At 39.1% G+C, this 66438-nt stretch overlaps 1 protein-coding gene across 1 annotated transcript; it reads left to right on the top strand.

The window, feature by feature from the left end:
- Window positions 1-8999: 8999 nt before the first annotated feature.
- On the top strand, window positions 9000-65383 carry IFIH1 (interferon induced with helicase C domain 1). The gene is made up of 16 exons (XM_008138631.3): window positions 9000-9452; window positions 17196-17355; window positions 24595-24741; window positions 37695-37799; window positions 43616-43833; window positions 48803-49013; window positions 49666-49883; window positions 51269-51385; window positions 53849-53972; window positions 54498-54770; window positions 56119-56378; window positions 58770-58919; window positions 60467-60628; window positions 64245-64435; window positions 64891-64984; window positions 65085-65383. Exons 1-16 carry the CDS (start codon window positions 9000-9002, stop codon window positions 65262-65264), a joined length of 3063 nt encoding a protein of 1020 aa, XP_008136853.2. The 3' UTR covers window positions 65265-65383.
- The last annotated feature ends 1055 nt before the right edge of the window (window positions 65384-66438 follow it).

Raw genomic sequence — 66438 nt, 5'->3', positions numbered from 1 at the left:
CTGATACCACAGTTCTAGATTGGTAAGAATTCTTGCCAGGCTGGAGTGGCTCAGTGGGTTGAGCATTATTCTGTGCACCATCCATGGGTTGTGGGTTTGATCCCAAGTTTTTCTTTCTCTCCCTTTTCCTCTCTCTAAGCATATCCTCAGGTGAGGATTTAAAAAAATTCTTCACACATGAATGATGTTCTGATCTCCTAGCACAGTTTTCAAACATCTTCCCAAAAATATGGAACTCCAAAATATATAGCAAATAAAACTTGACCTGCTCTCTTTGGAGTTGAATTCGGGCCCAAAGCCTCCTAGCCTCTCCATCACCTTCTATAGTATCACCATGTTGCATTAAGTTTCCTCAAAGTCGTTAGAATATTGGTCACCTAGGGCATAATAAACTTGCAATAACAGTGGCTGTGCAGTTGAGCTTAATGTTGCATGGAATATGAATTTCCAGATAATCCTTCTTACTTCCCTCTTCATGGTCGGTAAAGTATGAGAAATTTCATTGATTTACTGTAAACAAGACAGTATTCATGATATAGAGCTTCCCCCTCTGTTCCTCTTTCTCTTTGCTAAACCATAGGTTGGAGAACTATCAAGGATCTGGGTAACAGTGAGGCATGAGATAAGTAAAAATTTTTCCAGTCACTCAGAGTCAGATTTCCCTGTTACTTTCTCTTTTTACAGACATTAGGTGACCTTTTAAGTTGAATTCATATGTGGTCAAATTTTTCCAAACATAAGTTAGAGATTTACATTCTGAAGTGTCCACGGTGTTACGGCCATGAAGGTCTATATTTCCTATGATGCATAATAGATTTCATTTGTTCTCAGCAAATATCTGACAATGCCTAGGTCAATGGATTTGGTGGATAAATGTTCCAAACTACAGCATCATTTTAAATAAATAGTTGAAAATGTATGTTCATTTATATTATAGCTTTAGCTAAACTGAGCTAGTATGAATGATTCAGGAATATGTCTAAAAAGCACAATTGAATTTCCTAAAGCTTCCTGGTTAGACCAAGAAACTATCAACCTGCTCACTAAAATTTGTTTTCTAACCTCCAAATCATTGGTTTTGGTGCTTTCACAGTCATTGGTGGATATGTGCAGAGCAGTGAAAATTTGAGTTGTCTGATGTACATGTTTCCAGCTAAGGTTGAACAAGGCGATACTCTGCCTTTTAATTTCAGCTCTAATACTGTAAACACGTGTCCTTTTCATGGTATATTTGCTGCCAATTTTTTGCATTTTTGTTGGTGGTTTTACTGTTTAAAAATGAATAGTTCTGAAGAGTTATCTAGTGTTTCTAAGCACAGGAAAACACTAGATAACCCTTCAGAGAGAATGTCACAGAGAAAATGTCAGATAAGCTTCATTCAGTTATGTTGCAGTGTTGCTAACCATGAGTTCAATGTTAATGAATCAACATGTATTAAATAAGGTGTCTTTAAACAGAAACACCCATATGAAAGCAGGGTTATGCATGAATTGATTTTAGAAATATTGTGACCAGCAGCTTGTAGGAAACAAATTCTGGATTTCTCCAGGAGCCATGGTTCAGTATTCTCTAATTCAGTGCTCCCTACAACTTTATAGAACATAACAGCTTTGAGTAATGAGACTCCACTGTACTCTGAGTTGGCCCTACGTTAGTGAAGGCCCTAATTTCTAGTTCTCAACTCTGGCTGAAGGGTGGAATCACAAGTGGAATTGACAGGAAAAATAACTGACATTAAAGTTCCAGTCACGGAGATTCTGACGCTTTGAATAGGTGTGTACATCTTTCCATGTGAATCTAATATGGAGCTAGGCTTGCGATCATTTCCCAGCTTACTTTGCTGCCACAAGAAAATTGAATGGCTGCTTTGGTTCTTCCTTTTGGGGATACTCTTCAGGGTAATGAGTGTGCTCAAATAGGGAAACTACCTGAAGAACAAGTTTTCTAGCCATCTTTGTATTATCATCTTTATATTTTAATCTATAATAATAAAAGCGTAATATGCTAATTAGACCAAACATCCTTCCAGACGACCTTCCAGATGAAGCCAGGGCTGCGAGGGAAGCCCAGGTCCTGGGTGCCAGCAGCCAGAGGGAAGCCCATGTCCCAGGTGCCAGAGGGAAGCTGATCCCAGCAGCCGGGGAAAGGAAGGCCTACTCTTGCACAAATTTCATACATCTGGCCTCTAGTCCTATCTAATAAAAGAGTAATATGCAGATTGACCATCACTCCAAACACACAAGATGGCTGCCCCCATGTGGTCAAAGATCCTGCCCCCATGTGGACACAAGATGGCCACTACAAGATGGCCACTACAAGATGGCCAGCAGGGGAGGGCAGTTGGGAGGGACCAGGCCTGCAAGGGAGGGCAGTTGTGGGCAATCAGGCCAGCAGGGGAGGGAAGTTGGGAGGGACAGGCCTGCAAGGGAGGGCAGTTGGGGGTGATCAAGCCTGCAGGGGAGGGCAGTTAGGGGTGACCAGGCCAGCAGAGGAGGGAAGTTGGGGGTGACTGGGCCTGCAGGGAAGGGCAGTTTGGGGGGACCCAGGCCTGCAGGGGAGAGCATTTGGGGGGGACTAGGCCTGCAGGGGAGGGCAGTTAGGGGAAAACAGTCTGGCAGGGGAGCAGTTAGGCATCAATCAGGCTGGCAGGCAGAAGTGGTTAGGAGCAATCAAGAAGGCAGGCAGGGGAGCAGTTGGGTGCCAGCAGTCCTGGATTGTGAGAGGGATGTCCGACTGCCTGTCCACCCTCATCCCTACATTCTTAACTGCCCCCTAACTGCCCCCCCTGCTGGCCTGATTGCCCCCAACTGCACGGGCAATGAGACATCCCTCGAGGGGTCCCAGATTGGAGAGGGTGCAGGCTGGGCTGAGGGACCCCTGTCCCCCCATGCACGAATTTCATGCATCGGGCCTCTAGTATTTAAATAAAATGGCTGGAGCTCCTGTGACAAACACTGCCTTACTATTACAAATTAGATATTTTACATGCTTTGAGCAAGTAGCACTTTATTTTAGGGGAGGTGGGCACAGCCCAGTCCCAGCCAATGAGATATACAAGAAATTCAGCTGAGGGACTCCTGGGATATTTTTCCACATCAATGTTGGGAGGAGGTAAGTGGGAGCATAGCAACCAACCAACTTTTAACTGAAGTTGGAGGAAGAAATGAGGTTTGGAGTGGTTGCGGCTATTTTGCAACCCTGAGAGAAAAACCAAGAAAATTACAGAACATATCCGAGTTCTGACCTCAATGAATCACTGGCTCTTTTTAAGAGAGAAAAATCAATCCCTCTGGTTGGGCCACATTTAGTCAGGCATGCTTTCCTTGCAACCAAAAGCACGTCTACTGAGAGGGCCCTTTCCATCCCACAGAGCATGGAGGTCTGGCACAGTTCCTCACATGTTAGAAGATCCCTAGAGGGCTATGCTCTCCTCGTCTCCCAGGGATGAAATTCTTAATCCAAACTTCTTGCCTCACTTTCTTCAGATTCACTTTCTTTCTGTGCAGCTCTGCTTCACAGCACGGGGCCACCACCTCCCTCTCTTCCTTTATTAACCAAAGCACCACAACACAAGCCTCTTATATTGGCAGACTTTTATGAAAGATCTGGAACTAAGAAAGGTCAGTACAAGTGCACTACAGGAATAAACTTGTTATTTAATATTAGGAATTGCTGCCCAAATATCCTGGCCATCCCTGCCACAGGGAAGCTCTCACAGGTTCTTCCTCCTCTTGGCAGGTTAACACCATCCCCCTACAGAGAACTCTTCCTTAGAGCTCTCTTCTCCAGAGTTGAGACTATCTCAGTTCATTTCTCTGTTGAACAAATGCGGAGTGTGTGCATGTATTCACACGTATAATAAAGTATTGGTGGGGAATACACTTGAAATATTAAAAATGCCCATCTCTGGATGATGGAATTATTAGTAATTCATAAATCTTCTTCAATATTATTTGATATCCTGCCTGAAATGTCTACAGGATAAACTATTTTTTAAATAAAGAATTTAAAATATTCAATTCAAGAACATGTCTGGACACCATGTCTGACAATAGGAAATAAAATATATTCAGGTTCCATGTGTTGACTTACTGACATTTGTCATAAAGCAATAATAACACCAGAGTCTTGGCATGTTCTAGTACTTCCAAGATCTAAGTGCTGAATTACCCATCCCTTTCCAGAGTTCTCTCTCCTTTCACCTACATATCTTCCTCCTCCATTCTTCATAACCTTGCTCTTCAAACTCATCACAATCTCCAGCCTTTGGGAGGTTCTCTACAGTGTGGTCTTCAAGTACTTTGTTCTTGATCCCTATCAGTAAAATCTTTGAACATGAACCCTAATAAATATTTGCCTATTTATTTAGCAAATCTTTGCATGTACAACTATAATAACAACATAAAATACAAATAAACATTAAAAACTAAGGAATCAGATGAAGATGAAAGAAGATTTTTAAATGTATTTGATATAATTTAGTGCATTAATCATAAAAATATTATAAATTGATAGTGTTTTGTTATTTTTTAAAATTTTAGTTCCAGCCTTTGTGATTTAGCAATTCAAAAGTTTGGTTCGGTTTACCCCAATATTTGATTTCAATAACTCATTCCACAGCACTCATACTCCTACTTCAAAACTTTGTCAGTTTTAACATTTCAGAGGTTAAATTAAATATTTAATTAAAATACTTAATTAAATATTTAAAAATATTTAATTAATTCTATAGGGTGGGTACTAAGAAGTAGAACAGGCACCCCCCTCAATTCGAATGGACACAGGTTGAGAGAGCTAACTCCAAATTGTCTACCAGCTAAATGTCAACCTGGGTTTCAAGAAAAAGACAATGGCACTCTAATTACATTTTACTGTAGTTTGCTCTTAAGCACTTATTTTAAATTAAGTAAAAGAAGTACCTTTGAGGCCAGGCAGTGCCTTTGAGGTAAAGATACTGTTTTCACAAAAAACATGTGCAAGTAACTGTTTTTGAAGAGAATTTGTGGAGGAAGCATTTGGAAAAATGGACATTTGGAAAAAATTTCTACTGATACCTGATTTTTTGGGGGGTTGGGGGTAGGAGTGGGAGTGACATATAGAAAAGCTTTTAAAACCATACTTTATTACTGAATTGGAGGAAGCAATTAAGATATGTATATCATGGTCTGGTAAACATTGTCAGAATTTCTCTTTCTATTTTGGGCCTACTTATGTTTTTGAGATATAAAGCTATGGCAGTATCTTTTGCTAAACTTTTCTGCTAAATCAGCATATCAACTTCTGTTTCTTGCAAAAAGGGATACTGTCTAGAAACTTAATTTCATGGCTAGTTATTAAAGTGTATATTCTTTGGGGGATAGTACCATCTCTTATCCATTGTTTGTGTAAGAATGTTGGCAGTCACTTATAGAGCAAATATAATATTCCTGGCTTGATGCTAAGTGCTTACAATCTATCCTTTTAACAACCTTATGACAGGGTACTAGTATCATTCTCATTTTACAACTGAGAAATTTGAGGTGATTTTCTCAAGATCACACAGCAATTAGTAGACAGTGCTGAGATGTGAATTCTGACATCCTGAGCTCAGAGTCTCTATGCTTCACCACAAATCTATATTGCTAGGCTAACTTGAAATTACACAGAGTAGGCTCTTCACTGATACAATTAGTAAACTAATGAAGGAAAATAATAATAATTCTAAAAAGATTCCCTCATTAAATTAAATTTGTTGTCATTTTCTTTGGAAAAGGCATTCCTGCTATGTATGGCCATTAAATTGTAGCTCTGGCTTGTCAAAAAAAAAGTGGCAGCTATGATTTTTACTATTTCTTAATTGTAGAAACCTCAAATGAAAAGTTGGATAACAGTGGGAATCTATTATCTAGTATATTCCTGACATATTACTTAAAGAACAAAATGCTAAAGGGGGGATTTTTAAACTGATGGAGACTGAGATGTGTATTTTGAGTTTAAAGAGAATAGGCAGGTCTAGGAAAAAGAAAAAGAGATCAGCAGGATTTTCCACCTCAAAGGAGAATGGAAACAGAAACTTACATTTAGAAAACAAAAGGAAAGATGAAAATGATAGCTGTTAGAAGAAACCAACAAGTATTCAAACAAAAGGCCAAAAATAAAGTAAATCATGATGCAAAAATATAGATAAAGAGAAAAGATACATTCGAGATGTTGTGGTTTGGCTTTTATGTCTTCAACATTCTTCCTCCAGAAGAGGTGCAATGAAGATTATGGTAGAGCCCTGGCTGGTGTGGCTCAGTTGGTTGAGTGTTGTCCTGTGCACTGAAACGTTGCCAGTTCGATTCCTGATCTGGACACATGCCTAGGAAGGGAGCGAAGGAGGCATGCAGGAGGCAGCTCATTACTCTCTCTCTTTCACATAAATTTTTTTTTCTCTCTCTCCCTCTCCCTTCGTCTCTCTCTAAAAAGTCAATTAAAAAAACACCTAAAGATAAAAAATAAAGTTGTGGTAGATTCCGCCCTGGCTGGGTAGCTCAGTTGGTTAGAGTGTCATCTCCATACCCCAAGGTGGTGATAGGTTGCTTGGTCTGGGCACATATGTGAATCAACCAATGAATGTATAAATAATGTATGATAAGTATAAATAAACAACATATCAATATTTCTCTCTCTCTCTCCCCTTTCTCTCTCTGAAAATCAATAAATAAAAATGACATAATTTCAAGTGTCCCCCTTTTCTCTCCCCTTTGTCTACCTCTACCCTCCCCCTCCCTTGGCCTTCACCAAACTACTGTTCCTGTCCATGGGGTATGCATATATGTTCTTTAGGCAATCCCTTCACCTTCTTTTTCCAGTCACCCCCCCCCCTCAGGCACCAGCCAGTCTGTTCCATGTTTCCATGCTTCCAGTTCCATTTTGTTCATCAATTTATTTTGTTCTTTAGATTCCACATATTAGTGAGATCATATGGTATTTGTCTTTCTCTGACTTATTTCACTTAGCTTACTATTCTCCAGGTCCATCCATGCTGTCTCAAAGGATAAGCGTTCCTTCTCTTTTATAGCCGAGTAGTATTCCATGGTATAGATGTACCATGGCTTTTTTATCCACTCAGCTATCGATGGGCACTTGGGCTGTTTCTAGATCTTGGCTATTGTAAATAAAGCTGCTATAAACACACACACACACACACACACACACACACACACACACACATATATATATATATATATATATATATATATATACATATATATATATAATTTTTTTTTTCTGATTGGTGTTTCCATATTCTTAGGCTATATTCCCAGAAGTGAGATCACTGAGTCAAAAGGCAGTTCCATTTTTAATTTTTTGAGGAAACTCCATACTGTTTTCCACAGTAGCTGCAGCAGTCTGCATTCCCACCAACAGTGCACAAGGGTACCCTTTTCTCCACATCCTACTGTATTTCTTTTATACAGGCGAAAGCATGGCCAGGTTTCCCTGGCCTAGACAAACATCATTGAATGAGCTTGCTAACAAATTACTTTTCCTAAATACATCTTTTTTTCATAACTTAAATGACCCCTCCTCCAACCTCCACATAATTCTGAAACATGGGGTTCTCATTATGAAGCATCTATACTACCTCCTGCAGTCACCCAGGGCGGCAGAACGCCTGAGCAGCCACCTGAAGGGCTCATGATTATATGGCTTCTGCACTAAAAGGAAGCTGCCATTTTTCAGTGTGGGTGTCTTTTTTTTTTCCCCTTCATGACATAGACAAATGTTGATGTTTACTACAAGTTGGTACATTAGTTGCTAATTAAGTTCCTAGCTGCCTCAGCCAAAACTTGCTGTATTGAGTCCAAGAAAAGAATGGCAGCTATGTCAAAAATAAGTTGCTGGGGATTTTGTTTTGTTTTATTAAAGGAAAGTTGTATATTAAAGAAAATGGGGGCATGTCCATGCTGGGATGGGAAACCTTCAATCTTGGCTCCCTCCTAAACTGAGTTGGTGGTTAAAGTCCCTCTCTGTCTATCACCAGGCCCTGGTCAAAGCAGAAAATAAACACTGCAATCTACAAAGGAGGGACTAAAGTTAACTTTATCATGACTCACTCTTTTTCGTACCCACCCAGAAATCCCCTGAGGACAGCTTTCGTTCTCGGGGACCCGCAGGACATCGGGTTTATATCTAGAAAGGGTACAGATGTCCCTTCATCTTGGGGTCCTGGGGTTACACTTCTCTGGAAACTTCCTCTCTCCACCTGTCCCTTGCAGCCTTACCACTCTGGCGGGGCCGGAACCTGCCTGCATTCCCCAGCCAAGGCGAACTCCTTCCTGTTGGCATCAGTTTCTCTTCACCTACAGGCTGGAAAGCCCCGAATCAGGCGCTTTCACAGCCCCCACGTTTTAGCTGACAAGGGGCGATGCAGACGGCTGTGGGAAAGAAGGCTGATTGACGAGGCGGAATCCTGCAAGGGAGACAGAATCCCCCCCGCAGTGAGAGCGTTGCTGGGCGCCCTTGCCTTGCCCCAGGGGGAGTTCGCTTTCCTTTCCTATGCCCCACTGCGCGCTTGGCCAAAGCGCTGCCTTTGCCAGATCTGGCCAAAGGGTGTCCCTCTCGGACCAGGCAGCCACTCCCCGCCCTGCGCCTTACGTTTGGAAACTGACGGAGCGGAGAATCGAAACAGAAACCTCCTGACAAACTGGGCTTAAAGCTCCCACTGGAATGCGCTGGGGAGCTGCTGGGTTGGGCCGGCGGCGAGCACTGCAGAGGCCAAGCGGTCGCTCCGTCGGTCCGCAGCCGCGTCCTGCCCCCCCGGCCCACCTGCCCCCTCTGCCCACCTGCCCACCTGCCAGGGGCGACCTCACCGCGGGACCATCGGGGGCTCTGCGGGCAGCCCTGTCGCTGCCAGGCACCCTGCTGCACCGCCTGCTACTCCAAGGCACGGGGCGTACAGCACCTGTTGGAGCAGAGAACAGCCACCTGTCCGTCTACCTGGGAGAACCTCCCCGTTTTCTGAGAAGGAAAGATGACGAACGGGCATTCTGCAGACAAGAATTTCCATTATCTCCTCTCGTGCTTCCGGGCCAGAGTGAGAATGTACATCCAGGTGGAGCCCGTACTGGACTACCTGAGCTTTCTGCCTGCGGAGCTGAAGGAGCAGATCCAGACGAAGGTCACCACCCACGGGAACATTGGCGCAGCTGAACTGCTCCTGAGCACCTTGGAGAAGGGGGCCTGGCCCCCGGGCTGGACCGGCGTATTTGTGGAGGCCCTCCGGAGAGCAGGCAACCCGCTAGCCGCCCGCTACATGGACCCCGAGCTCACAGACCTGCCCTCTCCCTCCAGCGAGAACGCGAATGACGAGTGCTTCCAGCTGCTGACCCTCCTCCAGCCCACCCTGGTGGAGAAGCTCCTGGTCAGAGATGTCCTGGACAAGTGTGTGGCGGAGGAGCTGTTGACAGTTGAAGACAGAAGTCGGGTAGGTGTCAGTTCAGACGGGGCTGGCCTGTTAGGCAGATTCTGCAACCTGTGGCTGGTCGATTGATTTGCCCCATTCCAAACGTTCCTTGACATCTCTGGGTGAATCTGGATCCCTCCTTCCTCTGGAAGAGAAGATCTAGTCACAGAAAACATAATTTTAGACATCTAAACACAAAAAAAGGCTTTTTTTTCTAATCCTTGCATTGAAATTAGCTAAAGAGTTAATTCTAGAATAACAATGTGTGCTAATAGAGAATATGTAATGAACACTTACTATGTGCAGTTAGTATATTTTTCAAAATGTATTATCGGAATTCATGCTCAGAATAATCCATTGAGGTGTATAATGTTATCAGCTGTTTTTACAGATGAGAAAACTGAGGCAGGTTAAATAACTTGTCCAAGGTTTCTTAGGAAGGTAGTGGCAGAGCTAGTGATTTAGGGCCTGACGGTGTGGAATTTTATGTCTTGTTTAATATACCGCCATACAACAGGGATCAGAAGATATGACCCAGGGGCTAAATCCAGATTGCTACTGGTTTTTGCCAGGCCCCAAACCTAAGAATGGTTTTTAGATTTATACTGGTAAATGTTCAGTGTTTATAAAGCTTTATTAGAACACAGTCATGTTCATCCATTTATATACTATGCCTGCTTTTGCAGTTCAAGAGCATTTAGACAGAGACCATATAGCCCACATAGCCTAAATATTTATTATCTGGCCTTTAGAGAAAATATTTGCCAATCTCTGGCTAACATTATACATTATGCCATTTAGTGTTGTTCCAAATAGGGAAATTACATATAATACACATGCTTTTTTTTCTCTCTAAAGTTTCAACATTCTCTGAGAATCGTAATTGGAGATAATTTATTGAAAAAATATGTGTCTAGTTGTAATTTTTCATATTACTGAAGGAGTAGTGGGTTTTCTAGGTGTTTTGACAGGTGAATTTCTCAAGTGACTTTACACTTAATGTAATGTTTTATTGTTCATTGTTTTTCAATGAGTAAGAATGTACTACAGGAAGTGTAGAAATGATGACCCATTTAAATCAGACATACTAGTATTCAGGGTCGGTCATAGGTCAAAAGTCTTATTTTGAAAAGCAAGCAGGGAAATAAACCCATGACTGAAAATCAAAGGCTTTGTCTACCATGCTATGAATTTGACATTTTCTTTCATTCGCTCTTTCTTTTTGATTTATTACTTGTTTCTATCCTCATTACAAAGTTTTGGGCCTTGGACTCATATCAGCCTACGATGTGACTTAGTCTTCAGTGACTAAAGTTAATGTTCCTTTGCAGACTTGACAGCCATGCGGCCCGTCCAAAGACCTAAGCAAGCGTCTAATTTTGATGGCTGGTTTTCCCAACAAGCAAATTACTTTACACTGTTGTCTGTAACGTTTATGTAGTGTTGTGTATTGAGAACCAGCTAGAACGCATTATAGTAGTCCAGCTGGATATGACAAATGTGTACATCACTGTGGCAGAATCTTAATTTGGAAGACAGTATGCAGCCTTCAAGCCAGCTGGAGATGGAAGATGGCATTTCCAGCCACAGTAGCTGTTAGGAAGTCCAGAAGCAACAGAGTCCAGTAACACCACAAAGCTGTTTATGTTTGGTGGGGATGGTGTCCCGATTGCCAGTGAAACAGCACTTCTCCTTATTTACTCTAAATACTTCTGCCTATCAGCATCACTTTTGTCTTGCCTGGGTTGAATTTCCTCCAGCTAGATTCCATCCAAGTTCTTGATTCTGGCAAGCTTGGAGGCAGCTAGCAGTAATGCAAGAGAGTTGACACAAAGAAGATATAGAGTAAAAGGACATTGGTGTACTGATAGCAGTTAAGGCCGAAGCAATCCAAACTCTTCCCCCAGGTTCATATTTCAAAGGAGGCCCTGAAAGACAGAGGAGCTACGCTTTCGAGGCTCTCTAAAGAGGAATACTGTCTCTGTGAGATTCTGGAATGTTTTTTTTGTAAACATAATTTCAATTGTATCATCAGAATAAAAAATAAGCTATGGTGGATGATGGGAAGGGCATGCTAGGTTTAGAAGAATCTGTTGGTACCATGAATGCTTATCTTAAACTAGAGGCCCGATGCACGAAATTCATGCACAGGTAGGGTCCCTAGGCCTGGCCCGCAATCAGGGCCGATCTGTGGGGCAACTGGCGGGGTGATCAGGGGGCCCCTGCTGGCACCCACCTTGGCTGGCCTGGGGCCTGCGGGCTGGGGGCAGCTCCTGCATTGAGCGTCTGCCCCCTGGTGGTCAGTGCCTGTCAGGGTGAACAGTTGTTCCACTGGTCGTTCCATTGTTTGGTCGTTTGCATATTAGGCTTTTATTATATAGGATGGCAAAGTGCAATAAGAAAAGCATGGGAATTTGGAATGGAAAAACCTGGACTTAATACATTTGTTTCTTACCATATGTATTAATTTGGACCAAGTTTTTAAGTTCCCTGATCCTAAGATTACCCATGAGAATTAATATAATAATAATTTGTCCTCTCACTCAGAATATTAGAGAACACAAAATCATGTTTATGAAAAAGCTGTATAAATTGTAAAAAGCTATTTTACTATGATGATGATGGTGACGTTTTTATCATTCATTTGGTTATATTTCCTTGTGAATTTAGAGAAATTAGAGAATTTAGGTAAATCTCCCATGTTGAAATTGAGATCTGCTTCTTAAAGTCCCTGGATTAAACTGTGATTTGAAAAAGAAACTATAACTTTGATCTTTAAGCTCCCAGAACCTATCCAAGATGAGGTATAAGGTTGGTGCTTAATAAATAGTGATTGGTTAATATTTAAGTGATTGATCAATTTATTTCCAAAGGGGTGTCTAGAATAAGAGATACAAACATATGATATGATGAATCATATTAGGCATTGGGGAATAGATGGATAATAAACATAAGAATTCAAAATTTGATTTTTGAACAGCATAAAGTAGCATTCAACTAAGTAGTTAGAACTTCTAAAAAATCATATTTTCTTTTATTTCTCTTCCTGTTTTCCAGTAGACATATTTTACTTGGCCTTTTAGTTTACCTCTCTTCAGCTGTTCAGACTGATATTAAGACATTATGGAAATGTTTATGTGATCCCTGCTTTTCCAGAGTTCATTGCTGTCTAATTCAGTGAATGGGCCAAAATGTCCAATAAGCATCCTAAAACAGAAGTTTATCGGTACAGGAGCAATCCCTACAGTTAGCTATCATCCTGTATAATCCTGTATAATAAAGAGCTAATATGCAAATGGTCATCACACCCTCATGCTTTCACGCCTTAATGGCTCAGACACTCAACACCGGGAGAGAGGAATGGGGACCAGCCAGGCACAAATGAGCTTGCAAGATAGGAATGGGGACCAGCCAGGCACAAATGAGCTTGCGAGAGCGGCAAGGGGACCAGCCAGGCTGCAGCCTGGGAGAGGGACGAGCCTCCCATCCCATGGTCCCGGGCGCTAGCAGCTGCACCTGCGGCCTGGGAGAGGGACAAGCTGCCTGCCCCGAGGTCCTGGGTGCCTGCGGCTGTGGCCTGGGCAAAGCCACCCACCCACAGTGCCCTGCGGCTGTGGCCTGCCTGGGCAAAGCTGGACCGTGTCTGGGTGCCTGGGGCCAGCCGGAGGAGGGAATACTGGGTCCCAGGTGCGGGGTGAGGCAGAGGCGGTTAGGGGTGATCAGGCCAGCAAGGGAGCAGTTAGGAGCAATCAGGCTGGCAGGCAGAGGTGGTTAGGGGTGACCAGGCAGGCAGAGGTGGTTAGGGGTGATCAGGCAGGCAGGCAGAGGGGTTTAGGGGTGATCAGGCAGGCAGGCAGGCAGGTGAGCAGTTAGGAGCCAGCGGTCCTGGATTGCAAGAGACAGTTGGACATCTCCCGAGAGATCCCGGATTGGAGAGGGTGCAGGCCGGGCTGAGGGACCCCCCCTTCCATGCACGAATTTTGTGCACTGGGCCTCTAGTTCTATTATAATGATCCATAAAGTGACTCTTGTACTTATTGCTTAGTCACCAATATTCACAACAGTATCCTATCTAATAAAAGAGTAATATGCAAATTGATCATCACTCCAACACACAAGATGGCTGCCCCCATGTGGACACAAGATAGCCACCACAAGATGGCCAGAAGGGGAGGGCAGTTAGGAAGGACCAGGTCTGCAAGGGAGGGCAGTTGGGGGTGATCAAACCTGCAGGGGAAGGCAGTTAGGGGTGACCAGGCTGGCAGAGGAGGAAGTTGGGGGCAACCGGACCTGCAGGGAAGGGCAGTTGGGGGGACTCAGGCCTGCAGGGGAGAGCAGTTGGGGGGACCAGGCCTGCAGGGGAGGGCAATTAGGGGTGACCAGGCCTGCAGGGGAGGGCAGTTAGGGGTGACCAGGCCTGCAGGGGAGGGCAGTTAGGGGTGACCAGGCCTGCAGGGGAGGGCAGTTAGGGGCAATCAGGCTGGCAGGGGATCAGTTAGGCATCAATCAGGCTGGCAAGGGAGTGGTTATGGGGTGATCAGGCTGGCAGGCAGAAGCGGTTAGGGGCAATGAGGAAGGCAGGCAGGCGAGCAGTTGGGAGCCAGCAGTCCTGGACTGTGATCGGGCCTAAACTGGCAGTCGGACATCCCTCGAGGGGTCCCAGATTGCAGGCTTGGCTGAGGGACACCCTCCCCTGTGCATGAATTTCGTGCACTGGGCCTCTAGTCTAGTATAAGCTAGACATTCTTTCACTCTTTGTTGGAAGAATGAACACTGATCAACACTGCAGCATAAGCTCCATAAAAACACCGAACTTTACTAGTCTCCAACCTTTTCACTACCTTTGTGCCAGTCTATAAATTTAAACCAAATCGATGAATAAGTAAATCAATTACCTAAGTTTCTTTGGGTAATCATGGGACACAAAGTTAAACCTAGGACCATTTTTACAAGCTGTGATATATGGGTAGGAAGGACTAGTGTATGGAGATTGGAATCCTGTTGCAGCTTCAAAGCTAAATATTTACCTCCCAAGAATTTCAGCAATCATGTGTTGGAATCTAGTATCTTTACTGTGTTTTAGGAGAACAGATTAAGTTAAAAGAAATGGGTGGTTGCTTCAAAGGGTATTGATGTTTTTTCTAACACCCAAAAGGGGGATATTCCTTAAAAACTAAGAATCTTGATGAAGCTGACAAAATTGCACAGGTATATATGTAGCTCTACATTCAGATAATAAAAATACGTATAGGAAATAATGACATAAGGATCCTTAAATGCCTGAACTCAGTAAGGGCAAAGCAAGTTTGACAAATGTAATTTTACAGTAAAAATCAACTCATTAACAGTTAAAGAAAATTTAGTGGATATAAAATGCTTAGGTTTTTAATCAAAGTATTTATTACAGTGCCTGACTTGTTTTTAGAGAAATTCTTTGTGATTAAATTACTTGATAATAATAAGGAGATTACAAACACCATCAAAGACAAATATTTTTTATTAGGAGATTAATGAAGTTAGAGAAAAAGGTAAGAAATAAGCAATAATCTGCTTAGGAAATGCTGTGGGAGAGATGAACTGAAATCACCTACAATTTATGAAATTAAAGTAGGCATTTTAAACCTTCTTACCAGAAAATGAACTTAAAATTAGAGACAACTATTGCCTATAATTATAGTACAGGAAGATAGCATTGAAGTCAATTGCTGGGATCCACTTCTACCTCTGCCATTTACTTAGCTCTGTGTCCCTGGGGAGGTAACTGGACTTGTTTGCAACTTGGATTTTTTAAATCTGTAAAATGGGTTAATATTGTTACATTCTTTAGGGTTGCTAGGTTAATATATACAAAGCCTTTATAAGAGGTCCAGTACACGAATTCATGCATGGCCTGGCCAGTGATTGAGGCATCTCTCCCAGTCCTGGGGCTGATGGGGGCCGGCAGGCCGGGGAGGGACCGAGGGAGGGCTCTAGGGCATGTCCAGCCCGTTTCACCCAGTCCCGATCAGCTGGACCCCGGCAGCAAGCTAGCCTACCGGTCGAAGCATCTGCGCCCTGGTGGTCAATGCATGTCATAGCGACTGATCGAGCAGTCCACCAGCCTGTCAACCGATCAGTCAGACACTTAGCATGGTAGGCTTTTATATATATAGATTATTAACTATTAGCTAATAAGACTAAAATATCCTCAGAAACTATGCTGCACACTTACGTACTAACTAGTGTTCGCTGGCGAAATGTTTGTAAAGGTAGGTGTTTTTCCTGGTCATCCATAACAATAGCTGAATTTGTGCCAGACATTGTTCCAAGAGTACAAATCCCTGACTTTAAAAGCTTATGCATATATTTATAGGGACTAGGAAATACATAAATTTTGTAGAAAAACTTATCTAGCTAAACAATTCAAATTACATATGTACTAGTAGAAGACAAGCAAATCTTGAAAAAGACCTTTGAGAGTATCTAGGTCAGTATTTCTTATCTAAGCTGCTGATTAGAATCACTAAATGCTTTTTAAAAAAATGTATTTTTATTGATTTCAAAGAGGAAGGGAGAGGGAGAGAAACATTAATGATGAGAGAGAATCATTGATCATCTACCTCCTGTACACCCCACACTGGGGATCGAGCCCGCAACCCAGGCATGTGCCCTTGACAGGAATCAAACCCAGGACCCTTCATTCTGCAGGCCAATGCTCTATCCACTGAGCCAAATCAGCTTTTTAAAAAATTTCCTAGCCTTAGCCAGTTTGGCTGAGTGGATAGAGTGTTGGCCTGAGGACTGAAGGGTCCAGGTTCGATTCTGGTCAAAGGAATGTAGGCTCCTCCTCAGCCCGGACCCTGGTCGGGGCGTGTGCAGGAGGCAACCAATCGAGTGTTTCTCTCACATTGATATTTCTCTCTGTCTTTCCCTCTCTCTTTCACTCTTTCTAAAAAGCAATGAAAAAATATCCTCAGGTGAGGATTAAAAAATTTTTTTTCTAGTTTTCCAGAATAGACAAAAATAAATCAGAATTTTGGAGAGTAGATCCCAGACATCAGGTGATTCCAAGCTCCCCAGGTGATTCTAATGCATCAAGGATGGAGAATGCCTGACATTTCTTTTCAGTTGCTTCAGTATACACATGTAGAAACTGAGGCCCAGAGAGATAAAGTAGCCTGCCTAATGGCACAGCAAGCTGATAATGTCCTATCTGATTGTTTTTCTGGTCTAAATGTGGCTTGTATTACTCTTTTCTCCAAATGTTTGGTGCTATATTACGAACTGGGGAGATGCACTGTGATAATCATTTCATAAATGATCCACATGTAGAAAGATTTGCTTAGATTAATCTGAAAGAGAAATTTAATGAAAGCTAAGGTTTGTAACAAATAGATGTAGAAATAATTCTGCTCCCTACTTAAAAAAAAGGAATATATATAGAAATAAAATGTTCTCATGATATGAAATAAATACCATGTTTTATTTCCCATTTGCAGACTCTGAGAGTTAAAATGAAAAATCAGGCCCTAGAAATACAGACAGAGATTGATGCAAACAGACATAAAATGTCTAGAGATTAAAGACCCTTTCTTTTGCACCCCTTATTCAGAATAACTGAGATAAAATATTTACTGCTACAAGTGGCCCTGCCGTTTTAGTGTTTGAAATAAGTTTTTATTTATACTTATCCTTAATTGCTCAATTTTTCTAAAGGCTAGTTCCTTTTTAAATTCATTCAGAGGATGTTTGATCTTTTTTAACTCTGCTTTTCTCTTAAAACAGGTTTCTGCTGCAGAAAAGAATGGGAATGAGGCAGGTGTGAGAGAGCTACTGAGAAGGATTGTGCAGAAAGAAAACTGGTTTTCTGCTTTTGTGACTGTTCTGAGGCAAACGGAGAACGAAGCACTTGCCCAGGAGTTAACAGGCACCGACAGCAATGCAGGTACGTTTCGTTCTACGGGAAAGAGTTTGCACATTTTGCCTGGTGATTGAGAGTTTAATGAAGCTCGTAGACGCAAGGCCAAACACCAAGATACTTAGAATCAAAATTTCAAAACGGAAAGGGATTTGAGAGATCATCTCTTTTATCCTCTTTACAAATGAGGAAAAGATTAACTTACAGAAACCACAAAATCAGCAAAATGGTTGAGAATATTGGCAGCTGACACCCAGTCCAACACTCTTTCCACTAGCCATCTTATTTGAGTAATGAGGCAATTGCCTGAAATTTTTATTGAGACATTTTTAACATTGAACATCCTATCTAATAAAATAGTAATATGCTAATTGACCACACTTCCGTTACACCCACAAGCCACACCCACCAGCCAATCAGGAACGAGTATGCAAATTAACCCAACCAAGATGGCTGTGGCCATGGAGAGAACAGGAGGCTTGGGTTTCCCTGGCAATGGAGGAAGCCAGCAGCCCTGGCCTGCCTTGGCCTCCGCTCAAGGCTACAAACTTTCAATTGTAGAAGATAAATAAATCCAAGATTCCAGGGCCTCCACTTGGGTTGCCAGGGGGCGTGGCCGGCCTACAAACCACCACAGGCCCCTCACCCAGGCCTCCCCACACCCCAAGGGAACCCCCACCTAGATCCGGGACACCCTTCAGGGCAAACCAGCTGGCCCCCACCCATGCACCAGGCCTTTATCCTATCTAATCCTATCTAATAAAAGAGTAATATGCAAATTGACCATCACTCCAACACACAAGATGGCTGCCCCATGTGGACACAAGATGGCCACCACAAGATGGCCAGCAGGGGAGGGTAGTTGGGAGGGACCAGGCCTGCAAGGGAGGGCAGTTGGGAGCAACTGGGCCTGCAGGGAAGGGCAGTTGGGGAGGACCCAGGCCTGCAGGGGAGAGCAGTTGGGTGGGACCAGGCCTGCAGGGGAGGGCAGTTAGGGGTGACCAGGCCTGCAGGGGAGGGCAGTTAGGGGCAAACAAGCTGTCAGGGGAGCAGTTAGGCATCAATCAGGCTGTCAGGGGAATGGTTAGGGTGTGATCAGGCTGTCAGGAAGAAGCGGTTAGGGGCAATCAGGAAGGCAGGCAGGCAAGCAGTTGGGAGCCAGCAGTCCTGGATTGTGAGAGGGATGTCCCAGATTGGAGAGGGTGCAGGCTGGGCTGAGGGACACATACCCGCATGCACGAATTCCGTGCACCGGGCCTCTAGTACACACATAAATGGGAAGAAAATGTTGTAATGGTATTACAACTCTGCCACACAGTCTCCTGAGTATTTATATACATTTTAAAGGAATTTATTAAATACTTGATAAAATGTCTATAATAACTAAAATATTTCAATATCACTTCATGTAAGTTTTTAAAATTACTCAATTATAATAACAGGAGTTAACATTTTATAGCATTTTATATGTATTATTTGTAAAACTTAAACTGCCATATTTTTTGAGAGTATATATCCTATGTTTTGAAAAAATACATGTAAAACAAATTGAAAGTTAATTGGTAGTAACTGATACAAATGACTTAGAACCACTTCAAGCTCATGTGAACTCATTCAGTCATTTAGTCAGCCATTCAACTAACACTTCAAGTATGAGCCAGACACTGTTGTAGGGGCTAGAACATGACTTCAAAGAGACATACAAATTCCCTACCCCCATATACCACACTTTCTAATGGAATAAGATAACCAGTAAACTATTTTCTAAGTTATCTATGCAAAATAAAAGTATAGTTACTAAATCATTAACAGTATATGTTTATATTATACTAGAGTCCCGGTGCATGAAAATTCATGCACTGGAGGGGGTTCCCTCAGCCCAGTCCCCCTCACAGTCTGGGAGCCCTCAGGGGCAGGAGATGACCTGGCGATCAGGGGAAGGTGACACCCCCATCACACCTCTGCTGCTGCCACTGCCGGCAGCACAAGCCTCGGCCGGCCCTGGTTACCTGAGCCTCGGGCAGCCCTGGGCGGCTGGGCAGCCGCCATCCGAGGCTTGTCTGCGCCTAAGGCCAGCCCTGGGTGGCTGGGGGGCTGAGGGGACTGGGCGCCACCATCATGTGGCTGTGGGTGCTGCCATCTTTGAGGGCAGGGCAGTCAGCATATTCCCTCCTTATTGGCTGTGGGTGCCGCCATCTTTGCAATGGTGTGAGGGTCAATTAGAATATTCCCTCTTTATTAGATAGGATGAAGTAAATAGCTTAATACTGCCCAGTGGTTTGAAATACACACACAGATATACATATACATAAAGATGTATATATATCTATATCTATCTATCTACATATATAAAGAGAGACAGAGAAAGAGAAAATAACAATATTTTTTACTATGAGGTATTAAAAAGCTCTAAAAATTTGTGGGTAAGTTCTTTTATCTTCACCCCAGTGCTTTGCAGTGTCATTTGTTCAAGACTGCCACAAAATGAAAATCTCAAGAGGCCTTGAAGCTATCCCTTCTATCTTGAATTATTGAAGGAATAAGTGGTGGGAAGGGTGCTTGCTCAGTCAAACTTAGTCAATCCAGCTTTCAAAATCCAGGCCGTAACTCCATGATCTGTCCACAAGCAGGATCCAGGGTTTCTACTGTCATTGCTTCTGTTTCCACAGCAAAGCTTAACTGTATATAAAAAGTTCTTCTCAGCCCTGGATGGTGTGGCTCAGTTGGTTGAGTGGTCTCCTGTGCACCAAAGGGTTGCTGGTTTGATTCCAGGTTGGGGCACATGACCAGGTTTCAGGCTTGATCCCTAGTAGGGGGTGTGCAGGAGGCAGCCCATGAATGTTTCTCTCTCACATCAATGTTTCTCTCTCTCTCTGCCTCTCTCTCTCTCTCTCTCTCTCTCTCTCCTTCTCTCTCTAGAATCAATGGAAGCATATTTGTAAAAAAGAAGAGTCTAGAAGTGGGATTACTGGGTCAAATGGAGTTCCATTTTTAATTTTTTGAGGAAACTCCATACTGTTTGCCACAGTGGCTGCACCAGTCTGCATTCCCACCAACAGTGCAGGAGGGTTCCTTTTTCTCCACATCCTCTCCAGCTCTTGTTTGTTGATTTGTTGATGATAGCCATTCTGACAGGTGTGAGATGGTACCTCATTGTCATTTTGATTTGCATCTCTCAGATGATTAGTGACTTTGAGCATGTTTTCATATGTCTCTTGGCCTTCTGTATGTCCTTTTTCAAAAAGTGTCTATTTAGGTCCTTTGCCCATTTTTTTATTGGATTGTTTATCTTCCTTTTGTTAAGTTGTATGAGTTCCCTATAAATTTTGGAGATTAAACCCTTATCAGAGATAACATTGGCAAATATGTTCTTCCATGCAGAACATATTGTTGTTTTGTTGATGGTTTCTTTTGCTGTGCAGAAGCTTTTTATTTTGATGTAGTCCCATTAGTTTATTTTCTCCTTAGTTTCCATTGCCCTAGGAGCTGTATTAGTAAAGATATTGCCACGATAAATGTCTGCTATTTTGTTGCCTATGGCTTCTTCTAGGATTTTTATGGTTTTCCGTCTTACGTTTAAGTCCTTTATTTAGAAAACAGAAAAACCAATCAGAAAGGATATATGTTCATAGCAGCACAATTTACAATAGCTAATATTTGGAAACAGCCTAAGTGCTCATCAGCAGATGAGTAGATTAGAAAACTGTGGTACATCTACACAATGGAATACTATACTGCTGTAAAGAAGAGGAATTCTTACCATTTGCAACAGCATGGATGGAATTGGAGAACATTATGCTAAGTGAAATAAGCCAGTCAGAGAAAGATAAATATCATATGATCTCACTCATTTGTGAAATATAATGAACATCATAAACTGATAAACAAAAATAGATACAGAGACAAAGAAGCATCGAACAGACTGTCAAACTTCAGCAGGAAGGCAGGGGAGGGTTGGGGGGTGGGGGTAAGTGATCAACCAAAGGACTTGTATGCATGCATATAAGCATAACCAATGGACACAGACACTAGGGGGGTGAGGGCATGTGCCGGGGGGTTGGGGAGACCAGGAGGAGGTGAATGGGGGGAAAAGGGAGACATATGTACTACTATTTGTAATACTTTAAAAAAATTAAAAAAAATAAAAAGCTCTTCAGTAGACAGTAAAAAAAAAAAAAAAGAAAAAAGTCTATGATCTGGTATAGAAAATTGATCAGGGTTGGAACACTATAACCCATGAGCCAAATCGAGACTGCCAACTGGTTAAAAAAATTTTTCTTCTCAGTCAGAAGCATCTTTACTTTGCTTCAGTTCTCTGAAGTGGCCTCAGTTGCAACATCAAGATTACGTTTTTTTGTACTTATACATTAAAGCCCAGCCATTGTTTCCATAGCATATCTCCAAGGCCAGTTTTCTAAGTCTATATATACTTCCAACCAAAGCTACATACAACGATGGCGCCAATTTTTTCCTACACACCTCATGGATGAGCTGGACCCCAGTCCAGACCACCCATCTCATGATGAGTTTCCTTTCAAGACCCCATGCAAACACTTCCATTCAGGACAAACATTCTAGGACTTAAACTTCAAAAGAAAATGACTACAGTTTGGCTTTCACCTCCAGGGAAATTTTGGCCTCAGTGTATCAAAGGATATTAGAAAGAGCAGCCTTTAAAATCACAAAAGACCTTCTCATATCCATCCCCCAAATTAGAGGGTACTCTCCATTTTGCAGCTGTGTTCAGTGACATAATTGTTTAGGAAAGGGTCTAGAAGATTTGCTACAAAGTGTCTTCTAGATTTCTCTGGACATAGCATGTCTGGCAATATTTCTTGCTAAGATCTTTTTAAAATTCTACTTTACAAAGTGCCTTGTTAGAAGTTTAACATAATTTTTCAAATTATAGTTCTTTGAACAATAACAGTCTATGGAGAGTATATATAGTAAATCTCATGTAATACCTGTGTTATAACACACCTCATCACGTACAGCTAATATTCACATACCTCCCTCGTTACTGTCCTCATTATATGCAACAACCTTGTCTTGATGCCTCTTTCAGAATGACTTAGGGACTAGTTTATCCAGATTCTGTCAGCTCATGTATATACTAGTATCCTGGCTGGCCAGGCCAAACATTGATAAAATTGGAGAGTCCTTGTGAAAAGAAAAACAGTGACACCAATTCTCCCTTCTATCCCTCCCTGGGCCCATGGCAAGGTCCTCTCACAGCTGGGATTTCTCCCTCTTTCGACCAAAGTGGGTGATGATGGATGTTGACTCGGGTACGTGGGCTCTTATGAGGGCAGGGAGAAGAGACATGGATCTCTAAGCTTCTTTTCGAAGGTCAAATGGCAAATACTGATCTCTTTCTGGGGCTCAGCATTCTTCAACCCCCCCTCCCCCCACCAAACAAGTAGGACTTAATTTTTATTTCTTAAGGAAATCTAATCAGCAGATCAGGAATTTCAGTGTTGTTTGCTAAGCAGTACATCTTATCATGGGAATCTAAGCATTTTTCTAATAGGTCTTGGTGACCAGAAAGTTAGCTGTAATTATTCTTGTGGTAAGAGTGGCTATGGACTGAATTCATATTCTCATAACTCCCAATGAGACTGTATCAGGATATAGGGTTTTTAAGGAGATAATTAAGGTTAAATTAGGTAAAAATGGTGGGCCCTAATCCAATAAGACTGTGGCCGCCACCTTCTTCTTCTTCTTCTTCTTCTTCTTCTTCTTCTTCTTCTTCTTCTTCTTCTTCTTCTTCTTCTTCCTCCTCCTCCTCCTCCTCCTCCTCCTCCTCCTCCTCCTCCTCCTCCTCCTCCTCCTTCTTCTTCTCCTTCTTCTTCTTCTTCTTCTTCTTCTTCTTCTTCTTCTTCTTCTTCTTCTTCTTCTTCTTCTTCTGATGGCATAGTAAGAAGGTGACCTTTTGCAACCTAAATAAAGAGCAAGAGCTCTCACCAGTCATCAACTTTGCTAGCACATTGATCTTGGACTTCCAATCTCCAGAACTGTGAGAAAATGAAATTCTGTTGTTCAAGCCACTCAATCTATAACATTTTGTTATGGTGGCCTAGGCTCTGAATCCTTATGCTTATTGAGTTCTTGCTCCTTTATGTCCCTGAATGTGTGACTTTGGCCAGGTACTTGCCCTCTCTGTGCCTCAGTTTACTTCTCTGTGAAATGGTGATGATAATGTTACTTATTTATTAAGGTTATTTTGAGGATTAAATTATTTAACCTATGCAAAGTGCTTATATAGTAAGCCCAAAACAATTGACTGTTATGATTATAAACTACAAACATACTTAATATGTAGCTGCATACATTGTCAAGCTGTCTGGCCAAAGACAAAGTCCAAAGACAGAACAGTTTTTCAGGAAATTCTTTATACACATGACTCATTTGCCCCTTATTTTGTAAGATGACCTCATCCAAAATGATACTTAAATTTTTTCTTTATGGGATCAGTCTTCTCTGACAGATTGCAGCTTCAGAAGGACAGAAATTCTTGTTTTTATTTGTAAACATGTAGTCCCATAAGAAAATGCTCAATATATGTTGGTTGAAGGAAGCAAGGCCAGACATTGGAAATAAAGGAAAGAAGAAAGAAAGGATGTAGAATATTTTATTGAATTTTTAAATATCTCCAGAAATTCAGAATACATGCATTTAGGCTGACATTAAAGCATATGTACATCTCCTGTAAAACACACAGCGAGGGAACAAAATGGCAAGAGCACAAGCTAAAGAAAAACCACCACCCAATTTGCATTTTCATTAATTCAGCCTTAAATGTGGCTTTGCATCCCTGAGTAAGTGGCTTACTCCCTAAAGGTGATGATCAGATAGGAAATCGTCACACACTTTTCCTGTGACTAGTATAATGTTATGTAGTCTTCTTAGACAAAATTTGATCATTGCAAAGAATTACTCATTATGTCCATATTAATAATAAAAGAACAAAAAACATATCCCGAGCCTTTCAAAATGTGAAAGTACTGAAGTACATTTGGGCAAATCTCTAAGAGAAACACCCACTTGGTTTTCAGAGTAACAATAACAGGCATTTATAGGGTACAAAAGCTTGCCATTGCAATACAATTTACATTCTGATTAGAATTTCGAGGTATTGATGCATATTCAAGCAAATCTCTATTAGGAACCCCCATTTCATTTTCAAAATAACAGTAATGGTCTTATGTACATGGTATAAAAACTTGCATTGTGCTATGTTTTACATTCTAATGCTTTTATTCCTAGAAAATGAGAATTTATCACAAGAAGATGGTCCTGAAGATAAAGAGCCACCTCTTTTGGCCACAGATCAGTCAAGTCCAGAGAAAGATGCCTGGGACCTACACAGCCATTCAGTGGAATCATCTTTTACGGATTCTTCTGTAGTTTCAGGTACTTGGAACACATGCGTACGTTTTGTACACTAACTACTACATCACAAAAAATCAATTGGGGCATTGATGACATCGGGGTCTGTTAAGCAGAGGGATAAAATTTGGGCTTTTGGGGCCTTGTGAACATTTTTATTAAAATAATATTTTTAGAAGAGATTAAATTAGAATAATTCCTCTTGGTGGTTAAAAATGTTTTCAAAACTAATGCAATATTAATATGTTATGAATATGAACACATTTGGTTCTAATTTTACTTTATAAGACATCTGTGGGCCTTTTAATGTGATAAATATCATAAGCATGTCCCATATTTTCATGGTTTTCAAAGTTCTTTCAAATACATTATAGCCATGTGCCACATAAGGACATTTTGGTCAATGACAGACCGCACATATGACAGTGGTCTCACTACATCATAATGGAGCTGAAAAACTCCTATTGCCTAGTGACGTCTTAGTCCTAGCTGTTGTAAGGTGGTAGTGCAATGCGCTGCTCAGGTGTTTGTGATGATGCTCTTGGAAACAAAAAGCTGCCAGTCATCTGACGGTGTAACATACACAATTACGGACAGTACATAACATGTTAAAAAATGACTATGTGTCCTAGCCAGTTTGGCTCAGTGGATAGAGTGTTGGCCTATGGACTGAAGCATCCTGGCTCAATTCCAGTCAAGGGCACGTACCTGGTTGCAGGCTCGATCCCTGGCCCTGGTCTGGATGGCCCTGATCAGGATGCATGCGGGAGGCAACCAGTGGATGTGTCTCTCTCTCATATCTTCACATTGATGTTTCTCTCTCTCTACTTCTCCCCCTTCCTTCCACTCTCTCTAAAGAATCAATGGGGAAAATATCCTTAGGTGAGGATAAAAAAACAACACACAAACGATTATGTTACTGTTTTACATATTTACTGTACTATACTTTTTATCATTATTTTAGAGTGTATTCTTTCTACTTGGAAATAAAACAGTTTACTTTAAAACAGTATGCCACGTTATCCTGGCAGTAGCCTCATACATCTCATTTTACTGCATCTCTAGATTGCATCATTGTCCCTTGTGCTTGATTTAGTCTTCTGTTGTTTTGTACGGTAACATGCTATAAAGGCTTGTAGTCTGGTAGCAATAGACTACAACATACAGCCTAGGTGTGTAGTAGGCTATCCCATCCAGATTTGTGTAAGTGAACTCTATAATGTTCGCACAACAAAATCACCTACAGCCATTTCTCAGAACATGTCCCATTTGTTGAGCAGCTTGTTTCATGCAAAGCTCTGATAATTAAGTAAGGCCATTATCTTTTTCCCTACTTTACAGACAGGGATGTCTCTGAGTGGTTCAACTGGGTTGTAGCATAAAACCAAGGCTGTAGGAAGGAAGATGAACAGGTGCTAAACTGGTGTTGGCTTGAATTGCAGTATGTAATTGGTGTGAGAACTGATAACCACCATATCCACCTTTTTATTTTTATTTATTTTGAGAGTATATTCATTAAAGCTGGGGCCAGTGTAGCAAGGAAGGGCTTAGGATAGAAGAAGCAACAGGAGAGAGCCTAGGCTGGGCTGCTTTGGCTCACTGAAAACTCAGAGAAAAGAGGCCTTGGAGACAGGTTCAGGGGGTTCGTGTGGGGTGAGCTGCCGCTGCTCTCTGCTCCCCTGATTGCAAGTCTCCTGGGTTTAAGAGAGAAAAGAAAAGATGCAGGCCTCTGAGGGAAGAAAGGTGTGGGTATGCTCTCAGGGAGGGAGAGCATTCATGGCCACCTTTTTATATGAAACAACCCTGGAAGGATCAAACCAATTTAATTTTGTTCCTCTCCCTAATTTTCTCATGATAGGATTCTTCTCTCCTCCCCTACCTCCTCAAAAGGGCCACGTTCTATTTTCTCAAGAAATATGTAAAGTCTGTGGTGTGCTGATAAATTTTTAACAAGTAGCTCTCTGGGGAAAAGAAAAAAAGCCCTGATTGGCAGCGTATACCAATGTCCCTGGTGTAAATGCTCTCAATAAGGCTGATTTTAAGCCTCCATCATAATGTCACTGAGTACAAGGTTGGGGAGAGATGTGCAGCAGCGCACCATTAGGTAACATTTCCACCGTACAGATGCAATAGGCTTAGATAATACAGTACAATGATCAGGAAATGGTGGGTTTTAAGTATTTATTGCCTTGGTTTTAATGTAATTTATTTAATTGTAAGTTTATGTAATTTAATTTTTTAAAGTGCTGTGCTTAACAGCTGGCTCACAAAATTTCTCAAAATGTAACAGTTGGCTATTGTGAGCTGGTATTAAGCTGACTCCAGGGTACCACTAGCAAAGTTTACTGTTTTTGACTCAGAAAAGTAATATGGCTGCATTGCAGCAAACTTGAAAACATAGAAACATACAAAGAAAGTGGCCCATTCTCCTTCAATATAGATCACTCTTAACAATTGGATGTGTAGCCCTCTGGTCAGTTTACACACCTGGATGTTTATTTACAAGGACATTTCTCCTGTGTTCATTCGATGTTCTTCTACAGAATGACTTATAAAAACAGAATAATAGCCGAAACCGGTTTGGCTCAGTGGATAGAGCATTGGCCTGCGGACTCAAGGGTCCCAGGTTCAATTCTGGTCAAGGGCATGTACCTTGGTTACGGGCACATTCCCAGAAGGGGGTGTGCAAGAGGCAGCTGATCGATGTTTCTAACTCTCTATCCCTCTCTCTTCCTCTCTGTAAAAAAATCAATAAAATATATTTTAAAAAAACCAGAATAATAATTGCATCCACTGGATGCATTAAAATAGATGATTTAATTATTGAACATTTAAGGTGCTTCCAAATTTCTACATTGTGAATAATGCTACAATAACTGTATTTATGTCTCAGTTTGATTCTTATAAACATATGACATAATTGAAATTTCTGGATCAAATGATTTCTACAATTTTAAGACATTTAATAATGTCAAATTTTACACCAGGAACTAGTATCAATTTACATGTCCTCCAACAATATAGAGAGTATCTATTGCCCTGAAACCTCTTCTACCAGAGTGGGTAATATTTTCAAATATTTTATTATTTCAATTTGAATTTTTTAATTCCTAATGGAAAATATGTTTACAAGTTCATTCTTTTTTGTTGTTGTTTCTTAAATCACTTATCTGTTTTTCCAAGAGGTTCTTTATAATCTTCTTGCTGGTTGGCATTCTTTGAGAGAATTAACAATCAAAAAGTATATGAAAGCGTTCCATAGTTTCTAATATGCATTTGCATAATTGTGTTTTGTGTATCTTATTGATACTGATGATGTATAATCTTTATTTTTAATTCTAATGTATTATGTTAAGGTTTCAAATATGGTTACCAAAATCGCATTGAAAGAAACTTTTTACTTAAGGTGCACATAATCTGTACATATGAATTTTCATATGCAGAAAGAAAAAAATTGACTTGAATTATTTCCAAGTTCAAATGAAGACTTCTGTAATTTTATTTCTGAACCAGTTTCTAAAATATTTGTATAGTGCAGACAAATGTTAATTTTGTATAATTTTAATGCAAAGATTCTTCATATATTATTTTTCTGGCTCCTTTTACTCCTTAATACATCTGATGGGTGAGACAGATTGCCATTAATAACAGTGGCCTGTCCCGAAATCAATTTTAATCACATCTCCCCTTCATCCTAGGAGCGGTATATCAGAATTCCCCAGAGTAGGTCTGGAGGGTGATTTCATCAGGTCTCCACGTTGGGGGCTGGCAGTTCTTCCTTCCTCCTTCCAACTGCTTCCCATTAAAAAGGTGGTCAATAAAAGTCCTTTCTTTTTCCAAGTTAGCACAAATAATTTCTAAAGAATATTTGAATAGTTCTCAGACTCTTAGTATGATTTTAATGCTGGGTGTTGTAGGTCTGCTTTCTGAAGTCACTGGTTATCTTATAACAAGAAAATATTGGAAAACTTTGATATTTCTTTAAACCACACTTCCCTAGAAAACATCAGAGGGGCATAAAGCCTACATTCCTTTTTTTTTCTATTAAAACTATTTTATTTACAGCAAGAACATACTTATCTGGATTTTTAAAATTCTCTAAGGGTGCAATCAAATCAATCGTACAAACAGTTTTAGTTGTCTGCTACTGTTGCTTTGTTGCAAGTGAGTAGTTATTTTGCATCGATGTTTTTATTATACTACTTTAGAAATTAATGCTCTATAATAAAATAAAAGTGAAGTAAATTAGATTCACAACTAAGAAAAGTATTGTATTTGGAATAAGCTTACTATCATGCAGAGTTTCCCAGAAACTGTATCATCCTATGTTGAATCTTCCTGTTGTCAAACTAGAAAATGCAAATACCCTAGCTTGGCCAGCAGAGGGCGCTTTTACATTTATAACGAGACGAATTTCACTGTTCTAGTATAATGTAACAGTATAATGTAACGGTGCCATGTGTGAATATACGGTGCGCATGACTATGAATGCATGTGTATATTTTGATTTACATATTCGTTCACGTGAAGATTTTAAAATTCCACCCCAGCTAATGAGCTTACCAACCTGCTTGTTTTCAGACTTTAATACCTTCTTTTTCATATTCCCCCATATGTTCCACTCCTTAGGTTTATCCGGTGACATTATGCTTTGGAATATATTGTGGATATATTTTGCATAGATCATGTTCTGTAGGAGGGGTTTAAAAATTGACCTTTATAAAACAGCCTCCTTCTCCCTGGCCCAATCTGTTCCAGCACTTTTGTTGTTGTTGTTTTGTTTTGCCTTTTTATAGACGAAAGTCCAATCTTAGATTTGGTCTAAACTATTTTCTGTTAAAATGCCACAAAATTTATCCTTGCACTTGAGGACAAGAATAATGTTCTATAGCACTAACCTCTAGAAATTTAGAAATTCTTAGAATCTCTACAAATAAATACCATATAGCAGTTGGGATCTTAGTGGGAAAGAAAAGGATGCAGTAATATTGTGTCAGAATTGCCTATCCTATTGCTGCATTGGTTTGAATGAAGATAGCTCTCCTTTACTCCTATATTTTTCTAATTTTAGTTACATTAATTTGTTATACTATTGAGGCAATCCAAAAGGCAGATAAGAATTTGAGCTGAGAGAGAGATGCTGATGTTGATATTGGTGTTTTTTAAAGAATAGTATAGGTTTTTATGTTATTTGAAACCTGCCATGAGCCATCTAGGTCTGTTATATGACTTACAATTGCATAATAGCTCTAGGAGGTTTACCATTCATCTCTCAGAAATGAGGACAAAGATATTTTGATGAAAAGAAATCTCCCTGGTGTTCAGCTAACACATGCTAGATTTATTTTCATGACATCCCTTTTACGGCTACAAACCTAATATGTATTTTTTGTTTATTTGTGGGGGATTTTAGCACATTTTAACAAAGATGATGCTTCTAATATTAATTTGATTATTAGACCTTACCTTCTCTATTTTGGTGTGTGAATGAGGACTAGAAACTGGAGCAGTGGGAATAAAGGAGTTAGTTGGTCAGGAACCAAGCACTGGTATTGGTTTCACCCTCAAAGTGTTTATAATCCAATTCAAGAAAACAAGTTACATGGTCCCAAAGAGACATAGTAATCTATCTATAGCCAAATAGAAAGTATTAAAGGATGAGGAGAGAAGACTTGCGAAAAAAAGGAAGACAGAGAAAGCTTACCAGAGGAGGAATATGAGACATTTCGGCTGAGCCGTGAAGGTCCTGTGTTGGGTTTGTGACCAGAAGTGGCAGGCAGCATTTTAGGTTGCACAAACATCATGCACAAAAGTGCAGGTATAGCAGAGTGCAAAATGTGTTCAGTGTGGGAGATGTGGATAATGGGGGAGGCTATGCCTGTGTGGGGGCAGGGAGTAGATGAATTAATACATTTACATAATATATTATATACAATGAGCATCATTCTCCAGCTGTAATAAACACATAAAAATGCCATAATAAAATGTGTGCAGGGGGGCAGTTTGATTAGAGGGGAGGGTTTATGGAGGAGGGTGGTGGCAGAGAAGATTTCGAAGATCACTGAGAATTCAGGGCTTTCTCTCTGATTTTTACAAATGCTTTTCTAAGGCAAAAGAAGACGCTTTTATTTCTATTTGTTATTGAATTTATTGGGGGTGACATTGGTTAACACAAATTCTATAATACATCATCTGTATATTGTATTGTGTGTTCATCACCCCAAGTCAAGTCTTCTTCCATCACCAAGTATCCCCCCATATCTCCTCTTCCTCCCCCCACCCTTTTCCCTTCTGGTAATCACCATACTGTTGCCTGTGTCTATTTTTTTTTTTCTTAATTCCTACACCTTTTTCACCCAGCCTCACAACCCCCTCCCCTCTGACAGCTGTCAGTCTGTTCTCTATCTAGGAGACTGTTTCTATTTGGTTTATTAGTTTATTTTGTTCATTAGAGTCTACATATGAGTGAAATGATGTGGTATTTGTCTTTTTCTGCCTGGCTTATTTTACTTAGCATAATGCTCTCCAGGTCCATGCATGCTGTTGGGCAAAATTTCCTTCTTTTTTATGGCCGAGGAGTATTCCATTATGTAAATGTACCACAACTTAAAAACACACACACACAAAAAAAAACAAACACTGAAAAGTTTATCATTCATGCTCTGGCTGGGGCGACTCGGTTGGTTGGAGCATCCTCACAAGTGCACCGAATAGTCGCCGGTTCCATTCCCAGTCAGAGCACATCCCTGGGTTGCGTGTTCAAGCTCCTGTAGGGCTTGCACGGACATCGACATTTCTCTCTCACACTTCCTCTCTCTCAAAAATCAATTTTTAAAAAGTTTATCTTTCATCACTTGAACAATGACCAAGTACTAGCATAAAGCATATGTGATTATCTCAGATGATGTTTGTAGGAGAGCCCATAATTAGAGGAATGTATCCTCCTTTGGGGTGCTGGAAGTGGCTGATACCGGCTTGTAGGAGCCAGGCAGGCACATGACTCCCTAAGTCCACACAGTGGCATCACACCGCAGCTTGAAATGAGCCACGGTGGGGATATTTACACTGGACATTGGCTAACACTTTTACATTGTGGCTTCCCCCCCTCCTAAAATAAGAGCCCGAATTCCGAACACTCACCAGGACACCCATCACTGTATCTCTCCACATACTTTCCTCATGAGTCTGTTTATGTCTGCTTCACTTGCACAGCTTCTCTTGAAGGGTGCCTATCAGCTAAAGAACTTTGCAATTCATCTCCTACCTTGCCACCCCTAAACCTTGTTGTTGCCAAGACTTGCTTTCCATGTGGTCGTCTGACTCATCACTCATAACGGACTCTGCCCTAGGACTTTTTGCCTGTGTTACTGCCTGTCAGTGAATGAATGGGTTGATCTAGCCTAAGACCATCAGAAAACACAGGTATTTACATTACGATTCATAACAGTAACAAAATTACAGTTATGAAGTAGCAACGGAAATAATTTTATGGTTGGGGGTCACCACAGGAACTGTATTAAAGGGTTGCGGCATTAAAAAGGTTGAGAACCAGATCTAGTGGGTATGTTATCCTCACAACCCCGTACTTTAATCACTATCTTTCTATCTGAGACCCAACTCTAAAGGCTAAAGGGCATAGAGATGCAATGTACGCCAATGTCCTTACACACAACTCAAATTTAATTCTGACGAACATTTCAGCGTATAAATTTTATAATTCTATAAACGGGAGCAAGGAGCTCCTCGGATAGCCATGTGGGCTAAGGTTCTAGGAGAGTTTTTGTATGTGTGTTTTTCTCTCTCTTTCTCTTTGGGAAACTCATTTCCTAGAAGCTTGGATCCAGGAGAGAATATGCAAGGTGGGTGGAGGTGGCTTCTCTCCATTCTGTGGGAACACATGTTCCCTGGCATGGAGAGCAAAATCTGACAGACCAAAATGTGAGCGTGTGTGTGTGCGCGCGCACTCACGCACACATCCATATACATGGAGCTAGCTGAAAATAAAAGTCATCTATTTCCTCTCAAAAAAGATTATGTCAAAAGAAAAGGAAATATGTATTATTAGTAGCGAGAAAGTCAAGCACACTCCAGAAGTCCACGCTGGCTCTGTGTGAGTGCCCCTGTGTGCACATGTCGGAAGTCTTAGGGGTGGTCTTAGACAGGCTAGGCTGCGGGGTTAGGCAACTGGAGGGAGGGAGGAATGGCCAAGGACCTGAAGCTCACATGCATCAGGAGGTCAGAACCAGGATAAATATAAAGTGACCGTGACAAGTGGAACTAGACTATTTGCAGACCCTGGCAGCTCTGCCTCTCAGGAGAACGGGGTCTGTTGATGACCTTCTTCCTCGGTGGGCACACGGCCCCTTGCACCGCTTCCTGCTGTGATGCAAAACCACGTCCCAACAAAGAGAACGCAGGACGGCCTAGGCCAGCGGTCAGAGAGAAATAGTCTGTGGACTGACAGGTGCATCGAGGCTGAAAATAGGAGGGGCACCACCTGTAGGAGTAGAAGTGAGAAGTAATTTGTATCTTACCTAATGAGACTTAGGTCTTAGGTTGAAAACACAATATTCCTTATCAACAAATTGTTATAATAGCATCTTCCAGCAGAGGGCAGACTTTACATTGAAATAAATCGAGAAAGGCCTTCAATCAAGAGCTTTTTAATAGAATTTTTTTTTAACTTCAAAATATTTGGTTTCTAAATGGGTTTTAAATATTTTCAAAGTATTTAAGGTCCAGAGGATGTTAAATGTGAAATTTATCAGATTCCAGTTAATATTTCTGCCTCATTAGTGTTCAAGTTCTGCTTGCAGAGAAGCCGTTTTTCTTATGGCTTAGGGACTGGTTGTAGACACTATCGCCGTAAGCAAAGCTGTTCCTTTTTGTGTTGTTTACAAAATTATTACAGACAATCCTATCTTCTAACTGGATGAGTAACACTTTTCTTCATTTCCATACAGGTTGATATGAATAACTGCTATTCTTTAACAGAAATAACCAGCATTTTCTTATCTGTTTCATAACTAGCTTTGGTATTTTTCCTAGAGGAAATAAGACCTATATAAAAGTTAACTAAATGTATTATGTAAGAAAACTCCAATATTCAAAGCCTCTTTAAGCTGCAACTTCACAAAAGTTTCAGATGCTTCTCTTCGTGATTTATTTCTTGATAAATTCTCACAATAAATGAGGAAGTAGAAACTCGTATTTGTATTGCAAATTTTTAAAAGGTTAAATCACTTGTTAGCAGTGGCTGAGAGTAGATCTGGAGACCGATCTGTCTGACCCCATAGCATGTACTCTTTTCATGGCAACCCTCAGTCTCCAATTGCCTCGATTTTATCTAATCTATTTTAAAATCATAGACACATGACTTTATCCATTAGGACATCAGTTCAGATTGACACACTGTGAAAAGCACAGAGTGAAACAAGATATTCCTAAATAGTCCATTGCAGGAATTCTTGGCTTATAAACTCAATAGATTGGTTTAATTTTGGTATCACTTAAGCACTTTCTCGATCTGGCTTTTTGGTGTGTGTGTGTGTGTGTGTGTGTGTGTGTGTGTGTGTGTGTAATATAACTTTTAAAAATGAATACAGGAAGAAAATCTCTGGGGAAGAAATTCTCAATGTTATAGGAGATACAACATGCTTTCTTCTATTATTAAAGTTACTTCCTAGAGTACTTATATTTCTATGAAATAAAAATATGTCAAATGCTTAAGCATTTGCAGTCTAGGAAACAGACTTATTTTTGTACTGAGAAACTGGGAACATATATCCTTAAAATGACAAACAAATAGACCTCTGATATTCCCTTTCTCTTTCATAATCTTCTCTAGCAGAATTATTGCAATTAATTTTGTCAACTGGATGCAAGTATTCTTCTTTTATTTGTGTGCAGAAAATAGTTTCAACATAAATGTGGATATTTCCATGTAACGTAAACAAAAGTCTATGGATGAAATCAGAAATATTAGCAAAATAAAACAATCTAACTTTTCTTGCAAAGACAAGCTGTTTCAAGATTGATAGAAAATTTGACATTCCAGTGAAAATGTCTGGATGCTTAAAAAAACAACAACTTTATTTCACTTAGAAGTATGGCTACAGGATTGTCTGCCTGTTTACAAAGCGTCGCTCAGATTATCAGCCATGCCTAGTGCTGGGTAAAGGCACTGGGATACTGGCCATAGAATCAGATAATAGGGGCTTCCAGCTCTGCCCTGTTCCAGCTGTGTGATCTGAATCAATGACTGAACCTCTCTGAGCTGTGGTTTCTCACCTATAAAATGGAGGTGATAACGGGTATGTACCACATAGGATGCTGAGAGTTTAAAATGTAATTTATATTCCATCTGTGAAAGCACAAGTGACACATTGCAGATTTATTGATTAGATGAAAATAATCCAAATCACAAACTTAATTAATCATACCCTATTTTTGGTAGAAGCTGTCTTTAATATTCACTAATTATTTGCATGCATTGCATTAAATAGGTTCCCCCAATTATGTGCATGTTAGAACAAAACTTGGGGGGAAATCTTGACTGTACACTTACATGGAGCAGGTTTAAGTTCATGGTTTAACTATTAGTGATTAGAAAAAAAAATAGAAATCAAATGTAATTTCCACTTGGATTACACTTAGTTGGAAACTTTACAGTGTTAGATTTTTGATAATATTTATTAGTATTTATCCATATTTTTGGTATTGTTTTCAGGTCTCAGTACCACATTTAATACAGCATATGAAAAGCATGTCAAAGTTAATTTTTTTTGTCTCTAATATCTTGGTCTATATATCTAAGATTGGGAGTTATCCTTGCAATGGTATTTTCCCCATCTCATTTTACACCTTGCCTTTTTCTTATAAATCACATTCTCTTTTCATCAGTACATCTGCCCAAAACACTGTTCTCCTTGACAGCTCTATCCCGCACTCGCCTCCGAGCTCCTAACAAGGCATACCTCTGGGAATTGCAAAGTGCCATATTTAAAATCTCTCAGTGAGATGTACAGGTTTCCCCGTGTGATCATAAGGGATTCCTCAAATCCGAGTTTTAGAGCTAATCTGCAACAACTGATAAGCACAGTATTTTCACATTAGTATATTTATGTTGTGCTAATGTACTTAAACAGTATGTGTGTCCATTGGGAATTTTCCTACAAATTTCTTAATAGCATTCTCTTAACTTTGAAGAGAGATACCTCTGATTGGCATTGGCTGTAATTCCATTCTTTCCTAAGCTAAAGGGGCTTACCCAGGTTGCAAGGAGGAGGTCATAGATGTCACAGATGCTCAACGGAATACTAGTCGGCAATAAAAAGGCACACATTACTGATAGAAAGAACAACATGGGTGCATCTCGAACTGCCTACGCTAAGTGAAAGCCAAATGTAAAGGCTACACACTCCATAGATCTATTTATGTGATATTTTGGAAAGACAAACGTGTAGGGACAGAAACCAGACCCACGACTGCCGGGGGACAGCAGGAGGGAGCTGACTACAAAGGCGGGTGAGGGGTCTTCATAGATGATGGGAAAATATTGACTGTGATGGTGGTGACAAACTGTATACATTTGTCAAACTATACACCTAAAAAGAGTCACTTCCAGTGTGTAAGTATAATTGCCGACACCTGACTTTAAAAATATAAATGGCTAAAGTAAGAGAAGGTACCTATAGTTTTAGAGAGTTGTATATTGTCTCCTTCCAGAGAAGTTTTGTCGATAACATCCTATGTGTATGTTTTTCACCCATTTCTATTTCCAGCCCAAATGTGTGACACCCAGACTCCTTTCAATGGGTAAAGACTACATTAATATACGTAATTTATTTAGTGCATTTAGCAGCTTTAGCATGAATTAATAGTTATGTAGCAATTATAAGTATTGTGAAATGTTATTAATTATAAGAACATTTCTTAAATGAAACTCTTGCCCTAGTAGTACGACAAATGCTTGAATTTTATTTCATGTTCTAGTCATCAGAATTTAGCTGAAGTGCTCAGAGCTGACTGTGCCTACATCAGTGAATGACTATCCAGCCCGATGAGGGAAATTGTACTGGCCTCCTTTTAAATAGAGGAAGTCAGGCACAGAGCAACTGCAACAGCAAATGTCACAGATCCTTCGGATTCCAAAGCCAACATCTGCAACCATCTTTCATGTGCTGTTACCAGTGTAGCAATAGCTCTGATCCTTGAGGACTGGACTGCAAACATCCTTGGAGATAAACTGCAAGGAGGGAAGTCTTCCCTTGGAAAGATTTCCAAATAGAACTGATACTGAGTACTGAAAACAGAACATTGGGATTAACACATGAATGGTGTGCCCTTGCCACTCACATCAACTGCAACCCATTGACAGAAGCACAGTTTAATTACAGTAAAAAAAAAAATTATTTGCAACCTCACATAAGCTCCAGTACAACTGCAGTGCCAGGCTTTAATGATATTCTTCCCGAGCCAATTGTTTTTAATATCTTACAGTTATGTTTGTTACCGAACTGCTGTTTTCATAACTAACGAGTGAATCCACGTTCTTTATTAATTTCTTTACTCTATTCATTACCTACCATTTTATGTGAAAATAACTCAATGGTTTCTATAAAACAAATTTTTGTTTAAATGACATTGTCAAGCCTAGATCTTTTCTTGGACGAAATTTACAAGAAGGGGGGCTGACAAAAATCATAAATCCTTACCAATTTGCATTAGCTCTCATATTGGATGTATGCTACTTTAAGTAGATATATGTACTCGATTCACTACCCGCAGCTTCTCATCCACAGTGGAGTGTTTAAATGTAGCTTGCCAGAAACTCTTACCTTTTGTGCATAATTATCTGGGTGTGCCTTCCTTACTTGCACTGAACTGTATGTACTGTGTGCTGTAGAGGTGTGTAGTTAAAATATGTTTATTCTCAGAAATATTTTTAAAATATTTTAAAATGTTTTCCTTTGCAGAATCAGACACAAGTTTGGCAGAAGGAAGTGTCAACTGCTTAGATGAAAGTCTTGGACATAACAGCAACATGGGCAGTGATTCAGGCACCATGGGAAGTGATTCAGGTACTGCCTCACTGTTGTGTAAACCTTAACAAGTGTGAAATAAGACACCATATAGTGGAAAGCATGGGGGCTGTTCGTACCCTCCCTAATGTATTTATGCAATTAAAGCAATTCTTTTCTACAGTTGAAGGAGTTTTGGAACTTTGCCATTCACATCCTTTAAAAGTACAACTTACAAAAGTCTTAGAATCAAGCTCTCTAATTTTGATCTAGTACATAGCTTTTTGGTCTGGCATGTGCCACATTCCATACAATCATGTTATCTAATTTATTTACGAAATCTGTTTCAATTAATTTGACTGTTTTAAATTCTGTATGCAATTGGGTACATTTATTCCCAAACCCTAATCTTTTTTTTAATTAAAATACATTTTAAATAAAAACTTTAAGAGCTCTTCTTTAAATGAAGAACTAGGAATTACATATGCAGTTAAAGAGTTCCAATTTGTATGAATATCTCTTGCATAGGAGCAGAGTTTGCAAATGTTCTTGTCACTGAATGAGAATTTTACTAGGTGTCTCCCAAATTTCTCTCCGCGTTAGTTGAATGTCCCCCCAGCAATAAATAACTGTCTCAGCACACGTGAGCGACACCTTCTGTTGTCAGATTTCCTAACTTTTGCCCATCTGATCAATTTCAAATCTCTGTTCTTTGAATGTGTGTTTCCATTATTATTACTGAGCTAATGGTAACATCTTTTCAAAATGGGTGATGGGCCCTAGATGTCTGTTACCCACCTTTTTCTATATTTGTCTATATGTTTGCAACATATCATCATTAAAACTAACAAATTCTTAAAAATGCTTTGAAATGTGGCCAGCGAAGAAGCAGTAGAGTACTGGCAAATTAAGAAACAAATTACTTTAGTCTTTGTTTGTTTTGTGGTTGAGTTGTAGTAAACACTTAGAAAATACTGTGTACTTCAGATTGTCCTCCGTTCTCAGAAGAATTATAGAAATTTAGGTCCACAATAGGTCTAAAGGGTCAAAATAATTTACATAAGGATGTTCAGCTACCCTAAAAGCTTTCCAAATTGAAGTGTATCACTTCTCTCAATAAGACTTCCGAATCCCTTGTCACAAACAAGTTGGTTTGAGGAAACCCAGTTCATCAAATGCCAGTCATAACATTAACTTTAACTAAAAAGGGTTAATTCATTTTCTGTTCAATTCAGTCAGTGTTTATGAAGTTCTTGTCATGTGCTTATTTCTGTGGATTATATTTAGTTTTTTGTATGCCTATTATCCAATTATTTAATTTAATTATGATTTTAAAATTAAATGCTATTGATTCTAGAACTCAAAGTATAATCTAGCTAATATGTATCATTTTATGGGTAGTTTTAAACTTCTGGAACTAGTCCTAATTTTTGTTTGTCTATGTAAGGGCTTTTCAAGAGTATTCATTCATTCAGTAAATATTTCATGGCCATCCTCTCTGTGCAGGGCATTTTGTCTAGTTCGAGCTGTTAGCAAATGTAACTGTTTACTGATTTTCAGTGCTCAGTGTGGCATGTAAGACGTGATAAATCTAAATGCAACCTACTTTTAAAAAGCAAATACATTTTCAAAGGCAAATACATGTGAAGACAAACACATTTTCAAAGGCTATCCATTGACGTTTTAGATGGGGTCAGTGCTTAGGACAAAGAATTGCTTTGCATAATGGGTAGTAGAATTTTGAAATTGTAAAATTATGAAAATGTTTTCCCTTAAGTACATGATATAGGATGAAATAGAAATCAATTTTTAAAAAAGGTTTGGATGAATTGCTGATTGTTAAACACATATGGAATCACTGAAAAGCATTAATTACAATGTTTGGGACTCTATTTTCACCTTTGAGGCTGACATCCAAGGGATGTTCTTCCACTTACTTGTCCTTTGTCCATTTTCCAAGGTTACATAATGGGCCATAGGATCATGGACATGACCCAATATCGTAACATGTTTCTTTGTAAACTATTATGCCATAGCAAAAGATAATTAGGGATGATTTTTAAGTTTTAATATACTAATTATACTATGGGAGGCATTTTGTTTTTCTGTTTCTCATTTTCAGAGAGATGTACTGCTTAATGTAAAGTAGCAAATTTTTTTTTTTGAATACACATTGGCCTGATATGTAGAAAGTGTTTCCTTACTATTTCAAGGTAATACCTATTAATATTTGTCCAGCTGGAATGGCATGTTTTTGTGGTGATATACTATAGGTAAAGGAGTACTTTTTCAATTTCAAACACATGCAGTGACAGACCTTTTCTCTCCAAGAATAACTCAGCTGTCAAAATCAATGTGAGAATGAAATTTGCCACATGGTGTAGTTCCAATAGAATGTTATTATTTAAGCCCTATTTTGTTTCATTTTTTTGACCATTTATATGAATAGTATAATTTTAAGGTCCTTAATCAGTATTTGTTGTAGAGGAAGGGTGCAAAGTAATTCAAAACCTGTGCATATTTTAAATACCATTTTTATCATTGCATTTAATGGATTTTTCTTTTCAAAGAGAGCCAAAAAGAAACCAACAACAAACAAACAAAACCCAAACATTTTTTTTTTATAAAGGAAATTGGCTCCTGGCTCATTGACACGAGTCCAGTTCTCTCCTTCTGGTGACAGAAAAGAGAAAATTCTCTTTTTATTGCTTATGTGGATAAATTCTTCTATCCCTATGTCAGAGGATGTGATAAGGCAAGAATCAGGTTGAATATTTAGCACTCACCCAGCCCTTTTTCTTTGGATGCTATTCTCACAGTGGATCCAACTCTAATTTTTTCCATATTCACTTTGTACTTCTCTGTTAAACTTGAGTACACCCATCAAGTTTCTTAGACTTGACTAAAAAATGTGAAAGATAATTAAACTATCTACCTAATACCCAGATATTTTTTGTGGCAGCAGTATAGTTTTCCTAGACACTGAATTCCTTGAGGACAAGGACTGTATTCTTGAGAGCACATGAGTATAATAGGCATCCAGTAAATAATTACTGCAGAATGAATTAATGGTACATGACTAGTTAAATAGCAGTGAAATGTCATACTTTGATTCTAGACTTAAATTTGAACATGCCAGCCCTTTCTGTTGTCTAAATTTTCTTAAATTTATTAGTACAATATTAATATGCATAAGAGATATTGATGTTCTATGCACTTGATTTAGTTTTAGATTCCTCAGATAGAGACTCTGGAAATTTTTCTAAGTTTTTTTAAAAAATTTTTATTACCCAAGATTTTACTAATAAGCATGAAAAAAAAGGGGGGAAATAATGATTTTTAAAAGTACATGCAGCTATTATGAGAAAGCAGAATTTTATTATTATTTTTCAAATTTATGCAAAAGTGTACCTAAAGTGAAATTAAAAACAGGGAATTTGCTAATATCATTTGACAAACTTTCTAGATCAAAAAGCAATTTAGCAAAAGTAAATTTCTGGATGGTGGTGTTACACATAATTTAAAATACATCTTCCTTTGCAAATATTGTGGCTCTTTTAGAAAAGTTATGTGATAAATGCTTGTAATATAGGTGGAATATTAATATTTTGATAATCTATAAAAGCCATTTAGGAGAAGTAATGATATCCTTAAATAAATTTGAGGCTTTCATAAATACAATAGAAGATGAAATACTATAATTGATGTAGAGTTCAAAAGTAGGATGGGGAGAAAACTTGTAAATGAATATTTTTAAATGTTGGTGATTTTGAAAGATTTTTTCTGAAAATCATATTAGATGAATCAGCACCTGACCCAATGATATCTTAAATATATTGCATCTGTGTTTACTCAACCATACAGAAGGCAAATTTCCTGCCAGGTTAGTAGATGACTCTTGCTAAGTGGTGTTTGGTGTGAATTTTCCTACCTGTTCAGATGGTACTATCACAACAAGTTAAAACGCAGTTAAGTGGAATCATCCCTTTGCCGAAATGGAACCATCAGCAACCTTTTTGAAGTTAATGGGATTATGTTAGCTTAGTTTTATTGCGATCATTGATAAGAGAAAGAACACTTACTTCATGTGTCATGAAATACTGATAATTGCTGTCATGTCATTTTTTTCTTATGCTTACATAAAGCATAAGTTAGGCTTTTAAATTGATATAATATTTACTTTTCTGCATTCCACCTGATAAGTTATACATTTTTAGATCTTTTCCTCCGTGGCTAATATGGATAAATATGGTCACTTCTAACCAAACATATTTAAACCAAGATATGCTATAATAATTTTATCCAAATGTTTATAAAATCCATGTGTGTTAGTACTTTGTCAGTATTTTAAATTTAGAAATGTTATTAGAATTTTTTAAAATTTATTGTGCTTTGAATTCAGGAGAATAGGAATATATAGAGACATACACAATAAAGAAGCAATAAAGATCACAATTCAAAACTAAATAGAAAAAGGAGTCACAGTGCAGTTTAAACTAACAAAAATTTTTTTTGTCATTCAATGAAAATCTATAGATTAAAGGTTAGTATGGGAGGAGTTTTTCCCTTTCTGCATAAATATTGATTCTGTTTAATCTGGTTGGTTCAAATGCCCAAAATTTGATTTTTTTTTGCCATTTTAATTTAATTTATTTATATATTTTTAAAATATATATTTTATTGATTTCAGAAAAGAAGGGAAAGGGAGAGGGATATAGAAACATCAATGATGAGGAAGAATCAGTGATCTGCTGTCTCCTGCATGCCCCACATTGAGCCCGCAACCTGGGCATGTGCCCTGACTGGGAATTGAACTGTGACCTGCTGGTTCATAGATTGACACCCAACCACTGAGCCACACCAGCAAGGCTGCCATTTTTAGATATTTGAGATGGATAGATAAGTGGATAGATCAATGTGCAGGCTTTTTTGGGGGGGATGTTTGGTTGTCAAAGTTTTTCAAATGAAGGGAAGTAGCTTCAGCTATAATATATTTTTGCAGTAAAAATTAAGGGGGATACAGAATAAGGAGGACTGATGGTTCCCACTTACCCAGTCCTCTTGATTTGTAGGTGGAAGACCAAATAGAAACATGTAAGGCATAATGGCCCAACAAAGAGATGGAAAGTGTGATGCATTAAGAACCATAACTGCAAATATTGCACCTTTCTGTACTTTGCCCTTGACTCCCGCATGCTGCCCCCTTCCAGTCCTCTACCCTGTCAATTCACTCCCTCTGCACCCCAGGACAGAGGGCCTGGGCTGAATCCTGCAAATACAAACAGAGCTATGCCCGTTTGGTACAGAAATTAGAATATGAATTGGTTTGGACCATACATGAAAAGCAATTTAAACACAGAGACCTATGTTCAGTGTGAGGGCTTCTTAGCTTCAGTCATTTTGTTGCCCATTCCTTTATTTATTTACTAGAGGCCCTGTGCACGAATTCATGCACCAGTGGGGTCCCTCGGCCTGGCCTGTGGGATCAGGCTGAAACCAGCTCTCTGACATCCCCTGAGGGGTCCTGGATTGTAAGAGGGCACAGGCCAGGTGGAGGGACTCCACCAGTGCATGATCGGGGCCGTGGAGGAACCCGGGAGGTTGGCCAGCTGGAGAGGGACTGCAGGAGGGCTCCAGGGCATGTCCAGCCTATCTTGCCCAGTCCTGATCGGCTGGACCACAGCAGCAAGCTAACCTACCAGTCGGAGCGTCTGCCCCCTAGTGGTCAGTGCATGTCATAGTCAGCAGTTGAGCTACTTTAGCATATCATTAGCATATTACACGTTGATTGGTTGAATGGATGACTGGACACTTAGAATATTAGGCTTTTATTATATAGGATTTCCCTTATTTTTCTTTCTTTTCACCTCTTTCAGATGAAGAGAAAAGGGCAGAAAGAGCATCCCCTGAGCCAGAACTGAATCTCAGGCCATACCAAATGGAAGTTGCCCAGCCTGCTTTGGAGGGAAAGAATATCATTATATGCCTCCCCACAGGGAGTGGGAAAACCAGGGTGGCCGTTTACATTGCCAAGGATCACTTGGACAAGAAAAAAGCATCTGAACTGAGAAAAGTTATCGTCCTTGTCAATAAGGTATTCAAGTGGCATATAAAATAACGTTCTCTATTTTCATTTTATTATTTTGAAACATTTGCATAGTGACATTTGTAACCATAGACCACGCAGATTTAGTTTTATTAGGGAAAATGTCAAGTTATTTTATCTTAAATCTTTGCTTTTCAAGTTATAAGTAAAATTTTGGTTATTAGCCATTAAAACAGAATTTTTCTATAAAACCAGATTAAGTCAATTAGCTATAACTTATGTATAAAAAATATATTTACCCACATATTCTTTAAGATTGACTGGTACTATGTTATCATTGCATGTGAACATAAATGACCCCAAAACATTACTAGAATCTAGGATCAAATATTGCCCTCTATAGTCTCTAACCATTGGCTCTTAGTCAAAGGTGGCAAGTGCTCTCTATCCAGTGTGTGTGTGTGTGTGTGTGTGTGTGTGTATGTAATTTTTAGAGAAAGAGAAAATTAATATTTGACTGATTTATATCAAGTTAAATAGGTAAATACTTTTCAAAATTTAATATATATTAAATATATATATTATTAAATGCAACACAGGTCTTTAATAATTTATATCTTGGGGCATTTGAAAGCCATCTTTATATACAGGTATAAGTCTCCAGTTTAAACCAGCGTAGTTATTAAGCTTTATTCAGGTAAAGGACAGTTTATTAATTTATAAACTTACAAATTGTGGATAGTAATCTTTACCATTTTATGGAGTAAAATTGAGAATACTTTTCCATTATCAAAAAGTCTTTTTATTCCATTAGTTATAACTAGATTTTCAATTAATATCATTTGAACTTCACCACTTACTTAAGGTAAGTCCCATCTACCCTTCCAAAGAGCTCTTCTACTCTACTTATCTGTTATACCACCTCCTCCAAAGTCTATAGCCTCAAAAGCTAGGAGTTATTTTTTTATTTATCTGCTTCCTTCACTTCCCTTATCAGGCACAGTGTCATAGACTACTGTACTATAGTTGAAGGAGGACTTTAAAATCCAGCTTTCATCCATTGCCAAGTGGTTCCCTCACCTCTGCTGAGTAACTTCTAACATCAAGGATGTCTTCCTCCTAATAAGATATCAACATATATTCTTTGAACAGCTGAAACTGTTAGAAAGCCTAACATGTACTCATCAAAATCTGGTTCTCTGGAATCCACTCTCATTGGTTAGAGTTCTTTCCTCTGTGATGATAAAGAGTAAATTAAGTTGTAATTATCTTGTCTTATTACAGTCCTCCACATAGAGAAGGCAGCAAGCATCACGCAGCATTTACATTATTTTTCTTCTTGTTCCCTGGGATAAATATCCCCAGTTCCTGTCACTGTTCTTTATATAACATGGTTTCCAGACTTTCCGTCATCCTGTGTGCTCATACTTTTCCAGACTTTTATCTCAGACCCTCTTAACACACAGTGTCCAGTGTTAAACAAAATGCTATAGATATAGTCTTACAGTGCAGAGTTTAGGAGAGATGAGATGTAACACCTAGCCTGTGACTGGGTCTGCCTTTGTCACCCAGAGACTCATCTGTGCTTGCTATAACCTAAAAAGCCTAAGTTCATTTGAAAAAGCTGTTAGACTAGACCTCTTAAGTTATGTTTGTGCAGTTAATTTTTGAGCCTAGATACAATTACTTACATTTATTTCTTCACTAGAGGCCTGGTGCATGAATTTGTGCATGGGTGGGGTCCCTAGACCTGACTGGTGATTGGGGCTGGCCATGGGGAGGGACTGCGGGAGGTTGGCCAGCTGTAGGAGGTTGGCTGTGGTAGTGCACTAACCAGCAGGGGGCAGCTCCTGCATTGAGCATCTGCCCCCCCGGTGGTCAGAGCATGTCATAGTGACTGGTCCACCAGTCCTTCCAGTAGTTCCGGTTGTTCCGGTCCTTAGGTCGTAATGGTCACTTAGGCTTTTATATAGAGAGAGATATATAGATATTATGTTAATTGGTCATTTCAGGATTTGTGTTCTTGTATGCATCTACTGCATCTTACTTTTTGTAGTAATTACTTGTCCTCTCAGTGCTAAGTTCTTGTTACAAATCTTTCATCCCACTGGATCTAGGTGATTCGTATGAAATCAAATTTGTAGTCATGTTCAGATGTTAAATTATCATAATTAATTATTCATATCCAGTTGCACTGTTCTGCAGATATTTAAAGATGTGAATCTAATTCCTGTTTCCCTACTCTTTCCTTAAGAATTACTAGAAATTCCTTCATTAGTTCTTTCATCTATGTCATAATGTTTTCCTTTATTATTTCATTTCTTTGAATTTTAATGTAATGTAATTTTAATTCTTTTTTATTGAGTCAGGAAATCTGTGGCCCAGTAAGTCAACCTAACCTGCATTCTGTATTTGGCCTAAGAACAAGGTATTATAACCCTTGATCTAGAAAGGAAAAATCCTGTTCCCTAATACCATTTACTTTCATCTTTCTTTCTCCATCCTTTCCAAAGTTATCGCCTTCAAATGCAGGGAGAAATGAAAACACCACCTGTGTTTCCAGACTTTCTATTTCCTATCTAGGGCTTCCACATCATGAGAGATAAATCCCAGGTTCCTTCAGATGCCGTAATGCAGCCCATATGATTCAGCAGAAGTGGGTAGCAGTTGGGTTTGATTAGTCTTGGCAGGCACTCTGTCACATCTCAGGAACAAGCTCCAAAAGGACCACACATCTCCCAATTAGCCATGTCAGACTTGCATCTGGCTTTCTCTTGTCCTTCAACAGGAAGTCATTGCCAACCAGAGTGAGTATCAGGATTTCCAACACCTGCTTCCTCCTGTGACAGCTTCTTTTTGTTCTGTAGAGGAAAAGATGCTGATGCTTTGACTCACCCTTTATGAACAGAATCTTCATGTTCTCTATGTCATCTCATGGAATAAAGAATATTAAATTTCTTGGTAGCATGAGGGTATTTAAAGACAAATGAGCCCAGCTGATGTGACTTTGTGATTGAGCATCAAACTATGAACCAGCAGGTCATGGTTCAATTCCCAGTCAGGGCGTATGCCAGGGTTGCGGGTTCAGTCCCCAGTGTGGGGCATGCAGGAGGCAGCTGATCAATGATTCTCTCTCATCATTGATGTTTCCATCTCTCTCTCCCTCTCCCTTTCTCTCTGAAATCAATAAAAATATATTTAAAAAAATAAAAACAAATACAGATCATGTCTCCAAGGAATTACAGTCTAGGAAATGAAAGATATATATTAATAATATAATAATATGGTATTGTACTTTATATTATCTCATTAAAACCACCTGGCTATTTTTTGAAGTAACTGTAATTATCCCCTTTGTACCCATCAGAAAACTGAGACTCAGAGGCTTTAATTAGTCCCAGGGGTCATCCAGCCAATTATTAGCAGATCTGAGACTTGAACCTTTTTCTTCTGAAGTCAGCTGGTCTCATTCCACCATACTCACTGCTAGAATAAAAGGAAAGTTTTTTTCCTGAGTTCCAGCAATATGTCAGCTGTTATTTAATTTTTCACAGTGACCTCACCACTGGTTGATATTACCCCCACTTTATTAGTGTGGAAATTGAGATGATTAAGTAACTTGTCCAAGATCACATAATAAGCAAGTAGCTGCTGTAGTTGTTTTCAGAGCTGACTTTCTTTGCTATGGATTGCGCTCTCTCTTCATTCAATTTAATCCCCAGTCTCTTCCTCTCAGGATACTTCCTTCTTAGATTATCACCTCTGTCTGCATTAGTGGAATGAAAAAAAACACACAGTGGACCCTTGAAGAATATGAGGTTGAACTGCATGAGTCCACTTAATACACAGATTTTTTTCAATAAATACTGTAACTCTATTTCTCTTATGATTTTCTTATTAACATTTTCTTTCGCTTACTTTATCGTAAGAATACAGCCACTCCCCAGACAGAGGCACAGGTGCAGGGTTGACTCTGGAGGCTGTAGTCTTAAAGAGTGACACCATCTTCCAGCTGCTGGCCTGCAAAGATGAGCTCTGTTGGCCAGGCCGGGGATGCCTTCTTCATCCTGGCACTGGCCCTCACGTTATCCATGGCATCAGTGGGTTCCATGTTGATGGTCTTGCAGCTCAAGGCCTTCAGAGGATTTGCCTTTTGACGTGTTAGTGAAGGAGAAGATACTGTAAATCACCAATCAGGTCAAGTCACCTCAAAGCCAACACACTCTCACTAGACAAAGCCAGTTGTCTCTGAAAGAGTTGCACCTTTTATGCCAAATCTCTTTGTTGTTTTGTTCTTTCTCAGCCACCAAAGCTATTCCAGCAGTTCATTCTTCACTTCACATCCACTCTCCTGGGCAAGGCCTTACCTTCTCACTTTCCCTCCCTGCTCCAATTCTTCAGGCGTGTTGCCTCTGCCTGATCCCCAAACAACTGTAATAAATCAACCCTAAATGTAACACAACTCACAAAGGTCCTGTAAACTGTTACACTAAATTTAAAATACTCTGCTTGGTATTCACAGCCCTTTTTAGCCTGGTCCTTCTCCATCAATTCAAAATTTATTTCTTATCCAGCCTCAGTTTTAATTTATCTCTTCACTGACCCCTGGCTTACAATATTAAAATTCCATCTAAGCCCTTCTTTTGAGCAGTCGATTACTTCTTTCTCATTGCTGTCACTTTGAATGTGTTTCCATCAGAGAATTATTCCATGGTGTTGTATTTATTTGTTTCATTTTCAGTCTTGGTCTGTGCACTCAGCTAGACTGAGTTCCTGAAAGTTGTGAATATATCTTAAATATCGTTGTGTCCCAGACACAATGTCTACACCTAATAGGCATTCAATAAGTGCTTATTACCAGATGAATGAATGGAATGATGAATAGGTTGTTATGTCTAATGAACTGATTATGTAAACACCTTTGTTAATGCTTAACGCATAGTAGGCCTTTGATCAATACTCCTTTTGCTTTGACGAATCTCTCTCTCTCTCTCTTTTACTTTTGGCATTTTTAAAGGTACCACTAGTTGAACAGCTCTTCCGTAAAGAGTTTCAAAAATTTTTGAAGAAATGGTATCGCATTACGAGATTAAGTGGTGATACCCAAATGAAAATATCATTTCCAAAATTTGTCAAATCCTATGACATTATTATCAGTACAGCTCAAATCCTTGAAAACTCCCTTTTAAACTCAGAAAAAGGAGAAGATGATGGTGTCCAGTTGTCAGGTTGGTTGAAGTGTTTATTTTTGAAAAAATTAATTAATATTAATTAGTATTAATATTAATGATAGTAATAGAGGCTGTGTAAATGTTGATTTAAAAAGATTAACTTTGGTTTATATTGTCTTTTATTCTTGTAAGTTTTTATTAAAACCCTTTTACTTCTTTGTGGAGACAAAAATTTGAAAAGTTTTTAATTACTGTAGATCACTGTTCTGCATAAGAATATCATTATTACATCAAGTAACCACTAGACTTTCCATTTACTTCTTTACTCTAGGTTCTGACAAGTTCTTTTTATATGCTAGTGTATCCTGTTAGATCTGCCTTCTGCTCCATAGAACAAATATATAATCTTTTCTTTTTTTTGGTGAGGAATTAGAAGAGAAGGTGAGAGAGGAAGGGAAATAAGTACAAATAATCACAATAATTAAATGCAATGTTAAAACATGCCCCAAATTTCCCTCTTGGAATAGTGTAGTTTTAATTTGACATAATAAATGCAAAATTCACCCACTTAAAGTTAAACATTATATTAAAGAACAAAAGCATAATCTTGAGAATTTTGGACAATAAACTCAGTGGGGTTTTTTTGTTTGTTTTTCTTTACCATACCTTGTTGGTATGGACAAATGAACCATTTGAATTTTCTTTGAAGACTTTTCCCTCATCATCATTGATGAATGCCATCACACCAACAAAGAAGCAGTCTACAATAACATCATGAGGCGTTATTTGAAACAGAAGTTGAAAAACAATAAGCTCAGGAAAGAAAACAAACCAGTGGTTCCTCTACCTCAGATCCTGGGACTAACAGCCTCACCAGGTGTTGGAGGGGCCACCAAGCAAGCCAAAGCTGAAGAACACATCTTAAAAGTAAGTTATTAACTTGATGGATAAACAAGAAAACCAAGGTTTAAAAAAATACCAGTACTTCTTGGGCTTTATTATTTTAATGTGTGTGTTTTAATTGATTTCAGAGAGAGGAAGGGCAAGGGAGAGAGAGAGAAACATCAATGATGAGAGAGAATCATAGATCGGCTGCCTCCTGCAAGCCCCATACTGGGGATCCAGCCCCCAACCTGGGCATGTGTCCTGCCGAGGAATTGAACTGTGACCTTCTTGTTCATGTGTTGATGCTCAACTACTGAGTCACACCAGCTGGGCTTTCTTGATTTTTTTAAGTAAGTTCAGATTCAAGTGCATTCAAGGAGGTATTCCAGAATCATCAGTTAAATAAAATCTATTTGCTTTAGTTAAAGTAAGTATATTCAGTTTTCTACAAAACAGTAATATGCCTTAATAAACAATTATGACAGAACAAATCACAAAGATTATGGAAAGCTGATATAATTAATGAAATGCGGGGGCAAATTGAATACCTTCTTTTAAATATCTCCTCCTAGTGTAAAAGTTAATGATGTATTTGATATTGGAATATAAAGCTATAAATGTTTCTTATTTTCATACTCAATGATTATTTCAAATTATGTCTTTGCTGCTAACTTTTTTGTTCTATGTAATTCTCAGATTCTGGGTAATCCAAATTAAATGGGAAACTGGGGACATGCAGATCTGTAATTAAAAATGTATTATTCATCAGCTGCCCCCAAATAGTAACAACACATAAAGTACTCTTGTTGATCTCAAGTGTTAAATGAATTCAAAATAACCCAAGAAGTGTGTTGGCATCAAGGTCAATTGCATTTGTATTTTTAAGTCCCTATTTTAAGTTGGATACAGAAAAAATCATGTAGAGTAGACAGAGGTACAATTATTGGCTCCAAGATATATTTTATTGCTGGGATTAAGGACAAATTCTAATCTAGATCCAGGCACATGGGCTTCAGCTGCTCCTAGCTTCATACTGTAGAAGAGGGTGGTAATATGATCCACGGATGTCAAGATGACCTTTAAAATGCCTCATGCAATATGGTTTTCTCATTAACATTCTCTGCTAATCTCTGCAAGTTGCTACACTCCTTCCATGTCAGTTTTTCCAGCTAGAAAATAGAATGTAAAGAATTAAAATAAACACGCTTTTCTGGTATTATCCACCAACTTGATTTAGAAGCTCCTTTTTACTTTATCAGGACAAATGTTATTGATTATTGGTTATTCAGATCCACAGTAAAGCAATACTAAAATGCTATACACACACACACACACACACACACACACACACACACACAGACCTATATTGAATCAATTGTGAGAGAAAAAACTAATTATTTAAATATTGAAAAACGTTTCTTTTCCAGATATGTGCCAATCTTGATGCATTTACTATTAAAACAGTGAAAGAAAACATCTGTCAACTTAAAGACCAGATAAAAGAGCCATGCAAAAAGTTTGTCATTGCAGATGACACCAGAGAAGTATGTGTTTAAAATGTCATTTTAACTGACTGCTGATATCATACTCAATTGAAAGATGCAAAGATGGTTGTATATTGGCCACCGGAATAATATTGTTTTAAATTTTTAGCAAAGAAGTTACAGTTTTGTATTTGTTTATTGAGGTTAGGCCATAAAGCACTGCTGTTAATTTTCCATCCTTCTTTTAGTTTTCCAGTTTACAGAGACTAGCTCAGTAATTGATTGACTAATATGAGCCATGGGGGGTGGGGGTGGGGGGTGAGGGTAGGGAAGGTGACATAGCTAAATTAGGTGGATTATACCATAGTTTGCTTTATCTTTTTTTTTTTTTTTTTTACTTTCTTGGTGAATTCCAGGATTGGTTTTCTGACATTCCACAGAGCCATTTTGTTGTTACCAGATTACAGTTGGCAATGATCATGGAAATCCTATCTAATTTGCATATTTACTTTCTTAGGAAAACACTGATGTGGCAAAGAAGTGAAATACTTACTTTGATTGTGTTTTTTAGATGACTATGACCAGTGCATATGTCAATACTTTCATAAAATTTATGAAGCATGATAAGTTTTACCTATATGTACTTGGTAATAAGTGTAATCATTGAAAATATGCCTCATAAGGATATTAGGATTAAGTGATATGAAATATGCATAATAAATAATATTGTGTTTGAAATGTAGTAGGCACTAAACTAATTAGTGACCATTGTCCATTGATCAGTTTTGTGATTTGTTTTGTGTGTGTGTGTGTATGTGTGTGTGTGTTTTAATTCTGGAAGAGTACTTATCTATTCCAGCTGAACTAGCACATTTGATATACTTTATTTCTCTTCACTTTTTTTATTATGATTTTTTTCTTTATTGTCTAAAGTTTTACATATGTCTCCTTTCCCCCCAATTGACCTCCCCCCAGCCATTCTCACCCTGGGCTAGCCCCCACTGCCCCAGTGTCTGTGTCCATTTTCCCTTCACTTTTGTTATTCAGTTTTACTTGATAAGTTTAAATGCACTTTTCTACTGTCTTAAGACATTTTTATTTTATTTATTTATTTTTTTCAGGGAAATGGACTGGGATTAAATTGCTGGATGTGACTTAGGATATATATATATTTAAAAATATGCCACCTAACTTTTAGTATACTTTTTATTGAAATATAACACACATAAGAAAGTACAAATTTTAAGTGTCTAATATAGAGCACTGAATTTTCATAAACAGAACACACTTGTATAACCAAAATCCAGATCAAGACACAGAACATTGTCAGCACCCCGGAAATTCGTCATTGCCCCCTCCAGTCACTATACCCCAAGGATAACTACTATCCTGACTTTTAACACTAAAGATGGATTTTGACTGATTTTGAACTTTATATGAATGAAATCATACAGTAAGCAATTTTCTGTGTCTATCTTTTTCTAAAATTTCACTTTTAATTCTGGTATAATGCTAAAACCAGTTCTTCCAAGAGAAATGTTTCTTAAATTGGATTGTAGACTTTCTAAATAATTGTGGAATTACTATAATGTTTTTTAAAATTAGTATTAGCATCCAATATTTCACTCGTTAATTTTTCTTTTGTGAAATTTTTAAAAATATTGATTTCAGAGAGGAAGGGAGAGGGAGATATAGAAACATCAATGATGAGAGAAAATCATTGATTGCCTGCCTCTTGTACGCCCCGCACTGGGGATTGAGCCCACAACCCGGGCATGTGCTCTTGACCTGAACTGAACCAAGGACCCTTCAGTCTGCAGGCCAGTGCTCTATCCACTGAGCAAAACCAGCTAGGGCTTTTTTTATAAAATTTTTAAATTGGAAATTCCAGAAGTGGTACAGGGTGTTGGTGTAGATGTGTCTTAAGATAGAGACTCTTAAAAGAAAAACCAATAATAAATAAATGCACAAAGATGTGATCAGAGATTAACTTACTACTTTGCCTGGACAGAGAATCTGAATAACATTTATTATAACACTAGAGGCCCGGTGCACGAATTCATGCATGTGTGGGGTCCATAGGCCTGGCCGGCATTCGGGGCCTGCTGGCTTGGGGGATACATGGGGGAGGGACCGTGGGCCTATTGTGGCCTGCTGCTGGGGGATGAAGGAGGGACGAAGCATGGGAGGTTGGCTGCCAGCCCCAAGGAGGGAGTTGACCCTCAGCCTCCCTGGGAAAGGAGCCACCCACCCCTCGTTCCCCATCCCAGCCCTGGGCCGAAGGCCCCGGCGGGGTCAGGAGAGGAGGCAACGGTCACAGGGCCAAGCATGGAAGGAATGGATGCTGATGCTGCTGGCCAACCACAGGAGATTGGCTGTGGGAGTGCACTGACCACCAGGGGCCAGCTTCTGCATTGAGTATCTGTCCCCTGGTGCTTTTATATATATAGATGGGAATTATTTTCACAAAGATAATGTTATTCCTTTAACAATATAAGAATAAAGTGTATAACTTATTTTTAGGATCCATTTAAAGACAGACTTCTGGAAATAATGACAAAGATTCAAACTTTTTGCCAAATGAGCCCAATGTCAGATTTTGGAACTCAACCCTATGAACAATGGGCCATTCAAATGGAAAAAAAAGGTAATTGGTGTTTTGACATAACATTTAGTTTATCCCATGGTTATGCCAAGATTTCAGATGACTATGTCACATATTCCCAAGCAGACTGAAAGCAATGGAATTTCTGTATTCTAAGTAGGACGAGGATAAATGTCCTACTTCCTTATCTAAAGAAGGAGGCATCAATTCATCCAGTTTCTTTTTATCACCAGTCTTTCGCTTATTGTATATTTAAAATATTAAGAAAAATATTAACAACTCTGTCTCCAGTTGCAAACTCAACTAATATGTTTTTTTATGCAATTCCTCTGACTCTGCTTGGATCAGGTATGTGTTCTTACGGATGCAGAACTCAAACAGCAAGTGTAGGAGTTGGAAAACTTGCCCCCTTTTTAAGCTCTCGGCACATTTGAGTCTTGCTTTCTTATTTCAGAAATAAGGTGAAACCTATTTTAGAGTTGTATTTAAACATATTTAAGTCCATAGCACAGCATTAAGGGGTGTGTTTGATCATTATTTCACTCTACATAATGTATTCTTTCATAGCTGCAAGAGAAGGAAATCGCAAAGACCGTCTCTGCACAGAGCATTTGAGGAAGTACAATGAGGCCCTGCAAATTAATGACACAATCCGAATGATTGATGCCTATAATCACCTTGAAACTTTCTATAAAGATGAGAGAGAAAAGAAGTTTGCAGTCCTAGATGATAGTGATGAGAGTGGTGACAATAGCGATGATGGTGATGAAGATGAGAATGATGGAAAGAAACCTTTGAAAGTGGATGACACCGATACATTTCTCATGGATTTATTTTTTGGTAAGAATCAATGTGACATTTATTGCATGGTCTCATGCATCTTACCTCTTTGGTGTGAATTGTTGCTTTTTTTTTTTTTAAGTATATAGTCACCTTTATTATAATTCACAAATACAAAAGGGATTTTAAAAACAACTTGCATGGGCTTCTGCTTTCTGTTCAGCTATGCAGTTAGAAAACCAACTTTGAGGATGATAAAAAAAAGCAAAGTATCATTTTAGTTTCAATTTTTTGCATCACACATTCTGAAGTTTTCTGGGCCTTTTAGGTCCAAGGACCAATACTGTCTTAATAAAGCTGCCCAGCCCCAGCCGGTCTGGCTGTGAGTAGAGCATAGGCGTGCAGACTGAAGGGTCCCAGGTTTGATTCTGGTCAAGGGCATGTACCTCGGTTTGCAACCAACAGATGTGTTTCACACTGATGTTCCTCTTCCCCTCTCCCATGCTCTCTAAAAACCAGTGGAAAAATATCCTCGGGTGAGGATTTAAAAAAAAAAAAAAAGCAAAGCTGCCCATGCTCAGTGCCTTCTGTAATTACTTATACATTTCAATGGGCCATGCGGCCAATAGAACATTCTATTAGTCTACCAGCTAATACAGATCCAAGAATGACAGAATTTGCATTTCTTTCCCTTTTACTCCAAAGGGCAGCTACTTATCTTCCAAAAACAGCATCCCTTTAGAGGAACCCAAAAAGCACTGTTAACTGCCAAAAAGGTGAGGTGGCTCTTCTTTCCCAAATCAAGTTACTTAGAATCTTGACTGAAGGCCGACTCCAGGAAGGCTGAGCCAAGGTCTCCCCCTAAAAAGCTGAATTGTTGCTTTTTAAGAGCTCTCCAAAAGGCCCTCTTAACATATTTCATTTTGAAAGAAGAACTCCCACTCATATTGGGGCTATTCCTAATTGATATGACCAGAGAATCCATGAGTTGTATGATCACAATCAATAATATGATCATGTGAATTTTGGTCAAGATGACTGCAATACATTTATTTATTTTAAATATGTTTTTATTGATTTAAGAGAGGAAGAGAGAGGGAGAGAGAGATACAAACATCAGTGATGAAAGAGAATCATTGATAGACTGCCTGCTGCATGCCCCCTACTGATGATTGAGCCAGAAAACTGGGCATGTGCCCTGACTGGGAATTGAACCGTGACCTCCTGGTTCATAGGTCAATGCTTAACCACTGAGCCACGCTGGCTGGGCACATTTATTTATTAAGTAGCCTGATTAACTAGCTATAGATAAAAGATTAGCTATAGTTGAACTCAGTGCATCATTACATAAAATCTTCCACTGTAACTACTCATATATTTTACTAATTTAAACTAATTATTTTTAAAGATAACAAGGAAATGTTGAAGAAACTGGCTGAAAACCCAGACTATGAAAATGAAAAGCTGACCAAATTAAGAAATACCATAATGGAACAATATACAAGGACTGCGGGGACAGCGAGAGGAATAATTTTCACAAAAACACGACAGAGTGCATATGCCCTTTCCCAATGGATTACTGAAAATGAAAAATTTGCAGAAGTAGGAGTCAAAGCCCACCATCTGATTGGAGCTGGACACAGCAGTGAGTTTAAGCCCATGACCCAGGTATAAACATCTTTTTTGGACTGCTAATCTTATATTGTCATTACTCTTCACAAACTACATGTTGTCCTTCTTGTCATCCATTCTCTCACCACCCACAAATAATATTATGGAATGAAGCATTTGTTCTTGAAGTAAAATGTGAGTTTCATAGCAATCTAACCTGTGGTATTCAATAGGCTAAGCATTGTCCTGGGAGTCATTTTTATTCACATACTTGAAGGAACTTTCTAAAGTGAGTTTCCTTTGCAAAAATGATTGACACTTACACTTAGAAACAAGATAGAAAAAATGGTTGCAATATAATTATCAAGTGGAAAAATCCAGTTTCCTCAAACATATGTGCATTATAATTAGAACTATGTAAAATATGTTTGCATAGGATGAGATCTGTAAGGGAACTTGGAAAATTTTAAGACATTTGATGTGTTAGAGATTTGGGATTATGAGAGCTTTTCCTTTTAAATTTTTTTTGTTTTGTTTTGTTGTCATTTCATTATACTACTTATCATGTGCACAGTAAAAAACACTTGGGAGAGAAAAAAGGCACTTGTAGACGTTACACGCATGTGGTTTGTTAGAGTAAAATGTTCTCCAAAAGTCATATTAATCCTGAATCTTGCTGGACAACAGGGCACTTCAATTCTGATATGCTCATCACCATTTGGTCCAATGGAGCAAAGTAAATTTGTTTCAGCCTTTGCTGAAAAGTTCTTGAAATTGTCCACTATAACTTTTAATATACTCTCTACATGAACTGATGTTAAAATTGCCTCTCAAATTAATTCCAGAGAAAGCATTGGTTTTCATGGGTAAGGAGCTTGCTTCTTAGTGATGAGAGCTAGTTTAGTTAATATGTGTCTCTTTTTGCCCTAGATTCTAGGAATCTTACAGGAAAAACTGAAGTTTAGTCTCACAGCCTCTGTGTTAATTCTTACAAGTAATACATCGATAGTTGGTCACTTTTGGTCGTGTTTTTATGTTTCTATTATATTAGTTTGAGTGCGATGACTTCATATATGGCCTCAGTTCCTCTTTGAAAAAAAGGGTGAAGTTCAAATGGAAAGTATATTTTCAAGCTACTTTTTGCTACTGATTCATTTAGGACTTGGGGGCTGCATGCGAACATAGCACACACCCCTTTCCTCTCTCCCCACAGCCTCCCCTTGTAAACTGAGCTGAACTTATTGGGAGAGAAGTTTCCTAACTCTTGATGGTTGTTTTTTCTTTTTTTTTGGGGGGGGGGGCGGGCGGGGGGCGGGTGTTGTCTAACACTGTGTCTGAAATTCTTCTTATTAAAGTTACTCCTTTGAATTAAGGCACAGACATCTTCTGTTAAAATCCAAGGACATGTAAGTTTTTATCAGTAGACATATGTGCAAGAGGGAGAAATTATCGAAGACTGGGTAGGGAGCTTTCTGCAGAGTCTGCAGCAGTTAAGAGTCAGATGAAGGCACATGCTGCCTCTGAGAAGAAAGGAAGGGACGGGAGAACACTGTCAGTCTGACATGTTTATTTTTGCTTGCAGTATGGGGGCAAGAGATGGTGTGAATGTGCACCATAGGCAAACTGGACCAACAGCTTTGATGAGAGTGATTATGAAAATAAAACTATGCTAGCCATATGGGGCGAGGTTTATGCTCCCCCATTCCTCTGACGCAAGGGCCAGAAAGCATAATTAATTTCTGTATTTATGTTAACTTTCAGAATTCCGGTTTTTAAATTTAAATATAATTGTTTTCATTGTGTTTTGATAACTTATTCTTTCATTTTTATTTGTGTCATCCCTTTGAACAGATAATATATTTACTTCTTTGAAAATTAATAAGGCACAGGGCCCATCACTGTCCTCCAGTTTTCTAGCTCCCTCTTTTGCAGGCATCCAATGTTTTCAGTTTCTCACGTGTCCTTCCAGGAATATTCCACACGTTTCTGGCTTGAATGCCTCTTAGTGTGACCAAATGTGTACAGTGTGTATTTCTTGGTGACTCAAGACACAACCATTTTTAGAAGTGTCACTGCATGCTATGCTTTGACTATTAAAGATTCTGAAGTTAATGTAGTGAAAAGCAAAGCCCTTTTAAGTTCCTCATCTCTTCCTTTCTTCCTCCCAAGTTGCCCATCAATTGATTTCCTTGGCATAAATGATCTTCCCACCTCCAGACTGGAAGACGGAAATATTTTTGTTATTGTGTGATAATCCCAGATTGGGAATCAAATGTTGTCTCACCATCATGTCTTTGTTCAATGACAAAAACAGATGGCATCAAATCCGTGTCTGATCTAATCCTTTGATTTACACTGACCAGTTGCAATTTATTATTTCTTCTCCTAATTAGATGATTTTAATGTGGTTAGCATCACAAAATTTAATTTATTAAAATGTTTCTACAGAATGAACAAAAAGAAGTCATTAGTAAATTTCGCACAGGAAAAATAAATCTGCTTATCGCTACCACCGTGGCAGAAGAAGGTCTGGATATAAAAGAATGCAATATCGTTATCCGTTATGGTCTCGTCACTAATGAAATAGCCATGGTCCAGGTACATTCAAATACCTCTAATCTATTAATTTTTAAACTTTGTTTTCTATTCATTCTAAAATTGTGTGTTCTTATTTTATTTTAGTTGTTCTACTTAGTAAAACAGCACACATAGTTTTTTTTAAATATAGCTGTTTTCCTCTGAAAAGAGAAATCATTTCACAGTGTATACAAATATCGAATCATTATGTTGCACACCTAAAAGTAATACATGTCAGTTATACCTCAATTAAACAAAAAGAGAGAAATCTTGAAGGGCTGTGCACTACTGCCTTTTGTTTAATTCATATCACAGCCAGATACCTGTTGTCTTTTTAAACAGAAACTCTTCTTTGGTTGTTATTTCTGTGTCCTAAGACTTTTTAGGAACATGGCACTGGCCCCATCTGTAAGAATCAAAGTAGGCCTTCTTATTTCCAGGATGTCTGTGAGCTCCCAGCTGGGCCAGGAGTCTAAAGCACAGCATCCCACGAATGTCCAACAAAGTAACACGTGAATCCTTAGGGAGCCCTGCTGTTTCTGCATTTTCCTTTTTTATTCTTTCAACTTCTGTACATTTAAATTTTTTCATAATAAAATGGTGATGGGTGGGAGGCAGACATATATATATATATATATATATATATATATATATACACATACACATACACACACACACACACACATATGCAAAGAAAGAGAAAAAAAGTGAAATGTCCCAGTTTTCATTCAATTTTACTTTATCTTTTGCCCACATTATGTTAACAATACAATTGTTACCTTTTGTTGAGTAAGCATAGGAGTTGTGCTTAATATTCTTCCCATAAAAGTAATAAAAGGGTTGTTTTATACTTTAAATTGCATCTTGAATGGAAGACAAGTCCTGGGGAACTAAGATCTCTCAGCAGGCACCAAATCAGGACGTAATTATATTGCAGGAGTTGATTTGTTAGTTGTTACTCAGAATGCATTTTTCATGAGTCTAGTATTAGAGTTGATAGGTTCCTGGGCCAGGCCACACAATTTTCTGTTACTCAAAATGTATCTGAATATCACTTTATAAAGAGGGTTATGGAAGCTTATCACCATGTTGAGTGTGTTTTCATGGGAAAATGTGTTCAAAATCCAGTGTAAGGTGCTGGAACAGAGCTGCACGCTCCAGGGCCCTGGTGTGAAGGTCAGAGAGGCCCCTTCTGCTCATCCGTCCATCCTCACTTGTGGGAGGGAGTGGGCTCCCCTAGTCCAAATCACTGCTGATGGTTCCTAGGGTTTGAGAGAGGGACCCCAGGGTACCAAAAGGCTGGACAGGATGGTATTGTGCTATTGAGGCTTTTAAGGGTTGTGTGGGGACCTAACCATCATCATTCAAGAACATTGTTTCTGCATTCAAGTGCATTTTGAGTTTTGAATGATGGACTTATAAAGAATGGATAATAGCTAACATCACTGACAATTAAGAGAGCATTTGAAGGCTGGGACATTGAGCAGTGAATATCATTCCAGGACAAAAAAGGGAGAGATCTCAGCAAGGCAGAGCCTTTCTTTGACGTGATTTCCCTCTGTCCTCAGGCCCGCGGTCGAGCCAGAGCCGATGAGAGCACCTACGTCCTGGTTGCCCACAGCGGCTCGGGAGTTGTTGAACGTGAGACAGTTAATGACTTCCGAGAGCAAATGATGTATAAAGCTATAGACCGTGTTCAAAATATGAAGCCAGAGGAGTATGCTCATAAGGTACTGTTTGGGGGCCTCTCTGAATTTAGTTTTCACTTTAAAATGGCTGCATGTGGTTGACCATCGATGTCTTTGTGGCCGAGTCTCCAGACAGAAAATGTGCCAAAGTATGAGTTCCAGTTTGCTGAGCTACGCTTAGTCCAGATTCACATACAAAGAATCAGGATCCATATTGGGCAGGAATTGTCAGGGAGCCATTCCAGTGGAACCAGCCATAAACTTTGGTGATATAAATTTAAGCTGCCCTTGATCTGGAAGGACTAGTATAACTCATCCATTTAACCCAACCTGGTAATTCTGGTTTGGTTCAATCTGGTTGCACAGGCATTTTTTTTTTTTTTCATTCCGGTTATATTTATGAAATGCCTCCTGTGTGCCAGGGAACATTCTAGAAATAAAAAACAGATAGACAAACAACATGAAGCTTATATTTTAATGTATACATGGTGAGATTTGAGGATTTGAAGAGGAGAAATAATAAACAGAAATGAAGCAAGAACTATATCATGTAGAAACAAGTGCTGGAAAATTAGGAAGGGATGATGTGGAAAAAGTCACTAGATAGGTACTTTAGACGGAATAGCTGGGAAAGGCCTCTTAGAGGGAGTGAGTCTAGGCTACATCTCAATAAAAAGAAAATACATATTATGTCATCGAGCAGCATCTCAGTTTACTAACATAGAGTTATTTGGGTGGTGAGAAGAATGCCGTGAAAGAAGAAAGTATTTCTGCAATATTTCAGGAAATCCCCCATACCACTGAATTAAAGACTGTAAGTACTATAATAGCAAACAATCCATTTAGAAGAAAATTCACACCCTTGCATATGGGTGTGAATGTTAGTTTCTTAACATTGGAATTGGCTCTACCCTAAATAGAGTTTCACGAAAGGGTTGCTTTCACATTGGTGTGCACTGCTATAACCAACTCCAAGGTTTCCTGGCCAGGTTTCTACACACAACGTGTATTTTAAAACCCTTTTAAAATACAAGGCAAACCAAACATGCTGTAGTGTCAAATCAAGCATTTGTGGCCAAATAATGTCACTGGAAAGTCATTGTCTTACATTTAACGTCCTAAATGAGTGAGACCAAGTGGCTGTTTTCAAAAATTGATGTTTCGAGACTAGTTGTATTGGGTAAACTCTAGAACAGACTCTGGAGTTTGAGTCAATTTTGTCCAGACAATATCTAGAAGAAGACACAGTCCCTTTAGGGACCCCAGAATGGACTGTCTTTTTAGGTCTCTTGACTAAGTGATCCGCCCTCCTAAAACCACTTCAGGTGGACGAACTCAGAGCAGGGATGGCAAATGATGTGAGGCACCTGCCACCACTCTCTGTTCAAAGCCCATAGTAGATGTTACTAGTAGGTCACAGCTCTCCTTTCCTCTAATTTGGGAATCCTCCGCGTTTACTCAGTGCTGGGTAACTGCAAATTAATGGTAAGAGCTGACGCATAGGTGAGTTTCCATGTCTGATGCAGAGTTTATACATAACTGAAAGCTTCTAAAAATGGAGATGTTAAACTTTTCCCTGGCATTGACCCAACAACTTTTACTACATTATTACATTTTATTTGGACTTTTTCTTTTTTTAATCTTTATTGTTAAAAGTATTACATATTTCCCCCTTCTCCGCCATTGACTTCTCCTAGCCCCCCACCCCAGGCCTTCACTACCCTATTGTCTGTGTCCATGGGTTATGCATATATGCATACAAGTTCATTGGTTGATCTCTTCCCACCCACCCTCCCCTGCCTTCCCTCTGAGGTTCAACAGACAGTCTGATTGTAGCTGTGCCTGTCATATAGTTATCATAATTTTCTCCCTCTAATTATTTTATATGCTTTACCATTTTAGGGCTAATCTTTTAGTTTCTGGTGTCCTGGTTACATATCCATACATTGATCTTGGTTTTACTTTTATTTTTCCCATTGAACTCATAGGTGTGTCTTAATTGCCCACATGTATGTGATCCTATGCCAAATCATCATTTAATCAGCTCACTAAACCATAGATATCTCTCAAGAACAACTGGAATCAGAGTACTTTAATTTATTATGTTATTTTAAAAATATATTTTTATTGATTTCAGAGAGGAAGGGAGAGGGAGAGAGAGAAACATCGATGATGATAATCATTGATTCATTGCCTCCTGCACGTCCCCTACTGGGGATTCGAGCCCACAACCCAGGCATGTGCCCTGACCAGATTCCAACTGTGACCTCCTGGTTTATAAGTCAGTGTTCAACCATTGAGCCACAGCAGCCAGGCTAATTTATTACATTGTTATAATTTGCATAGGAAATTAGTCTTTGTACTTGTCTGATTAAACTATTCTATAGCCTGTAAGTTTGCTTGCAAGGAGTTGTTCTCTGTGCCAAATATGGCTACCCCGAGTCAAGGCCTAAAACAGAGAGGCAAGAACCAAAGAGATGGGCTATTCAGCTTCGTTCATCAGCACTGATACTTTACTTTTACTGACAATGTAAAAGTTTTCACTAGGTTTATAAGGAAAACAATGGTTTCCTCCACAATTTAATAAATTTTGGCCATTTAGAAGAGATTCAGTTTGGAGGTAAATTATTTAAGAACCACATTTTTCTCCTGTGAAGTTGTGTAAGTGTGAGCACTAACCAGTCCCTACTTCAAGTTTTCTGCCTTTGATAAACTCGATGGCTTATGTGATGAAATAAGTTTGGCCTCTAGTCACAGAGCCTGGAATGCATGGCATAACGGCTTATTCTCTCGAATCAAGAATGTGGACAATCTAAAGTCATATGATAGTTTCATGATGTTAGGAGGACCTCAGGCCTCTTCTCTGTCTTCTCCACCCTTTAGTACTTGGCTTCCATTCTCAGGGTCAAAGATAGCTTTTAGAATTTTACTGCCACATGCTCATTCTAGGCAGGAAGGAGGAAGAAATGGAAAAGGCAAAAGGACACATACATAGGAGAAACACCACTTAGCATTTTCTTATGTCTCGTTGACCACTGGCTTGGAAATATAGTCATTTAGCTAGCATATTTCCACCCAGAATAAAATTATGGTTCTGTTCCTAGGAAAAATGGCTACTAGATTGTAAACTGGTAGTTTCTGTTATAAACATGAAAAGAAGAGATGTCGCTAAGGAGATTTGCTAAGACAACGAAGGGTCTAGAAGTTAAGTGAGAAACAACGAAAGAAACTGGAGGGTTTGTCATAGATAAGACTATGGGTGATGTAATAACAATGTTTAGTTCTTAAAGAGATTCATATGGAAGAAAGTTTAGATTTATTTTATGAAACAATTAAAACTAACGAGGTGGGTAGATGGAGAGATTTTTTGTTTGTTTGTTTTTTGTTTTTGTTTTTTTGCCAAATATTGCTAAGGACTTTCTCACAATAGAACTTTTTTTAAAATAGAAGGGGTTGTTTTTTGAGGGTCCCACATTTTCATGATTACATGAAGGTCTATATACTAAGTTGTATGTGGGCCATTGCCTCATTATTTCAACTTCTAGGACATAAACCAATAGAATGTTTTCACAACTATCTAAGGTCTCTGAATTCAAGGATCTTACTTCAGTGAGACAATGAATAAAAAAACCCACAGAATATTCTTTTCTCGATGCAGATTTTGGAATTGCAGATGCAAAGTATAATGGAAAAGAAAATGAAAGTCAAGAGAAGTATCGCAAAGCATTACAAGGAAAACCCATCGTTAATAAGTCTCCTCTGCAAAAACTGCAGTGTGGTCGCCTGCACTGGAGACTATATCCACGTGATTGAGAAAATGCACCACGTCAATATGACACCAGAATTCAAGTAAGTTCAAGGAGAGTCCACGTTTCCTTATAGGATGTGAAGCAGGTTGTATTGTAAATGTTCTTCCAAACTAGTACAAATTGAATTTATTATTTTTCAGAACTTTTTTCTTTTAACTTCCCCAAATTGTATCTCTATTTCAAATGTCTACTTTTCAAATATACTGCACTGGGGAGGGAGGGAGAAGTGTAATATGTACTTCAAGCCATTTTGATCCAAGGCATATCAGTGTGTGTATGTTTATATTTGTTCTCAAAGTTTTGAACAACTTAAATCAAGTTAAAATAATTAACAGATTGAAAGAAGCCACAAAAGGCAACATGCCCCCGGAGAGGTGGATGTGGAAGGGGCATCTGGCTGAGGATGAGTGTCAAGTTCAACAACATGCACCTGTGGGCTGCATAGCGGTTATTTGCAAATTCTCAGGGATGTTTCTTACGCCTTGATAATTTTAGGGAACTCTACATTGTGAGAGAAAACAAAGCACTGCAAAAGAAGTTTGCAGACTATCAAACAAATGGCGAGATTATCTGCAAAACATGTGGCCAGGTGAGTATATAGCTGTGAGTTCATTCCTACTTTGGCCAAAAGGAATTCTTAATTTAATGTAAATTTAATTTTTCTTTTTGTTCTCTCTTTTGTTTTCCAGTCTTGGGGAACGATGATGGTGCACAAAGGCTTAGATTTGCCTTGTCTCAAAATAAAGAATTTTGTAGTGTCTTTCAAAAGTAATGCAACAAAGAAACAATACAAAAAGTGGGTAGAATTACCTATCACATTTCCTGATCTTGACTATTCAGAATATTGTTTGTTTAGTGATGAAGATTGACATTTGGTTGAAGATTCTTTTAAAACATTGTCAACGTAACACTTAATAAGATTTTGATTAATGTTTTTTATTATACTAAAGAACTGATGTGAAAATTTAATAAAATAATTGTACTTTGAGATGAGCTGTATGGAGTAAAACAATATATCATACTTTTCATTATTTATCTTATTTATGGGCAGGGGTAAAGAAATTCTATCAATAATATCCATTAGTGTGGAGCAGTGGGGTGGGGAGTACTGTGGAAAAAATGTCAGAGTATAAATGAGGGTCTAAGGTACCAATTTCAGTCCTATCACTAATTTTCAAAATAAAATTAAGCAAACCAGTCATCTTTCTGAACAAGTCTTCTTATTGGTGAAATGGTTGTAACATTGTCTGTCTTTGCTTTTATTAGTTTTCTATTGTTGCATAAAAAATTACCACAAGCTTAGTGACTTAAAACAATGCCCATTTATTAGTGCAGGTGTTGTGTAGCTCAGAGATCTGAGCAGGGTCTTCTGCTCAGGGTCTCACAAGGTGTCAGCCAGGCGATGTTCTCATCTGAACACAGTCAGGAAGAATCACTTCCAAGCTCTTTCAAGTTGTTGGCTGTTGCTTGCTTGCAGCTGTACAGTGGGATTCCTGTTTCCTTACTAACTGTCCTCTGGGAGCACTCTGAGCGAGGGCCTCCCTCACCACGTGGCCCTTTTACAGCACAGCTATTGCTTCTTCAAGGCCAGCAGGAGAATCTCTCTCTCTCTCTCTCTCTCTCTCTCTCTCTCTCTCTCTCTCTCTCTCTCATCTGCTAAGATGAAATCTTAACTGTAATCACAGGGCTTACTATCTCATCCCATCCCCAGGTCCTGCCCACACTTGAGGTGAGGGGATTGTCCAGGGCATATGTAGCAGTAGGCAGAAATCTTGGAGGCCATCCTAGAATTCTGCCTCCCACACCACTTGCCCAGTTTTTGTTAATAAGTGATATATGTATACATATAAAACACTTTGAAAAACCATAAAAGGCAAGATACTATTAAGATGTGGCATCTGGCCCTAACCGGTTTGGCTCAGTGGATAGAGCATCGGCCTGCGGACTAAAGGATCCCAGGTTCTATTCCGGTCAAGGGCATGTACCTTGGTTGCGGGCACATCCCCAGTAGGGGGCATGCAGGAGGCAGCTGAATTGATGTTT

Source organism: Eptesicus fuscus, chromosome 11 (assembly GCF_027574615.1).
Source record: "Eptesicus fuscus isolate TK198812 chromosome 11, DD_ASM_mEF_20220401, whole genome shotgun sequence".
Taxonomy (NCBI): domain Eukaryota; kingdom Metazoa; phylum Chordata; class Mammalia; order Chiroptera; family Vespertilionidae; genus Eptesicus; species Eptesicus fuscus.
Note: the sequence above shows the minus strand (reverse complement) of the source record. Positions and strands in the feature narration are given on the sequence as shown.

Coding starts and splice junctions, on each gene's coding strand:
- IFIH1 (XM_008138631.3), top strand. CDS start 9,000: ATGACGAACGGGCATTCTGCAGACAAGAATTTCCATTATCTCCTCTCG. Junction 43,834..48,802: donor TTATCGTCCTTGTCAATAAG/GTATTCAAGTGG, acceptor GCATTTTTAAAG/GTACCACTAGTTGAACAGCT. Junction 51,386..53,848: donor TTGCAGATGACACCAGAGAA/GTATGTGTTTAA, acceptor ACTTATTTTTAG/GATCCATTTAAAGACAGACT.